We start from the raw sequence: 72,089 nt of genomic DNA on the forward strand, positions 1-72,089 counted from the left end.
TAATGAATTGTTTATTTCTTTGAATTAGATATGGTTATTTATAAAGTGCCTCTGTTGAAACAACACCATGACTTGTCACATTTTGTTTTGTGTGTTCACTTCACAACGGCCATGTATGTTAGCATCCATCCATTTTCTAACATTCAATTCAAGGCCTTTTCTAGCAGCGTTAGACTCACAGTGGGCAGAATGGCAGACGTTCTAAGAGTCACAAATAACCAGAACTTATGAATTCATCAAAGGTTACACTCACACATGCACCTACAAATATACTGGGCTAGTTTAGAGCCTAATACAATTTTGGAATGAAAGATCAGAGTACCCATAGAAAAATTTCACACAGCAACAGGGAGAAAAAGCAGACGGTGAAATTAGAGTATATCTTAACATAAGATGTACAGTACCAAAGAATAAATGAATTGCCATATTTATTAGCCTTGCAACAGTGGCAAAATATAGTATGCATAATTTATATCATACTGTTCTGGTCTGTTATGGTTTCCATGTAATATTTTGACTAAACATTAAATGAGTGTGCATTAAAATATATTGCACTGCAAGTTCTATCTATCTATCTCTCTTATAATCTGTTAAAAGTGAAAATAAACTCTTAGAATTTTTCCTTTCCCTGTATTTTCAGCAATGAAATTTAAGAAGTATGCATCTGGAATGTTGCAGATATACTTTTGCTCTAAAATACTAATGACATACACTCACCTAAAGGATTATTAGGAACACCTGTTCAATTTCTCATTAATGCAATTATCTAATCAACCAATCACATGGCAGTTGCTTCAATGCATTTAGGGGTGTGGTCCTGGTCAAGACAATCTCCTGAACTCCAAACTGAATGTCAGAATGGGTAAGAAAGGTGATTTAAGCAATTTTGAGCGTGGCATGGTTGTTGGTGCCAGACAGGCCGGTCTGAGTATTTCACAATCTGCTCAGTTACTGGGATTTTCACGCACAACCATTTCTAGGGTTTACAAAGGATGGTGTGAAAAGGGAAAAACATCCAGTATGCGGCAGTCCTGTGGGCGAAAATGCCTTGTTGATGCTAGAGGTCAGAGGAGAATGGGCCGACTGATTCAAGCTGATAGAAGAGCAACTTTGACTGAAATAACCACTCGTTACAACCGAGGTATGCAGCAAAGCATTTGTGAAGCCACAACACGGACAACCTTGAGGCAGATGGGCTACAACAGCAGAAGACCCCACCGGGTACCACTCATCTCCACTACAAATAGGAAAAAGAGGCTACAATTTGCACGAGCTCACCAAAATTGGACAGTTGAAGACTGGAAAAATGTTGCCTGGTCTGATGAGTCTCGATTTCTGTTGAGACATTCAAATGGTCAGAATTTGGCGTAAACGGAATGAGAACATGGATCCATCATGCCTTGTTACCACTGTGCAGGCTGGTGGTGGTGGTATAATGGTGTGGGGGATGTTTTCTTGGCACACTTTAGGCCCCTTAGTGCCAATTGGGCATTGTTTAAATGCCCCGGGCTACCTGAGCATTGTTTCTGACCATGTCCATCCCTTCATGACCTCCATGTACCCATCCTCTGATGGCTACTTCCAGCAGGATAATGCACCATGTCACAAAGCTCGAATCATTTCAAATCGGTTTCTTGAACATGACAATGAGTTCACTGTACTAAAATGGCCCCCACAGTCACCAGATCTCAACCCAATAGAGCATCTTTGGGATGTGGTGGAACGGGAGCTTCGTGCCCTGGATGTGCATCCCACAAATCTCCATCAACTGCAAGATGCTATCCTATCAATATGGTCCAACATTTCTAAAGAATGCTTTCAGCACCTTGTTGAATCAATGCCACGTAGAATTAAGGCAGTTCTGAAGGCGAAAGGGGGTCAATCACCGTATTAATATGGTGTTCCTAATAATCCTTTAGGTGAGTGTATATACATGGAGAAAGTAACAAAGAGCCTAAGTACAGAGTCTCAGTTCTGTTTCCAGAATGCAAAAGGCATTTTAAATTAAGTTAGAAATGTGTGTACATTTTAGAAAGTATGAGCTTAGAAAGGTGTACAAGGTGAGAAAGTTTAAATTGGCTTTGCAAATATTATCTGTTATAGTGAGAATAATGCCTTGCTTGCAGCAATGTGTTGTTTCTTGGCCTTTTAGTATCATGGTCTCTACAGTAGTTGACGAGAGTAGTATTTCAAAATGAGCTGCACTGCAATAAGCTTCATTTCTAATTTTCATAACATACAGTAACATTCTCAAACCTGCCTCGGCCAGGTCACAATCACAGAGAACCAGAGCCTAACAACATCAAGCACAAGGCAGTAACCAACAATGGATGGGTCACCAGCACATCACAGGACCCACTCACACACAAAACCTCACTGGCTCAGTTTAGAGATCCCAGTTCACCTAAACTGCATGTCTTTGAGGGTGTAAGAGGAAAACTAGAGTAGCTGAAGGAAATCCTATATGGACACAAGAAGAATGAGCAAACTACACCCAGACAAAGGAAGGGCTGCAGGATTTAAACCTAGCATGCTAGCTCCATGATGCTCCATAAGACGGCATGCACTGTTTAACATGGCATCGTTGTGCCGCCCTCTTAATTTTCAAGTAATGAAAAAAAGTTAATGTGGCAAGTTACATTTCTTTCAGAGCAGTTTGTATGATTCATTCATATTTTCCTATATAAGCCTTTACAGGTCTTGATATCAACATCACAAACCGATTACTAGAAAAATTTAATGAATGGGTAAACACATATACACTTCTTTTAAAAATGCAATTAACAGCAGAAACACAAATTACAAATCTTGTCTTCACAGGTACCAGGTTCTTAGAGTTGTGGTCCATTGGTGCACAGGCTGTAGAGAGTGGTGCATACACTGTAGTCTGCAAACTGGGTAAAAACAGACAGCTTTTGTATAGTCTATAAAACGAAAGGGATAACCAACCTCTCCCCCAAATAAGTAGTGGAGTTGAAAGATATATAAATTGCTTTACTAAGTCCATCGAAAGTTCAGTTGTACCCATAATGCTACACAGTGGCAGAAGCAGAAAAACAAAATAACTAGTGGTTCCCCTTGGAAGTCCAAAAGTGCTCTGACATGCATAGAATATATCAAAGAGTAGGAGTGGTGGTCACCCTCAGAAGTGCAAAAGCTCAGGGAAAGGACAGAATGATTTTCTAAATATGGGTTGGTAAATGTGTCAAAGTGACGGCACACAGACATTAATTACGGGGAAGTGGTGAAGTGCCAGTACTGGGGCACGCTTCAAGCTCTGGCACTACACCATTTTCTTCAGTAGATCAATGGCCCAGCGTTTTTTTTCAGATCATGCTATATTTTATTATAACATCTCCATATATATAATCCAATGTCTGTCCAATTTTCACGACAGAACTACTTAATGGGTTTAGATTGGGTTTTTTTTTCTATAATTTTCTTGAACATTCCGGTTGATTTTGCGACTTTTCTCATCCTGCTAAGAATCATGGTTAGCTTGCAGGAGCGATATATTTGCACTAATCCAAGAGAGACACAGCCTGCCGATCGGAGGGATATCAAGAGTAAGGAGCAGAGCAGGGCCCTCCTCACTGTCCTGTTTCACTTCTATGCAGGCGAAGCCACTGGGGACGTCTACTTATAAATAAGCCTATAACTCAGTGATAGTAGCCATTTACTTTTAGCTCTACAGACTAATATGGTGAAAAATATCTTTACTGTATTATATCCCCCTACCAGTGAAAGGTAATTGTTAAGCCAATTGGAAAATACCTGCTTTACACACTCCAGGAAAACTATAAAACTATGCTTTTATGAAACTTTAACTCCTAAAAATGTGAAATTGTGGCAGAGTAAAATGAAGCTGTTCAAATTTAGAAAGACAACTATTAGCAAAGACAGGTAATACTTTTATTTATATTTACCTTGAGCTCAAAAACCTTTTATTGATAGCACTAACTACTAAAACCCAACTAAAATTACTAAAAACGTTTGTGATGTACCATCTTTAGGAAGAACAGAGACCCAGCAACTGGACAGACACATATACACGTATGCTTTTATTAAGATGGATGTGTTGAGATTAAGGGCAGACAGAAGTACCGTCAATCAACAAGTTAACTTTTATTTTCAGGGCCCCTTCTAATTTTTCTGAGTATCTGCACCACTGGAAAGTGAAATAATTAAAATGCCAGATATCACAATTAATAGCAAAAAACAGTCTGTGTTTAAGTTATTGAAATGAAGTAAGAAGTACATTTTGAAGCATTTTCATCCATCCATTGTCTAACCCGCTGAATCCGAATAGGGTCACGGGGGTCTGCTGGAGCCAATCCCAGCCAACACAGGGCACAAGGCAGGAACCAATCCTGGGCAGGGTGCCAACCCACCGCAGCAGGACACACACAAACACACCAAGCACACACTAGGGTCAATTTAGAATCACCAATCCACCTAACCTGCATGTCTTTGGATTGTGGGAGGAAACCGGAGCGCCCGGAGGAAACCCACGCAGACACGGGGAGAACATGCAAACTTCACGCAGGGAGGACCCGGGAAGCGAACCTGGGTCTCCTAACTGCGAGGCAGCAGCGCTACCACTGCGCCACCGTGTCAATCCAAAGACATGCAGGTTAGGTGGATTGGTGATTCTAAATTGACCCTAGTGTGTTCTTGGTATGTTTGTGTGTGTCCTGCGGTGGGTTGGCACCCTGCCCAGGATTGGTTCCTGCCTTGTGCCCTGTGTTGGCTGGGATTGGCTCCAGCAGACCCCCGTGACCCTATTCGGATTCAGCGGGTTAGACAATGGATGGATGGTACATTTTGAATACATGTTTTTCCAGTTTAAGATCTTGGGGCCAAGCCTGAGCTTACAAATTACAGCAAATGAAGAGTCGTGCTATTATATCCACTTCTTTCAAAATGTCATTCTGCAAAAGATTATTGTAAACCCAATACAATCTAATAGATAATGAAAACAGGTTCACCCAAAAAGGTTTAAATTTAGAATGATTGAATCCTTATAAATTAATCAGATTCTTTAAAGAAAAAGATTACAAGCACTCACTTGGACCTAACATTTTATTTCCTGAAGCACTCCAGGAGCTGGCTGCACATTGTCCAGTACATTATTCAGTCAAACTCAAAATCAATTTTCCAAAATTCAGGATTCATAACACAGGAATATAGATAAACAGGCCCCATTATAAGTTGCCTTATCTGTGCTTTTACATTAAATAGTTACATTTTATTGGTGTTACACAGGGCGTGCTTCTGAAGCAATTTTATTTTTTTACAATTGTCGGATTGCACGCTTAAAATGTCTTCATTTCTGAGTGGCCCTTTAGATTACAGTAAACCCTCGTTTAAAGCGGTTAATCCGTTCCAGACCCTACCGCGATAAATGAATTTCCGCAAAGTAGGATTCTTTATTTATAAATCGAATATTTTCGCAGTTAGAGCATAGAAACCCTGTTTACGAACTTCTAAATACGTTTTTTAACATTATTAGAGCCATCTAGACATGAAATAACACCCTTTAGTCAAAAGTTTAAACTGTGCTCCATGACAAGACAGAGATGACAGTTCCGTCTCAAAATTAAAAGAATGCAAACATATCTTCTGCTTCAAAGGAGTGTACATCAGGAACAGAGAATGTCAGAGAGACAGACAGAGAGAGAGAAAAGCAAACAATCAAAAATCAATAGAGCTGTTCGGGCTTTTAAGTATGCGAAGCACCGCCTGACAAAGCAGCTGCTAGGAAGGGAGCAATGTGAAGGTAGTCTTTCAGCATTTTTTAGAGGAGCGTCCGTATCCTCTAGGCAAACAGACCCTCTGCTCACACCCCTCCATCAGGAGCAGAGAATGTCAGAGAGAGTAAGAGAGACAGAGAAAAGCAAACAATCAAAAATCAATACGGGCTGTTAGAGCTTTTAAGTGTGGGAAGCACCGCGCGGGAAGCATATCGTATATCATTGAGGAGTTTTATTTAATTACTAATACGTGCTCTGATTGGGTAGCTTCTCAGCCATCTGCCAATAGCGTCCCTTGTATGAAATCAACTGGGCAAACAAACTGAGGAAGCATGTAACATAAATTGAAAGACCCATTGTCCGCAGGAATCCGCGAACCTGCGAAAAATCCGTGATATATATTTAGATATGCTTACATTTAAAATCCACGATGGAGTGAAGCTGCGAAAGTCGAAGCGTGATATAGTGAGGGATCACTGTATTCCCAAAATATTTGCCCTACCAAGAGAAGTGTGTCTGATGCATAACTGTAAGCTGAATTTCAGCATATTTTGCACAAATTGATGAATGATTAATAAAAATATTACCTGCGATATTTACAAAGAGGTCTCTTTCCCAGCAGTGAGAACTGTAATAATAAATGAAGTTGGGTAAAAATACTGTCAGCGCTCCTTTCATTACTAGTTCAAATATTCTTAAGTAACCTGGACAAATTCTTGAATAAAGTTACTAAATTTTAAGCAGAAAAATATTTGTGACAAGGAACTTCCATATCTGCAACAGAGTTGCTCAAAGGGTGTCAAGGACATTCTTAATTTAAGAGATTACTAAAGGTTGAGATACCTAACAATTTCCATTAATTAAATGCTGTGTAACTGAAGAAGAGGTGAAGTGCAAAATTATCCCTTAATGGAGTTGCAAACAGTATTGCCGCTGCCTGTGTTTCCCACATTGGTTCTATATTTAACTGAACAAATCACAATCTGATTACAAATATATTGACAATAATTATTATTAACAGAGCACAGAGCAAGGCAAACAAGAAGGATTGTCTTTCCAGAACTGACCGAGTAGGTTAATTCTACCTCTCCCCATTATCTAAAATTATGAACGTAGTTAAATGTGAATGTATTGGAAGTCAGAAAGCACCGTGCCACCTTCTGCTTTCAGTCTATGCAGTATGTCACATATGCACGTCTGTGGACCATCCTTCACTCTTATCTGAAGCAGGTACTACCACTCCATGTAGAGAGGGGGTGCTCCTGCTAACCTTCTCCTCTTTTCTTCCTTCCGTAGCACTGAGAACATACTCAGTGAAGGCAACTGACTCCACCCTTTCCAGTCTCCCATCGAGTCGTTGCTGCAGGAAGGAGACAGCCCATTGTGAACAGATAGCACTGTAGAATGGAGCTCCCTCTCACTTCAAGAGAACAATGTTATTAGAGCCAGATTGATTTCCTTATTTTTCTATTTGTAGTGGCATGCATCGCAGCCTTTTTTTATTATTTTGTGACTGAATTAAACTGGGAAGCCCGGGTTGGCTCCCCAACATTTACCTGTGGGAACCTGCATTGCTTTATTTGACCACAAGTGTCATCTTTTAAATACGTTTTTGTGCATTCCATATAAGCAAGATTACACTAGAATGTGATTTGTTTTAAAGGATTTGTTAATAAATATGGAAATACTTTGACAAGGAAAATAAAAATTTCTGGAGGATATCCATTTCAACTATGTTCACCAGTGAGATCTGAAGAGTTGACCATCTATTATTATCTTGTTTAATAACTTCCATCAAACTGCAAAAGCTGTTTAAATAAGATCTTTGAATTTCTTTGTAACTGAAACATCCAAAAACTGAACTTTTCTGAGAATATCAGTATAATGCACTCGAACATAACATAGTACACTAGTTATTTAACTGAAAAAAGTCACTTTTATCCAAATTAATTTTAAACCCATAAATCTTGTAGTTCTCCTCCAACTTATTTTCTGCACATTCCAACTCTAGTCATGCTGAAATTGACCACTTCTTATTTAATTTGAGCATATCTAGATTCTTCAAAGATGAAGTTTTTACTCAAGATGTCCCATTACCATTATTGAAATTAAAGAGGCTTTGGACTCTGTGCAATCTCTGAAACCATCACAGCCAGATGGGATACCACCTGAATATTTGTCAGTATTCTGTAAGTAATTATCAGGAACTTTATTTCAAATTCTCTGTTATCTCCCAAATGAATGACACAGTAGCACATGATTTGTCTTTAGTAAGGGCAGAAGATCAGTAAAAGGAATAACATGTACTGTATATATTCACGTTTAAGTTCTCCCGCGGATAAGTCCGGGCTTACTGTATAATTTCCGGTAATTTATAATGTCGATTGTATAAATCGAATGCGGAAAACTCACACTGTTATTCCCTGAGATTATGATATGCTAACACCCACCTGAGAAACCAACCACAGAGCACACTGCTTTTCTTTTCTATGTATTGTGCCTACGTGACCACACGGTAATACCCAAACTATTCCGAAACGACATTTGCACTGATTTGTGTTTTTTGTATCTTACACCCTCATACACCTTTATCAAAAGAGAATCTCTTAACTACAATGGAGGGTTCGATCAGAAGAAAATATGAATCAGGTTTTAAATTAAAAGAGTTTGAAGTGGCGAAAGAAATTGGTAACTGTGCTGTTGCAACAAAATTCGATGTGTCTGAGAAACTGATGCGAGTTTGGAGGAAGCAAGAAGATGTAAAAAAAAGTATATAAAAATGTGTTATATTTTGGAACAGTCAGGGTCTGATTTTATGATCAATATTTCGGGTTTCAAAACCCGACTTATATGTGAGTATATGTAGTATTTTACTCATTCAAAAACATGCTGCTGCCGTCCTTGTATCCTACTTTTCTCTGCTATGTTCTCAAGTTTTGTTTTGTTTTGCTAAGTCATTCAAACCTTTGACATAGATCATTTTTTTAATGTAAGAAAATAGTTTTGAAAGATGCTGATCTGAATAAAAGTAAAATACGACAGAGCAAGACACATGGTTAGAAAATGGAAAGATAAGCAAAGATTAGGGATGGGTACCTGCTTAAGAACCTGGGAATCTGCTCAAGGTCCACTCTTTCTAGCAGTCAAGCAAAAGGAGATTTTTTTTCAACATAAAGTAATGCATACCAAATATCAATAATTTGTACATGTCTACTTTGTAATGCCAGGTTTGGGATGAGATCTGGAAATAGATGACTTATAAGGAATATGCTTTTATTTCTCCAATTTTGAAGTCAGTCCCATCCAGAATTCCAAAAAAGCAAAGAAATTTGAGAAACAAATGGTGCTTTACCACAAGCAAAATTTGTGCCATAGGCGCATATATTTTCATTTTATCTGCAGTCGTCTTGTCCATGTACAAAAGCATTGTAAAATGTGTTCTGGTATAAAGCATGGACAATGGAGAAAACTTAACCTGCACACACTTCAGATGCACTTCTCAGATCCATTGGCCTGGGTATGTGGTCTGTGGTGAGCCTCAAGAAAGGATCCTAGATTGAATCAGCTTATGGAGCTGGGAAAAGTCAGCAAAGATGGTGTTACCTCTGACCCCAAATGAGCAGTACGAGGTGGAATTTGAAGGCAGTGCACAAGGCAAATGAGAACTTGTGGAGCCACATGGAAGGAGCCATGGAAGATTGTGGTGGCTTTGGAGAGCAGCTGAAGAATACCCTTATGGAGCAATATTTCTTGCTTTCCATCCCAGCAAACTTTAAAAACCAAAATGTAATGATTTTTACATGTTGTAAATGTAGAATCACATGCAAAAAAATGTAATTTTGTAAAATTGGATGCAAAAAATTGCTGCAATTTTGCTCATCGCTAATCATAAAAGCAAACAGTAAGACAAATGAGAACGAACAGTTCAGTCCATCAGATTTGTTTGGTAGAGCTAATAACTTCCTTGTCTCAATATCTCATCCAGACACTTTAGAATTGCCACATTTCCACTTCAACTACATGACTTGGTCATTGATTCCAGATGTCCACAAATGTTTGAATGAATGCATCTAAAATTAATTTTATTTAATTTTTAAAATGGTCATTCGCTTTTCAAATGAATATGAATTCTTCTGGGTTAATTCAATGCTTTCAATGCTTTTGAGTATTTTGAATACATGGATTAGTTCCCTATACAGTGGAACCTCGGTTCACGAACGTCTCGGTACACGACCAAAAAGTTAGCCAAACTTTTGCCTCAGTTCACGACCACACACTCGGTATAATAACAAGCCAGTTTCCCTTTCGGTTTGTGCATGCCGATGATTTCCGCACGTGTTGCATTGTTCTCGGTCAGACGTGCCTGCCTGCCTGCGCGTGCCAGCCTGCCTGCCTGCACGTGAGAGAGAGCGCGTGCATGCTGCTGAGAGAGAGCAAGCGAGCGCGTGCAGCTGAGAAAGAGAGAGCGAGCGAGCGTGTGCAGCTGAGAGAGGGGGAGGGTGCGTGCTGCTGAGAGAGAAAGAGAGAGAGAGAGAGCGAGCCTCCTCCTGCAGCTGAGCAGGGATCCTGGGTGTTTTGTGTCAGTGTTATTCAATGTTTTTACATTAGAGTACTATTACACTGTGCATTCTATGGTGTAATTAACTATATTTGTGCTTAATCTTAAAAAAAAATATATTTACATACAGTTTGTACGGTCTGGAACGGATTAATTGTATTTACACACAATCCTATGGGGTAAATTGCTTCAGTTCACGACCAACTCAGTTTACGACCAGAGTCTTGGAACCGAGGTTCCACTGTACAGTCCAATGCTAGATGATACACTATCACTATAAAAAAGCTCCACAGTTGGTGAATTCTTCAAGGAAAGCACCTCCTTCAGTATAGTAGGAGATTAGTAGGCCTAAGTAGTGTTGTGATGCTTTTTGAAAGTGTGTCCGTTCCAGGGACTCTTGAACTTCACAGTGGGAGAAATTTGTATTATCGTGAAAAGCTAATTCCACTGCTTGCAAGCTAATTCCTGGGAAACATCATCTATTTGAACTTATCTGGTACATAGGCCTGCAAAATAACTATTGGTCTAGTAGTTGTCACTAGAAGTCAATGAAGCGAGAAAAGTAGAGGAGTAGTGCATTCGAAGTAGGGAACAGTACACGAGCTTCGGGATGACTTGGAGAGTTGGCTACCAGACACCAGGAACTTTGGAAGGGGAGAGAAAAAACAAAAGCTTGAGCAGTAAGCTGAGTAACCCAGGCTAAGAAGAGTGGCTAGATCTTCGAAATATTATGAAAGAAGAAGTGATAGACCCTGGACAAAACCTCTCTTTCACTTGATGTTTTTAAGATCAGAATTCTATGTACAGGAAGGAACTGTACTGATCTTTTTTTTTCTTTTTAAATTGGAGCTCTTGTGGTTCCTGACTTTGCATTTGACAAGCCATCTCTCTGTTTTACTCTTTGTAATGCATTAACGCTTTCATTTGTAGTGTGAAGTTGCCAAGATGCAATTGCACCTGTTTACAACCAGTCAGATGGTATCATTGGTCTTTTGCATGCAGTGGCCTGCTCACCGTTCCGGAAAACACTGACCGCCTTATCATTTGTGTGATATTTTGTTTATTTTACTTTCTGCCTTGCTGCTTCTTGAGTATCTAAATTATCACATTTCTGGAGTTTGAATAATAAATTGCTTTTAATATGGCAATGATGGCCATTCAGAAAACACTTTTCTAAATATTATACAAGTGAATTACTTTCTCCTTATTTCAGAAAAATGCAAAAAGTTAGATTTAAAGTCACATTTCCACATTTATCATTAAGTATTAGGACATCTAAACATTGTCTATTTCTTTTACTTTTTTAATAATTGCAGGTTCAGGGAGCTAAAGGCTATCTTTGTGGCAATAGGCACATGGTGCAAGAAAAGATCAAGCCAAGACAAACATGTTAGCATGTGTGTGGACTGCAGGAGGAAGCTGAAATTTGGATGCAATGTGGATTTAATTATTTGTATTTGAAAGGGCAAAGAAAACCACAAATAAGAAAATGAACACTTATTCAAATTACGTAGCAACTACAGCAAAATAAACCCTTCTGACAATGGAAAAATGAGATAGCATCACACCAAAAAAAAAAAACACTCCAGCTTATTAGTGAACTGAGCTGGAAACCAAGAGCTGCGAGACAGCCATGTTTGGATCAAATGCAGACTGGAAGCATGGTTGCCGTGTCAGTCAAGACCTCTGTCGCACTGTTTGAGTTTGAACAAGTCACTTAACCTTCCTATGTAGCACTTGCATGAATACCCAAAAACAATAATCTCATGCTTCTCTACATACGAAGCACCATGTTTCAGTTTTCATTATAAAATATGGAGGAGGCCACTACAGCCACACTGTTTATGGAACTTGACCTTGTTGGTGACTGCTACTCTATTTGCAGTTAGTGAAAAGGCATAACGTGGTTACAGTAACTGTAGCCCATTAGTGACAAGCTGTAAATTCTGACATGACTCTTTAGGCACCACTGTTTTCTGGCTGCAGCTGTAACTCTGCTCAAACTGTGTCAGCTTTCACCAGGCCAATTCATCAATAATCTGCCACTGTTGGAAATAAAAAGGGTTGAGTTTTTGAAGCAGGCCAATGTAGCTTCTCTTCTTGAAACAAAACTGTTCACTATTCATTCATTTCAACATTTTAGGCTGTATTTTTCAGTATTTTTCTTCATACAAAAAAAACAACATTCTGTATGTATACTGGGAAGGGACCTCATTCCTAAAGTAATAGTCTTCATATTAAAATGCATTTCCCCTTTTCTGCTAATTGCACAATTAAAACTGGGTTAATAAAACTCTTTGAAATTAATTTATGAAAAAAAGATCTACTTGTCATATAAGGTAATTATTCTCTTAGCAGCCCTACCATTGTATAGAGGGGTGGCGATTCATTTTCACAGATGGAACTATACAGTAATATGGAAACCTGCATCACCTGGATGCTACAAGAAGTTATAAGCAGTTAAACAAAGTTGTTAAGAAAGTATGTCAAAAGTTGGTAGGCACTGCTCTCTTCCAATTCCTTATTTTTTCGGATCCTTTTTATTTTATACTAGCTGTGTAAGCCCGGGCTCCTAGAAACCATGGATTCTGTCACTTCAATCAATCGCATCAGTTATGCATTAGTGGCTAAGCGAGGTTCTCTTTACTCTGTAGTTTCGTTTTGCAGACATGCTCGCCTCCGTTGTCTATCAGCGGCTACGTGGGTTTCACTCTCTACTCGGAGGTTTCATTTTTCCAATGTGCTCACCTCGCTTGTGTATTAGCAGCTAAGCGAGTTTCTTTTCTCGGCGGTTTCACTTTGGCGATAGACTCGCTTTCTTTGAGCCCTATGCTGTAGCCTTGCACTTCCAGGCTGGACAGACAGAATCAACAGAATCAGACAAACACATACACTTCCATGTGTAGGTGTTTATATATAAGACTGGAAGGGGGAAGCCATTTGTGTCGCTTTTAGTATGGTATTCAAATCAGTTTTCTCACCTGTTATGTGTATAATTAAAACTGGATTAATGATCTCTAGGCTGGTAACTCGAAGGCTGTCGGTTCGAATCCTTGCAGTGACAGAAGGAATGCTACTCCGATAGGCCCTTGAGCAAGGCCCTTAATCTGCAGTTGCTCCCGGGGCACTATACAAATAGCTGACACTGCACACTAAATGACATTATGACAAATAAAGGATTGAAAATCACTAAAACAAATAAAAATAAAAATGTTTTAGGATGCGGATTGCTGCCACTCAAACATGTTGCCCCACTCAGCCTGCTCCAAGACACTCATCTTGCTCCGCCCATTCTATGTAGCTCACTCAAACCACCATCTTTCAGTCCTGCCTGTGAAGAGCTTGTTGCACTCTACTAAAGTATCTTCTCACAAACTCAATAATGGGCACAGAGTAATTTATAACTTCATGCAACACAAGACACTATTTTCTTTAGGTAAAAATGCATAAAATATTTATTTTTACTTTCAAAAATGAAGAATATATTTTTGCAGTTGGCTTTGTGTAGATCTGATGAGTGGGGCTTTTGGGTCTGTAGCCCTCCTACACTGTCTCATAGGGCACCCCCTACAACATTGCTGACATGCTTCGCTCAATTCATGTAACATACAATAGAAACTGATTTCCATCGCATTTCTGCAGCTACAGTATGTCTTCTCCCTTCATTATGAAATGCTGTCAGAACAGCCCAGTAGTAAACGCTACAATTTTCACAGTTTATACTGACACTCAGTCAGTTAGTTTTTTCCCCAATTCCACACTACTCAAGACAATAAAAACCAATCAGCACACATAATTATTTAGATAGATAGATAGATAGATAGATAGATAGATAGATAGATAGATAGATAGATAGATAGATAGATAGATAGATAGATAGATAGATAGAGATACTTTTATAATCCCCAAGGGGAAATTCACATACTCCAGCAGCAGCATACTGATAAAAACAATTAATTAAATAGTGATAAAAATGTAGTGCAAATTAAAAAATGCAAGGTGGAGAGTGTGAGGCAGGTATAACAGTCTATAATCTTGTGTAGTGTTATCATTTACCCCCCGCCCCCCCCAGGTGGAATTGAAGAGGCATATAGTGTGGGGGAGGAACGATCTCCTCAGTCTGTCAGTAGAGCAGGGCAGTAACAGCAGTCTGTCACTGAAGCTGCTCCTCTGTCTGGAGATGGCACTGTTCAGTGGATGCAGCGGATTCTCCATGATTGACAGGAGCCACACTCTGCCACAGATGTCAAACTGTCCAGCTCCGTGCCTACAATACAGCATGCCTTCCTTACCAGTTTGTCCAGGCGTGAGGTGTCCCTCTTCTTTATGCTGCCTCCCCAGCACACCACCGCGTAGAAGAGGCCGCCACAACCATCTGATAGAACATCTGCAGCATCTTACTGCAGATGTTGAAGGATGGCAGTCTTCTAAGGAAGTGTAGTCGGCTCTGTCCTCTATTGCACAGAGCATCAGTATTGGCAGTCCAGTCCAATTTATCATCCAGCCGCACTCCCAGGTATTTATAGGTCTGCACCATCTGCACACAGTCTCCTCTGATGATCACGGGGTCCATGAGGGGCCTGGACCTCCTAAAATCCACCACCAGCTCCTTGGTTTTGCTGGTGTTCAGTTGTAGGTGTTTTGAGTCACACCATTTAACAATGTCTTTGATTATGTTGCTATACTTCTCCTCCTACCCACTTCTGATGCAGCGCACAATAGCAGTGTCGTCAGTGAACTTTTGCACATGGCAGAACTTACTAGGTCTTTTGAGCCCAATGCGTATATTGCAAAAACAAAAAAATGTCTGCCCCAGATAATGAGATACCCCTTGATGTACATGTCCATCAGTTATTTGACCTGATTCACTTCAAGGTTTATTTAGACTATGCAACACTGAAGTAAATGCTTCTGCATAAACCATACTGTATAACCACAATCTGAGATGGAACCTATTCACCCTGATACTGTATATGTCTAGTTAAAAACTCCTAGAAGCACCCAATTCCAATCACTGAAAACAGCACATAAAGTTAATACTCTTCTTACACTGATCCTCAAAATATTTAATACTAGCTCTGTTACCGGGAACTTTCATAAGACAATGGGCCTAAGGTATAGTGCAGTCAGGCAATCAGATATATCAGAAGTATTATGTAACTACCTACAGTAAGTGCTTTTCTGTACACAATAGTTAATAGATTTGTTTTCACCAAGGGCTACTATCATTGGTAGGTAATGTGACATAGTGTTTAGTTCACTGGATTTCAAACACTGAGGTTGTGGGTTCAAATCCTGCTATTGACACTATGTGAACATGAGCAAGTCATTCCACGTGTTTGTGCTCCATTTGGATAAAGAAATGGAACCTGCTATATATCAGATGTTGTAAGTTAATTCCATGCTGGACCAAGGGATGGCAGTGTACACTAACCCTTTTCTCTCTTTCTTCTGCAGACCACCCAAGGGAAATTCCACCTGGGCCCGATGACATCACTTTTGACTTTGGGCCTGATGACGTGAGTTCCAGTCCCAGACTTGATGACGTCACTTCCGCCACCCGACTTTAAAAAATGCCATTTTTTTAGCCATGCATCAGTTCTGCTTTGGACTCAACTCTGTAAAGAGATATTGATGACTTTTTGCTCTCTTTTTTCACACACTCTTCAAGTATATGGGGTGGCTACCCCAAAACTTTTTTCTGTTTTCCTCTCCTTATTTTACAATGCAATTGTCAATGAGTTAAACATTCCTGCATTAGATGAATTCCTGTTTTTCCTAGTGACTTGGCTTTTGTTGATGGTCATTGCAAAGCACCATTTTACAGGAAAGTGTATTCTTTTGAAATGAAATGGAGGAATAATGTGAAATGTGAGTATAGAGTATATTATTTTCATTATTAAATGCTTATGATTTTCATTTGTTTATGCTTTTCACTAAAGTATTTCTTTTGCATGTTTTTTATAAGTTTATGTGGTCCCCCTTAATAGTTTTCAAATTATTGGAGAATGGGGGAAGTGGTGCATCCCCATTCAAAGTTACGAGATCCACATTTAAATGAAAATGATGTCAAAGGGTGGTGGGGGGTCTTTCAAAAAACCATGCAATGTATATTACAATAGAGTTGCTAAGTTTAAACTGACACCATCGGTCCTGGCTTGTCTTGAATCTGAGGACACCATTTCCACCTCGACTTCTCTCTCCCTGCCATTTGAAAGCAAGCAAAGCAATATCTATCCACCCTTGGAGCCACAGCACCCTAGACCCTCACTGGAGATTTGTAGTGTAGTTTCTAATCATTGAGCTTTGCATCTTCCATCCATCCATCCTCTTCCGCTTATCCGAGGTCGGGTCGCGGAGGTAGCAGCTTAAGCAGAGAAGCCCAGACTTCCCTCTCCCCGGCCACTTCTTCCAGCTCTTCCGGGAGAATCCCAAGGCGTTCCCTGGCCAGCCGGGAGACATAGTCCCTCCAACGTGTCCTGGGTCTTCCCCGGGGCCTCCTCCCGGTTGGACGTGCCCGGAACACCTCACCAGGGAGGCGTCCAGGAGGCATCCTGATCAGATGCCTGAGCCACCTCATCTGATTCCTCTCGATGCGGAGGAGCAGTGGCTCTACTCTGAGCCCCTCCCGGATTACTGAGCTCCTCACCCTATCCTTAAGGGAAAGCCCAGACACCCTGCGAAGGAAACTCATTTCAGCCGCTTGTATTTGCGATCTCGTTCTTTCGGTCACTACCCATAGCTCATGACCATAGGTGAGGGTAGGAACGTAGATCGACTGGTAAATTGAGAGCTTTGCCTTATGGCTCAGCTCTTTTTTCACCACGACAGACCGATGCAGAGCCCGCATCACTGCGGATGCCGCACCGATCCGCCTGTCAATCTCACGATCCATTCTTCCCTCACTCGTGAACAAGACCCCGAGATACTTGAACTCCTCCACTTGGGGCAGGATCTCACCCCCAACCCTGAGAGGGCACTCCACCCTTTTCCGGCTGAGGACCATGGTCTCAGATTTGGAGGTGCTGATTCTCATCCCAGCCGCTTCACACTCAGCTGCGAACCGCTCCAGAGAGAGCTGAAGATCACGGCCTGATGAAGCAAACAGGACAACATCATCTGCAAAAAGCAGTGACCCAATCCTGAGTCCACCAAACCGGACCCCTTCAACACCCTGGCTGCGCCTAGAAATTCTGTCCATAAAAGTTATGAACAGAATCGGTGACAAAGGGCAGCTCTGGCGGAGTCCAACTCTCACTGGAAACGGGCTCGACTTACTGCCGGCAATGCGGACCAAGCTCTGACACCGGTTGTACAGGGACCGAACAGCTCTTATCAGGGGGTCCGGTAACCCATACTCCCAGAGCACCGCCCACAGGATTCTCCGAGGGACACGGTCGAACGCCTTTTTCAAGTCCACAAAGCACATGTAGACTGGTTGGGCAAACTCCCATGCACCCTCCAGGATCCTGCTAAGGGTGTAGAGCTGGTCCACTGTTCCGTGACGAAAACCACACTGTTCCTTCTGAATCCGAGGTTCGACTATCCGACGGACCCTCCTCTCCAGAACCCCCGAATAGACTTTTCCAGGGAGGCTGAGGAGTGTGATCACCACCCAATGCCAATCCAGAGGCACTGTCCCCGATGTCCATGCGATGTTTCAGAGACGTGTCAACCAAGACAGTCCTACAACATCCAGAGCCTTAAGGAACTTCGGGCGTATCTCATCCGCCCCGGGGCCCTGCCACCAAGGAGTTTTTTGACCACCTCGGTGACTTCAGTCCCAGAGATGGGAGAGCCCACCTCAGAGTCCCCAGGCTCTGCTTCCTCATTGAAAGGCATGTTAGTGGGATTGAGGAGGTCTTCGAAGTACTCCCCCCACCGACCCACAACGTCCCGAGTCGAGGTCAGCAGCGCACCATCCCCACCATATACAGTGTTGACACTGCACTGCTTCCCCTTCCTGAGACGCCGGACGGTGGACCAGAATCTCCTCGGCCGTCCGAAAGTCGCTCTCCATGGCCTCCAAACTCCTCCCATGCCAGAGTTTTGCCTCAGCAACAACCGGCCGCATTCCGCTTGGCCTGCCAGTACCTATCAGCTGCCCCCAGAGACCCACAGGACAAAAAAGTCCTATAGGACTCCTTCTTCAGCTTGACGGCATCCCTCACCGCCGTGTCCACCAACGGGTTTGGGATTGCCGCGACGGGCACCGACCCCCTTACAGCCACAGCTCCGGTCAGCCGCTTCAACAATAGAGGCACGGAACATGGCCCATTCGGACTCAATGTCCCCACCTCCCTCGGGGCGTGGTTGAAGTTCTGCCGAGGTGGGAGTTGAAGCTGCTTCTGACAGGGGACTCTGCCAGCCGTTCCCAGCAGACCCTCACAACACGTTTGGGCCTACCAGGTCTGACCGCATCTTCCCCACCATCGAAGCCAACTCACCACCAGGAGGTGATCAATTGACAGCTCCGCCCCTCTCTTCACCCGAGTGTCCAAGACATATGGCCGCAAGTCCGACGATACAACCACAAAGTCGATCATCGAACTGAGGCCTAGGGTGTCCTGGTGCCAAGTGCACATATGAACACCCTTATGCTTGAACATGGTGTTCGTTATGGACAATCCATGGCGAGCACAGAAGTCCAATAACAAAACACCGCTCGGGTTCAGATCGGGGCCATTACTCCCAATCACGCCCTTCCAGGTCTCACTGTCATTGCCCACGTGGGCATTGAAGTCTCCCAGCAAAACGAGGAAATCCCTAGAAAGTATGCCCTCTAGCACCCCCTCCAGAGACTCCAAAAAGGGTGGATACTCCAAACTGCTGTTCGGCGCATACGCACAAACAACAGTCAGGACCCTTCTCCCCACCCGAAGGCGGAGGGAAGCCACCCTCTCGTCCACTGGGGTAAACCCCAACGCGCGGGTATTTTGCTATATAAAATGATTGTCAATCATGTTACGTTATTATTAAAATGTTTCGTTTTCTTTTTCATTACTTCTTTAACACACTACTTCTCCGCTGCGAAGCGCGGGTATTTTGCTAGTACATTAATAAATACCAAATTGCTTTTATATTTTTTTTATAGATTGTCTGTTCTGTGGAGTGATTGAAATAATAAAAGGGTACCTAGTGTGGGTTAGATTGCTTCTTTCTTATAGGTTTATCCTATTGAGGGTCGCTTCTCAATAATTAAAACAACTGCGGTAACAGTAAGACATAGCTTAGTTATTAAGTTGCATATGACCAAAAGAATTGCACGTTTATGTGTGTTGTGAGGACAGCTGCATGTTTGTTAGTGCTGGTGTTAGTGAGTCCCTATGTATAGAATCTTATGTGGAGTACTGCAGAGTTACTAGCAACTGGCACCACTGTATGTATGTGTCTACAGCTGTGTCCTATGTGGAATACTGCCGAGTGATTGGCTATTGCCCCACTCGAAACTTTGTCTGGATAGAATTTCAGTGTATGTGTGTTTATCTATGTGTGTGTGTTAATCTTGAAGGTTGTGAGCATTAACGTACCCGGTAAGCCTCACAGACTTCATGATAATACAAACAGGTATACATCTCTTTTCTTCCGGGACTTCAGTTTTGTCCCACATCACAAAAATGTGCATGTTAGGCCAACTATTGACACTAAATTAAATGTGATATTAGTGACTATATGTGTCTTTATAAATGCTTTTCCTTTCAGTGAAACAGAATCCTTTAATGGTTACATCCTGTCCTGTCTTCATCCAGATGAGATCAGGAAAGGCTTTGTTTTATGGCAACTGTAAAATTGAAAAGGTAGGTTCACAAAGTAGATGGATGTACAGATGTTCGTATCAGGCCTGCTAGGCCAGAGATCAAGTACATGCAGGACATGAAGATACCAGACATTTAAGCCTAGAAGTTTATTTATTAGTTCTTGAAAAGTATGTTATGGTACAGTATATACATAAAAGAAGAAAATAAAAGATTACTGAACCCTAACTCCTCCATCGTTTTAGCGATACATTTTATTTCTTTCATGTATATTAAACCTAAAACACAAACTCATGTTATATAAAAATATGATTAAGTTATTCCTGTTCCATTGCCTTAAGAGGATAATACATCTCCAGACATAATTTTCCACTGTTTTAGTATAGTTCATTGCATGGTCAACAAAGGGAACTCTCTCTTCAAGAAATGCAAAGTCATATTTCATGGCGGCCTCCCACCTTTCCTCATTCTGCTTTACAAAAATTTCTTCAGCAGTTGGTTTGACCCTAAAAAGTCCTGACTCTTACATCCACCAGGGTAGGAGGGTATTGGCTATTTTATGATACTTGAATATATTCAGTTAATAAATAATAAAAGAGGGAACGCTGTTGCAACAAAATACAGAGAAAGAGACGGGTGGCACACTTTCAGATGCTTCCTCAGTGCTGGTTCATGATAAGAAATGATTTTAAAAAGTAGCAATTCTGTATTTGTATGTCACAGTATAAAGAAGTAAGTAAAACACTTAAAACTGATGCTTAGATATTTTATTAAAACAGATGATTTTTTTCAAAGTAAGATAATCTATACTTTAATATGTGTTGTGCAAATTTCTACTTTCATCTGAATCCCAATCCTATGGGGCTGGACAGAGACCTTTTGACTTTATCCTTTGACTGTAGTAACAGTGTGTTGATAATCTTAGACTCAAGCAACGCAATGAACTCTGCAGATGGAATTTTGCACCTCCTACTCACACTGTGCCTGTGCATAATGATACTGGTCTTTATTCAGAGAAAGTGACAGAAATGCTCCCACACTTATGGCAAAAGCTGTCTTAAGAAATATTGATTATATTATCAAGAGTATTTTGTAAACATTTTAGCTTTTAATTATTGACATACATATAAAGAGGTTATGTAAAAGACATATTTTTCATGTGTTTGGTAACCCACACCGTACAGTAGATGTCTAGTATTACAATGCCATGCTTGGTAGATTCAGATATTTCTTTGTTCAGAACAATTGAAAGAGAAAGCTGAGTAAAGAGGGCATTGGGGAAAGGCATTAGATGCTTGGGAATCGTTTCATTTTGGTGTCTCTTCACTTTCTTTGGCTGCTTGCTGATCAAAGTAATTCATGTGCCTCTTGACCCAAGCGTATTTTGGATTGGCACACACTCTTTTTCCATTTTCAGCAACAAGTCTGCAATGCAAAATATGAAGATAATAATTTTGAAAAAAATAGGTAAAGGTTATTTTTCACTCTGAAACCACAAGAATAAAGTTAGAGACACAATATTTTACAATTTGGGTAATTCAGTTAATCGAATATATACAGTATAAAAAAATCATGTCCTTACCTAACCAGTCCTATCAAACAGGAAAGGATTGGTATGTGTTTCTTGTTTCTATTTATATGCATTGTTTGTTAACCTCTCTTTTTGTTATTTTCGGTATTATTACTTTCCTGTATACATAGTATAGAGAAAGTATAGTAATCACAAAAAAATTCGACCTCATGATTTTGATGAATCTCCACATTTCATGTGCTCCTGAACACATTTTGACCATTTTTGCAAACATGTGTGTGTCTGTGTGTATGTAAAGAAACACGATAACTTTGAGCTAGAAAATAGAAATTTGCATATGGGTATATGCAGCCCTGTTGGGTCCCGCAGGTACCGCCAGGGGGCACTGTGTTTGGGACTCCTGAGCCCATATGGGCAACATATTCATCACACCCAGAAGTGCAGCCGGAACTCAGGGATCTTAGGAACCTAGAGCAACCACCACTCAGTGGCCAGAGTCACGTGGGAGGAGGACAAAGCTTGGTGAGGAGGAGTGGTGGTAGAAGAAGAAGTGTGTTGTGTGTCTTTGCTTGTGCTTTTGGGACTGTGTTGGGCCTGTGGGACACGGGGAAGACGTGCCCCACGGCTGAAGAGAAAATAAAAAGTCTTTCATTTTATACGTGCCTCTGTGTCAGTCTGTGCCGGGTCGGGTGCTATATAGCGCCTTTATCACAGCTGTTAGTTAGGGTAAGAAACACATAGATATAGAATTTCACCTTAAACGGATAACTGGAAATGATATCTTGACAGGTTTCAACACTATTACATATGTATTACTCCGTTATATAAAAGAGATAAATAATTAAAATTTTGTGTGATCATTACTTATCTTTAGATATAAAATTTGACCTTGATCAGATTGACCGGAATGGTATATTACTGATCATGAAATTTCATTTTGATTGGATTACCGGAAGTAGTTATTTGCCATATAAACTTGTATAATAAACAAAGATAAGTGATTGAAATTTTGTAAGAAACACACAGATATGAAGTTTCATTATAAATGGACAACCAGAAGTGGTATCTACTTTACCTGAACAGGTATAAGGAAAGTTGAGTGGAGAACAATTCAGAATTTTTTATGCTTTATTTGTCATGCTTTACAAAAGACTGGCAAATTTGCATTCATCAATGGCCTTAACAAAAAAACTAACTATATAAAGTATACAGAAGTATACTTCCAACGTTTGGTATCATTGTGACATCTGGTATAATAAAAGTCTTGTAGGATAAATGTTTTTATTTTGTGTCTGCCTTTTTCACCTAGAACTAGGGATTTTCTAGAATTTACCCCAACAATATGATTTCTTGACAGTTGTTGAAGCAGACACACACACGCACACACAGACATAATTGCAAAAATGGTCAAAACGTGTTCAGGAGTGCATGAAACGTAGAGATTCATCAAAATCTCCAGGTCGAATTTTTTCACAATTGCTGTACTTTCTCTGTACTACGTATACAAGAAAGTTAAAGAAATGTACTCTTAGCCAAACGCTGTTATCCAGCAATGCAATGAAACTATTATATGAAGTAGTTGAGAGGGGAACAAAATAAGGTAGCATCTGTGGTCTTACATGAGATTCTGCTCTTGCCAGTGCTCGTATTTAGGTTTTGTGTGCACCAATGAAGGCTTCCTCCCATCAGACCCAGCACACTCCTTCTGCCTGATGAAAATTGCAGTCCGCTCTTTGTCACTGCTGCAAGGTTGCAGATGAGATGAAAATATGGGGCAGAAAAAATGTTTTTATATATACTAAAGCACCTTTCTTTCAGGCTTTCTTTTTGCAAAGTGAATTCACTTGAATCACTGGCTTGTCACTAATAACGGACAAAAGTGGCTCAGGCCTGACCCTATGCTGTCGGATAAGCCTAAGAGCATACTGCATATCTCAGCAGAGATTTCACAGATATTTTTGAGAAGCAAATTGTAGTTAAACACTGAAAACTCCATGCAGGATGTGAAGACATAGTAAACTTTATTTTGTAAAGTCTATCATTATTATTTAAATAATGTGTGTGTGTGTTTGTGTGTATTTACAATTTAACATATGTACTTGGGTGAAAAGCTTCATTTCAAATTATAATAAAAATAGAAAATGTGTTTCTTACATTACACCCAGGTTTGGACAGTCATCTCGAAGGTTCATATAACCGACAAAAAAGTTCCTCGGAACTGGTCTTTGCTGGAAGTTGAAGCAACACTCATCTGGCTTATTTGCATTAAAATCTAAAATGTAAGTATATCAACAAAATGATCAAAGTTATTTTGAAGCATTGCATTCATACTTAGCAAATGACATTTTTATTACGTACGTTGCATCTACTGCAATTGAACACCATCTCACTACAACAAATACTACTTGTTTTATAAATCCATCCCATTAATAAGGAAAGAACTAAAAATTTCAGTGCAGTCTGCTATTATTGTTAAAGACACTCAGAGGAAAGTGTGCATTACAAGAGAAAATCCTGCCAGTTAAAGACCAACACACTAAAATATTCAATTTGTCTGTATCAGGAAGCTTTAAAAAGACAGTATGAAGTCTGACAAAGTGGTTTGAATCGTTTTTAACATCTGTGGTTTTGTGGTACTTTACCCAGCTTTACTTAAGAGAATACTTTTACTTAAATACTTTGACTTTACTTAAGAATAGCTTTTACATGGAGAGTGATATTTAAAAAAAATAATCTGCACTGCTTGAGAATTGAATGGCTGGCTCTAAATGAAAGTAAATTTTCCTTTAAATTTAGTTTCAATTACTTTGTTTTGCTGTTAGATGATTTGCATAATCTTTATTGCTTTATTCTTGCAGTCTGATAAAAGCACACATTTTACCAGACAGAGAGAGAAGGAGCTGCTGTGCAGATGGCACCCCAGCCACACAGCAAAGCCACTGATGTACCCTAATAAAGTCAAATACCATGAACAATTAGGAAAAGAGTGCCATTCAGTAAATAAGGAGGCCAGTGTCGCACATTGTAATTTATACACTTTGCAATATTATTATAAATAACACAGAATTCTCAAACCTACTTATTTAAAATCGCCTAACCACTTTAACACCCATCTAATACAACAATACGTCTTTATTTTATAGTCAAATGCATTGAAAAGCTTTACACCTTTGTCTGAAAAACACATTACGGCTTTCTCTTCATTCAACTATGAATCTGTACTGCTGCCTTAGAGGAGTAACAAGCTGACTTTTATCCCTAACCCAATGGTGGTCTGTGTGGGGCTTGAATGTTCTTCCTTTGTATGAGTGGAATTCATCCATAAAAGAAGATATGCAGATTAGTGGAGCTTAGCTAGTGACTCTAAACTGGCTGGGTGTGGGTTTGCCCTCTGATCTCTCACCCAGGATTGTCTTTCTAACTTTCACCCAGGGCTGCCAACATAGGTTGTAGGATGAAAAGTAAATAAACCGGTATTTGAAGATTAAAAACATTAAAAATGGAGAAGATTTCATTAGCACTTAATTTGAGTAAATACACATTTTACATTTATCATCATATATATATCTATAACCACTGATTGTATAAGTAACAGCAGCCTGAAGTGCTTTGAAAAACCAAACCCATGCTTGTTTTCTGATTCAAAGCAAATTTTTAATAAACACTATTTTGTTGTGTCAGAATTCCTTTTTCCTTAAAAGGGTTGTGCAGTGACAGTGCCAGTGCTGCCAGCATCAGAGGCACAGACAGCCTCTAGAGAGATGACAGTCCATCACCCTGTCTAATTACATCCACTCTCACTCAGACTGAACCAAATTCAAGTCATCAATTTACTCAAGCAAAAATGTTAAAGCTGGTGCCCGGGCCAGGAATTGAATTGAATCGTCACACTGTCTCATCTCTAACTTTCACTCACTGCCCTGCAGCTGCCTAGTCTCTCTGAGCAGACCTCTTCTCATCATCTCATTTTCTAGCACGTAGGACTCATGCATGTTTGTGTTCAATATTCATCCAACATTCTTCATTTTTACAGAGAATTATAGAATTTAAACTGAATAGGCTTATTAATAATCATATGAATATTATTAGAAGCTTCACTTCTTTAGGTGCCTTCACTATGTGATCAGAACACCAGTACACTTGTGAATAACCCGACTGCATTACAGTGAAGACCCCGATGGCAGAACACCTCCTAACATGCTGAGCACAGTGTTATAGTATACAGTACAGATCTTAAACAGACACTTACGTTGAGCTAACACTTCTGAGCATACGGTTCCAAGAATAAGAGCCACTGCGACCAAGAAGCAAGATTGCATCTTCATTTCTCTAGATTTGTAGACTGGCTGTCAAATCGTCACTAAGCTGCTCTAGACCCTAGCCACCTTTTAAAGGTTTTCACCAAGCTTTTTTTTTTTTTTTTTTTTGTGTTCTTTGCCATTACCATGTCAGGCTGAATTAATGATTTAGTGGAAAAAAAAAACCTACAACATTAAGTGTTCTTCTGGTGATGTCTGTTGTTAAAAAAAGCACCTGGTGCTTGGGCAGGAAGTTATCAGTTTTGTTAACTGCATTGTCTATTGATAACTGAATATGTGTTTATTGTTCAACACATATTGTTCTAACAATACTCTAATGTATCACACTCTTTTATTTTTTGTGTTCTCTTCACGACTGACATCCATCCATCCATTATCCAACCCGCTATACCCTAACACCCAATCCCAGCTAACACAGGGAGCAAGGCAGGAAACAAACCCTGGGCAAGGTGCCAGCCCACCGCAGGGCGACTGATACACATGTTAACATCCATCCATTTTCTGTCTCGCTCATTCAATTCAGGGCTTTTCTTGTCACCATGAACTCATGATGGGAAATGGCCCTGGACATTTGAAACCTGCTCAGTCCAGTTCAGAGGTGACAGATAGCCAGAGGCTACGGATTGAACAGACAGGATTACTGCAGGACAGACCACTGAAACCACTCACAATGTGCATGGGATGAAAACTTTAGTGCTTAGAGAAAAAGTTCACATATATACAGAGAGAAAAAGATGACTCTTATTATTATTATTATTATTATTATTATTATTATTACTAGAATATGACTTGTATAGTACTTGTATGGTGCCTATGAATTCTGCATCTAGAATTTTACAAATTGCAGTTGCCCCTAAATACTAACAAGATGCACACACTGAGTGAGTAAAATGAATCACAAAATGTGCACAGATCAGTTTACCTGTACTCTGTTTTAAATTGGAAGTATTTCCAATAACAGTACATTAAATTAAAAATATATACTGATATGTAATAAAATATGGTGAACATCCTTAAATTGTCTTTTCAAATCTCCTCTGTGTTGGACTGTATTGCCAGTAGATATCTTTACTTTAATCCTTCTAAACTGCTGCTGGGGGCCTTGTTGTTCTGGACGTATTCTGTCTCTAGGCATGTCAGAGGACTGGGACTGTGTGAAGTGGGGTCTAGCCTCACGTGGGGAGGCAAAATGGGGGGGAGAGAGAGAAAGAGAGCAAGTTATTTCTAATCTATTCTTTTTACCCCACAATTGTAAGTGCCAACACAATAATAGGCTTCATAGCCAAAACTCCTGGAAAAATTGGATATTAAGGTTAAAGCTATCTTATGTAATAATTCATCCATCCATAATCCAACTTGCTATATCCTAACTACAGGGTCACAGGTGTCTGCCGGAGCCAATCCCAGCCAACACAGGGCGCAAGGCAGGAAACAAACCCCGGGCAGGGCGCCAGCCCAGTGCAGCTTATGTAATAATTTACTACCTTAATTTAAGACTATAAAATGTCAATAAAATTTCAGAAGCAATGTCTCTATGACCAAACAATGAACTTTATGAACTGGAATGTGAAAGGTCTCAATCACAAATTAAAGAGAAAGAAAATATTGTTTCACCTAACAAGTCTAAACTCCAAGGTAGTATTTTTACAGGAGACTCACTATTGACCTGCTCTCATGCAGCAAACGCTTCAGATCCTTTCCTGTAGGGACAAAGCGGTTAAGAAACAGTTTCATCCAAAGAACTCTAAACGCACTCAATCAGTCCATCAAGTGCTCCTTGTAGAACACTTTGTACCTGTAAGTACAATTACCTCACTGTAAACTTGCGATACAGTTATAATATTGCACAACCTCAGCCACTTTATAAAGCGTGTATTTATATATGATGACCATATCATTTTTAAGATGAAATGCAGCAAAATATGTTTATTATATTATACAGATAAAATTTTAACTTCATTTAAATAATCTAAATTGTTAATAATTAAACATGTGAGGACATGGTGCTGCTGCGCTAGCGAGGAGCTGGTGCTCTGTTTACAGATAGTTCCTACCTCGTGCTGTATTCTTTCTGGGGCTGGTGCGACACTGGAAGGAAAGATGGATAGAATAATTAAACATGTACTATGAAGATATTTCAATGTTTCCTAAAAGTTTTGAAGAATCGGCATTCTAAGCTTACAGATGGCTTAATATCTATTACAGAGCTGATTGTGTTTAGATTGGGTATTTAGAGAAAGAAAAGTAAGAACACGCATGGTGCAGCAAGCATCTTGTGTGAAACATGAACAATTACTGCGTCACTGTGTTCCCATGTTTAATAACATGCTTTAACTCCTATCATAATGAAAATGATATCAAGTATACATCTCAGTATTTTAATTATTCTGAGAATTGTAATATGTAATGGATTCTGTGTCCTATCGGAGGAAGAGAAAGCCCATTTAAGAAGCACATAGTGATTCACACACACAGAGCACATACAAGATCAAATACAAAACAAAACATTTAACGTGCTACTTTAGTTATGATGGGATTTGAGAAACTAGTAAATTAAATGATTTTAAGATTAAGTTAATGATGTTCTACTTTAATGGCAAAATAAACTATGTGATTAAAGTGGAAATTTCAAAATTAAAGTTTTATGCTGAGATGCTGATACTCTCAGTGCAGAGGAACTGGATAAACCTCTGTTACTCTCAGAATTACTAGATGCTATAAACCCACTTCAGAATGGGAAAGCATCAGGCCCTGGTGGCTACCCTGCTGAATTTTATAAAAAAAATGTCAATTAAGTTAGCTCCCCTTTTATGAGCAACATTTATAGAAGCCAAAGAAAATAAAACTCTACCTCAAACGTTTCACTATCATTAATTACCATCTTTCCTAAGAAAAATAAGGACTTATTATAATGTGCATTATACACACCAATCTCACTTCTGAATAATGATGCTAAAATACTCTCCAAAGTTCTAGCTAAAAGGACTAAGAAAGTGCTTCCTTCTGTAATATCACAAGACCAAACCAGATGTATTAAAGGCAGACACTTTGCTTCCAATCTTCAACACTTGTTTAATGTCATATATTCACCCATGATGTGTAACAACCCAGAGATCTTATTATCTTTGGATTCAGAAAAAGCATTTGATATTGCTGAATGGGACTATTTATTCACTATGGAGCACATCCCTACATACCAGTCCAGAAGCTTCAGCGTGTATTAGCAACATTATTTCAAAGTATTTCGAACTAGAACGTGGTACTAGACAAGGATGCCCCCTGACACCACTGCTGTTTGCAATTGCCATTGAGCCATTGGTTGCTCAATTTTGAAATGCATCTGAGATAAAGAAAAGGTCTTGAACAGAAAATATCACTGTATGTAGATGATATGATACTATATATATCAGATCCACAAAATTCTGTGCCTGCAGTCCTAACAGCACTAACAGAATATCAAAAGATATCTGGACTCAAAATTAATTTAAATAAAAGTGTACTTTTTCCAATGAACTCCCTAGCATGCAACATTAAATAAAAGTGTGTTTTTTCAGGTGAACTCTATAGCACACAACATTAAATTGGACATCTTCCCTTTTATCATCACACATCAGTTTAAATACTTAGGGTTAAACATTGCATGTAAATGTAAAGCTCTTTTTCAACAAAAATTTGCTGTCTGCATGGAAAAACTTTAACAAGACATGCATAGATGGTCTAACCTCCATCTCACTTTAGCAGGGAGAATTAACACTGTGAAGATGAATATCCTTCTTTGGGCTCTTTTTCTATTTCAAAGCATCCCCATATACATTAACAAATTATTTTTTAAAGAAATTAGATTCAATCATAACCTCATTTATTCAAAACATCCACATATACAACGACCTAAAGAAGAAGCTGGCATGGCTCTACCTGACTTTCAGTTTTATTACTGGGTGGCAATTTATTTAAGCTATGAAAACCTGGACATTGCCATAAAACACACAGAAACTTGGTCTGCAAAAGAAATAAAATCGTGCAGTATTTCTTTATATTCCTTGCTTTGTACCCCATAATTTGTTGTCAATATACTAGCAGCCTAATTGTCCGTCATTCACTTAGAATATGGAACCAATGTAGGAAGCACTTCAAGACAGAAAAGCTTTTATCTGTGGCACCTCTACACAATAACCACATTTTGCCCCCCTCTCAGACTTACACAGTTTTAAATGTTTGGAAAATGTACAGGATTAATATAGATAATGTCTTTGCATCCAATGAACAATTACACTCCAAATTTAGCTTCCCATCAACACAATTTTTTTACCATAGAGTCTGAAATAGAGACCATGCACCTTTACATAGTAACTGATGATACAGAAATCACATTAAAATCCCATCACCCATAAACTTTGCTCTATTAAGTCTACTGGAACCCTAGTCGCATCAAGGAGTCTTCTGTTTTTAGATCCTTGGAGCAGTCAATTTTTCAGATGATGCTAATGTATTTATTAATTAAAAGTAAATAAGGATATGACTTATTCTTAAGAAACAATGGATTGGTATACTTGGCTGAAAAAAATCTTCATATTTGCTGTATCATTCATTCTTACCAGTGAGAGGTGTTTTTTGGGCTCTTTGGAAAATACCAGCTTAGGGGGAAAAACTCTGTCACTCTTAAAACAGACTCTCCAAATGTGTCCAGCTTTGTGGCCCAGTAAAGTGACACTGCACAGTTTTAGCAGACAAGCATTAGTATTCAGAGAAGACACCCTTGCTCATTTTCACCTTGAACTTCTCTTAATCTTTTATTTGCAGAATATATTGTGGTAAACATTTTACAATAGCAATATAATCAAAACATCCTGAGATTCACCAGATAGTGTTAGTGGTTGCGAATTGATCTTTGAGCACTGAAATATAAGGTATGAGGAGGAGAATATTCATTAAAATCTGATGAATATAATTCTTATAATAATTTAATTATTTATGTGAATAAAAAATGGTATTTTAAATCAAGCACATTATAAATTAAAACTGAAACTTGTTATACTTACATTGAAATATGCACTAAAATTCATCCACATTGCTATCTAGGAGACAAGTTACATCATCCTGACTAATGTTTATTAGCTCATAAGCGGAAAAGATTCACTCTGTTACTAATATCTAATGAATTAATCATTCTGTCCCTAGAATGCTGGTGACTTTAACCAGGTGAAAAGTGGAACAAACAAGCATCTATTAACATGTTCCACTCGTCCACAACAAGCTGGACCATCTCTATTGAAATGTGAATACCTCTAAATGTAAACCTGTGGTACAATTGGACAGGTCTGACCACATCTTTCTGCCAACTACAAGTCTGTGATTAACAGCATCAGTTCTCTTATTATCTAAGCCAGCTGATCTTATGTGTATTTAGCTTGTAGTGGCAGCAGGGTGGAACTGATCTCCCGACCAAGTTGGTAGGATTCCTGTCTGTGCAAAACCCCCATGACATGGATGGATAAGGGAAGAATGGATATCAGAACTGTATGCTCCCTCAATCTGGTAGGTGGCAGCATCCTGGGCCTGGTGCACCCACGTGCATACCAGTAGGGCAACCTGGGTATCATGGTTCCAGAGTACAACCCTGCCGGATGCCATGGGTACTGACGGGGGGAGGTTTTTGTAGTAAGCATCCCTATTTGGACTGGGGTTTGTCCAAACATGAGGCACTAACTCGGTGGGTTTCTATCCTCTCAAACCTACACAGCATTTAATCTTTTGAAAATGTCTGGGGTTAAAACGCTTAGTGAACTGTATATAGATAATGGTGTTGCATCTTATAAACAATGATGCTTCAAATTTAACTTCCCAGCAGCACAATTTTTCCACTACTTTTAATTCAGAAATTCTGATAAAATATCCTACCCATCCATTTCTATTCCAGAAGAAATCCTGATCAGTCTTGAAGACTCCGACAGCATCTCAATGATATATAAAAACATATTAACGTCTCTTCCTTCAAAGATCCAAGGGTACGGTGGGGAAAACATCTTTCACTTATTATCTCAGGAAAGGAGTGGAAGGCAGTCATGTATAGAATACACTCAAGCTCCATATGCACAAAGCATACAATTATTCACCTTAGAATCTTTTATCAATCACATTTTTCTTGTTTAAAATTGTCCAAAATGTATCCAGGGCAAGATTCAACCTGTGAACGTTGCAATCAAGCTCCAGCCTCACTGGGCCATGTGTTTTGGAATTGCACCAAATTAACATCATTTTGGACAAAAATCTCTGCAGGTCTATCAGACAATTTTGGTATCACAATCACTCCTAACCCATTAACAGCTGTGTCTGGTGTACTCACAGGTGGGTTTATAGTGATATCATTGCTTACACCACACGACTCGCACGTGGAAGAGTGCCAGCCCATCTGTTATAAGTCAGCAGGTAACTGATGTTAATATTCTACATGAAATTGGAAAATGGTTAAATTCTTGCTTAAAGGATACTGTATGGAAAGATCTAATTAGTAAACTTTTAGAATATGCATTTTTATTTGGGCAAAAAGGACAATTTCCCTACTTTGTTTTTGTTGTTTTTATTTTTCTAACTATTTTTTCCCATACGGTTGGCTCGAGCTCACTTTCACTCAGGTGAGGGGGTCGAATTCAATTTTGTTGCTTTACTTTTTTTTTAACTTTCTATTTTTTCTTTTCGATTTTGTTTTATATGAAGCAATTTGTTGCATACAATTTGTTCAACTTGATTGTATGCATGGTATTTATTTTTCTTCCAAAAAAAAATTCTCTTTACTATATAAGGTGTTCTAAAAAATCTTATGTGCCTTTTCAGATTGAATTAAGTCACTCAGTGCATCTATGTTAGACAAAAGACAAGACTTAACCTGGTATGAAGGCTATTTCTCTTATAGTTGAGACATTTGCATTTGCTCCCATTCCTCATCAGTCTGTCAGAAGATTATCTCAGTTCTTTCAGATCGGAAAGTTTAACCTATAACTGTAAATTCTAAAATAGGCTGAACAAGATCTGAGATTGAGAGAGTGCTACCCTGGTCAACAAATCTTTGGCGAATGAAGCTCCTCTATAATGATGTTAGGGTAGGGGTGTGGGGTGGGTGGTCAGGGTATGGTTTCTGTTGTAAATGATCTGATTCATTTAATCGAATTTATTATACTGGAAATATTTTATAGTTAGATAGAACTTTACTTGTCTCATTTGTCCTGAGATGGAAATTTGGCTTTTTACACAAGCTCTAACCTCCTCCTCCTCCTCCTTCTCTTTAACTAGTGATCCTAATGTGTTGAAAGTGACTATATGGGTATTTCCCTCCATTATTATGCCCTGTCCTGTCTTTATCTAGATTCATTTATATTTATGGCATCTCCAAAATTGAAAAAGCAGATTCATGAAGTAGATGGGTGTACAGCTGTGCATGTCAGGCCTGCTAGACCACAGAAATCCAATACATGCAGGACATGAAGATACCAGACATATAAGTCAAGAAGTTTATTTATAAGTTCTTGAAAAGTATACTATGGTACAGTATATACATAGAAGAAGAAAATCAAAGATTACTGATACCCAACCCCTTTATCTTTAAATTGATACATTTTATTACTTTCATATATATTTAACCCAAAACACAAACTCAGGTTACTGTATATACAAATATGATTAGCGTATTCCTGTTCCATTGCCTTAAGGTGATGATACATCTCCAGACATAATTTTACGCTGTTATAGTATAGTTCAGTGCTTGAACAACAAAGGGAACTCTCTCTTCAGAAGTCAAATTTCATGGGGGCTTCCCACCTTTCCTCATTCTACTTTACAGACATTTATTCAGCAGTTGGTTTGACACTAAAAAGTCCCAACTCTCACCTCCACCAGGGTATGAGGGCATTGGCTCTTTTATAATATTTGAATATATTCAGTCAATAAATAATTTTATCAAAAAGAGGGAACACTGTTGCAACATAATACAGAGAAAGAGACAGAGAGGGAGGCACACTCACACTTGTCGTAGTCACATTCAGATGCTTCCTCAGTGTTGGCATATGATCACAAAAAATACTAAAAAGTGGCAACTCTGTATTTGTATGTTTACAGTGCATATAATGCAAACATGTACAGTAAGATCACAACAACATAAAGAAGTGAGAGAAACATTTAATTTAAAATTGACATTTAGACACGTTAATAAAGTGAATGATTTTTTCCAAGTAAGATAATCTATAATCTATAATCCTTAAAATGTGTTGTGCAAATTACCACTTTCATCTGAATCCCAGTCCTATGGGGCTGGATAGAGACCTTTTAACTTTATTCTGTGACTATAGTAACAGTGTGTTGATAATCTTAGACTCTCGCAAAACATTGAACTCTGCAAACGGAAATTTGTTTCCAAACTTATACTCAAAGAAAATTCCAGAAATATTCTCTCTCATACAGCAAAGACTGTCTTAAGAGATATTGATTTTATTATCAAAACAATCTTTTATAAACATTATTAGTATGTTAATGGAAGCATACTTTTAAGCAAGACAAACAAAACCCACATTTCTCCTGTGCTTGGTTACCCAGATCGACCAGTAGATGTCTAATATTACGATGCCATGCTTGTTTGATTCTTATATTCCATTATTTTGAACAATTTAAATAGAAAGCTGAGTAAAGGGAGCATTGCGGAGCTGCATTAGACTTATGAATCTTTTCATTTAGGTGTCTTTTCTTTATTTAGTCACTGCTTTCTGATCAAAGTAATTCATGTGCTTCTTGACCCAAGCGACGTCTGGATTGGCACACACTTTTCTTTTATTTGCAGCAATGAGTCTGTAAAATACAGAATGTGAGGTTAATCATGGTTAACAAAATGAAGAAAAGCTAGTTTTATGCTGAAATCACAAGAAGAAAATTAAAGCTACAACATTTTACCATTTGCTGACTCCAGTTAATCAAACGTATTGATAGAAAATCATCTCCTCACCCATCAAAGAGAAAAAGGTTGGCATGTGTTTACTATTTTGCATTTACAGGTATTGTTTGTTAACCTCTGCGGTGGGCTGGCGCCCTGCCCGGGGTTTGTTTCCTGCCTTGCACCCTGTGTTGGCTGGGATTGGCTCCAGCAGACCCCCGTGACCCTGTAGTTAGGATATAGTGGGTTGAATAATGGATGGATGTTTGTTAACCTTCCTTTTTTGGTAGTTTTTGGTATTATTTTATTCCAAAACATTCTGTTTCCTCACACAACCTCATGTATTGTTTGTTTGGTATTTTATTTTATTCTTAATACTTGACTGACTAACCTTTTTTGTACATTCTGAAGTTCTCGTCTGCTGTGTCATTTCCACTGTTTATTATAAAATTTAGTTTCTTAACTACAACTACTCCTTAATTCCAAAAAAAAAAAAAGTTTGGATAGTATGGAAAATTGTAATAAAAAACAAAAAATAATTGATTTGTTAATTGTGCAGTTTAGCCTGTAAAGGAGTGATCTGTAAATTCTATAGTTTAGCCTATAATTTCATGAAAATATCACATTCATGTACCTGAACCCTAACCCTAACCCTAACCCTAAATTAAGCTGCAATGACCATTTTGTATTATGTCCCTGTTTTATAATGTCCACATGTATAAGAAAAAATAAACCCCTTTCATCACTCTGATGTAGTTTTTAAACTGACATCATAGAACGGCACGTTCTCTAAAATATGCATTGTGAAATGTAATGGAGAATCATTGTGTGTTGTCATTTTTTTAAACCAGCCAGTGACACCACCTCTTTGGTCGAGCATCCTCAGGTTGATTCCTGTGCCTAAGTGTTGTCCATGTGGAGTGTGTGTGTGTTGTCCCCATGACAAATGTGTTCGGGTAATTCATGATTGTAACTTGGCCTTCTGTGAGTGTGACTGCTTATGTACGCAGGGTTGCCCTGCAATGAATCGGTGACCTGTCGAGCGTCGACTCTGGAGACTCAGCACCAACAACTCTGAACAGGATCAGGAGGGTTCATTAAAATATATCTTGAATTTCAAGAAAGCATTTTGGCTGATTGAGCTAACACACATTTGTAAGTGAAATACTTTTTTAATCCACACTTTGTAAGTAAAATATGATGAATGTCTATAACCTTGCAATAAAAGATATTGGTGTCTCGTCTTGTAAAATTTACATTTGAGCAGCAGATGTGTATTTGACTAAAAACACAGATACAGCCCATACAGCGCCAAATTATTTTTGAATGATAGTACTTTAATGCGGTAAACATCAGTATCCTGCTTTATTCTTATTGTCTAACAGCCACACTTAATAAACCAATCTAAGAGAGCACTGTATATCTAAATACAAATTTTGGTGATGTTTTCAAGATGAAAGCTACTCTTAAACAACAAACACCATACAAAGAAAAGAAATTTTGTTTTGTAAACTATTTTTTTAATCTTTACCTCGTAAGCTTAAATGTTAGGAAAAGTATCTCTTGGGATGAAAGGAATAAATAAAAAATGAGAGTAACATGAAGTAAAAGTCTGCAGTAAATGTGGATTTGTTTAATGTAAAAGCAACAAGAACGCTGATTCATCAGATGATGAGCACTTTTAAAAATGGTGGACATGGCAGTCTGTATTCTTTCTTATAATACAATACAATACAATACAGTTTATTTTTGTATAGCCCAAAATCACACAGGAAGTGCCGCAATGGGCTTTAACAGGCCCTGCCTCTTGACAGCCCCCCAGCCTTGACTCTCTGAATGTATTGCTTTGGGCTTCACACATTTTAAACAGCAGCAAGCGTCACTAAGGAGCCATTCTTTGTTATTGCTCGAGAGTAACATGTATCTGCTCAAAAGCACTTGGGATTTCCAAAATGCAGTCCTCTTGTTGCATAGACACATTTTACACAAATAATTCTTTCTTCATAACAGAATTGCTCAACAGACTGCACAATTTGCAATGCCCATCATTAATATGTCAGTAATGTGTGTATTTGTGTGTAAGTTCATTTCAGTACATTCAGCTTCATTTCAAATTTGAATTGAAATAGAATTGTTTTATTTCCTTACATCACACCCAGGTTTGGACAGTCATCTTGAGTTGCTTTATAACCAACCAAAAGTTTCCTCGGTATTGGAGTTGTCTGAAACTTGAAGCAGCAGACTTCTGGCTTTTGTGCATTATTCACTGAAAAGTGAAAACAAGAAGAAGATGAGAAACGTTCATTTGAAAGAAACCCTAGAATTATTTTAATTGTTACACTGCATCTACTGCTATTGCGCACCATCTGACACAACAAACACTACTTGTTTTCTAAGCTGAGGGCACCTTGCCAGAGATGATCCTGCCAGTTAAAGTCCAAGACTGGAAAATGTAATATTTCCATTTTGTTTTTATGTGAATACGTTAAAAGCGGGTAAGAAATTTCATGGTGTAGCAGGTATTGTTTTTAATGTGGTGGCTTAGTGGAAATTTACAATGCTTTACTTAAGAAGAGTAATTTTTACATGAACAGAATGATATTCTGAAAAATATTCTGCACTGCTTCACAGAGACATGGCTGACCGTAATGAATGCACGTTTTCTTTTATTTACTTTAGATTGCTTTTAAGTGATTCTTTATTGCTTTGATCTTGCAGTTTTTTATCTAACAGAGAGAGAGAAGAGGCTGCGGTGCAGATGACACCACGGTCACAAAGCAAAGCAGCTGATGTTCCCTAATAAACTCAAGGGGCATGAACAATTCTGAATAGAGTGCCATTCACTAAATTAGGAGCTCAGTGTAGCACATCTTAATTTATACATTTAGAAGCATATTTTCATAATATAAACCTAATCAAACTCAAGGCCACATTAGCGCCAAGAGTCTCCGCTGGTATTGCTGGGCTCAATGAAGCTACCAACTCTGAACAGGTCACCTGCCCATCACAGGGTCTGTTCATGAAAACTCAGCGCCACCTCACACGGGATCAATCCAGAGTTGCCAACTAAAGCAATCTGCACATCTTTGGGAGGAAAACAAACACAGCGTAGTCACTGAACAAGGCAACCTGTATTTGAAGATAAACAAATGTGAAAAGATAAAGGCTATACAGGTTTTGTTCACTTTCTTTGTGTAAATACATTTTTATATTCATGAATCTATGCTTATTTTAATGAACAGCTACTTAAAAAAAGGATTGGGCAGACTTTACTCACTGCTGATTGCTTAAGCAATGGTAGCGTGAAGCGCTTTGAAAAACCAAAGCCATGCATGTTTTCTGATTAAAAGCAAATATTTCATAATCATTATTTTGGTGTGGCAGAATTTTAAACCTCCTTTTTTGCTTTAATGGGTTGTGGAGAGTCGGAGCCAGTGCTGCCAGCATCATTGGCATAGACAGCCTTTGGAGAAATGCCACCCCGTCTACTTAAATCCATACGCACTCAGGCTGCACCAAATTCATCTCACCAATTTACCCAAACAAAAATGTTTAAGACGGCGCCCGGGCCAGGAATCGAATCCATGTCCTGTTTCTATTTCATTAAGAATTTATTTTCATCTCTAATTTTCACTTGCTGCCCTGCAGCTGCCTTGACTCATAGCAGACCTCCAATGGACTCCTCTCATTTTTGGCACATCTGACTTATATTTGTTTATGTACAATATTCATCAAAGATTCTTCATTTTTATAAAGAATTATAGACTTTGCACTGAATAGGCATGTCAATAATCTTCTGACTATTATTAGAAGCTTCACTTCTTTAAGGTGCCTTCACTATGCGATAAGAACACCAGTACACTTGTGAATAATCCGACCGTGTTACAATGAAGACCCCGATGGCAGAACACCTCCTGACACGCTGAGCGCAGCTTTATAATATACAGTACAGATCTTAAACAGACACTTACGTTGAGCTAACACTTCTGAGCATACTGTTCCAAGAATAAGAACCACGGCGACCAAGAAGCAAGATTGCACCCTCATTTCTGTTGATTTGTAGACTGGTTGCTGTTGATTATTACCCAGTTTTCACTAAGCTGCTTTGGACTCTGGCCACCTTTTAAAGGGTCTGACCAAGGGGTTTTTTCTGGTTCTTTGCTAACACCACAGGAGGTTAGTTAATGGTTTAATGGAAAAAATGTATATTCAAAACAAGCATTCTTCTGGTGATGAGTTTAACTAAAAAAAGCACATGGTGCTTTAACAGGAAATTGAGTAATCAGTTTTGTTAACCTCACTGTCTGTTGCAAAGCGAATATAAAAAATCTTCATCACTATAAATATTTTTTTAGTTCTTTAAATGTGTGTGTTTCTTACTCAATGATGGAGTGGCATTGTTAAAACAATACTCTAATGTATGACACTCCTTTACTTTGTGTGTTCTCTTCACAACTGACATCCATCCATTTTCTAACCCAACCTTTAAGTATTTGCGAGTAACGTTTTTTTGAAAGGAACCCACTAATACCAATTTGTTCTTTTTTAATTAATGATATATCATAGATACATATTTTATTATACCTACCGGTACTTAACTTTTATCGACATTTATCTAACTCTATATTTATTTTTCTCTCTTCACAATGTAGTTTAAGTTCATTTGTTTGGGTTTCAATAGATGTATTTTTCATATTTTCGATTCTTGTTTTTTTTTCACATCTTCGCGCCCCACATGTTGAGAACCACTGTTCTAACCCAGGGGTCCTCAATCCCAGTCCCGGAGAGCCGCAGTGGCTGCAGGTTTTTGTTCTGACCTGGTTGCTTAATTAGACAGCAATTCTTGCCAATAAAGCACTAACAAGCTATGAAATTAAATTAACTCTGCTATGTCAGGTCATTCTCATATCCTAGATTTTCTTTCCCTTTCTATCATGCAAATGATTTGAAAGCTAAAATGGACGAGTAATTCTCAATCCTTCACTTTTTTCTCTTCATTTTTCTTCCAAGTATTTAATTAAACCCAATAGTGCAGATAAATACACACAGGTGTAAATGTAAATAAGCTAAATGGAGAAATGCTGCTCTCTCTTGTCATTTGCATGTTATTGATTATAAGGAGCAATTAAAATAGCTGTTTAAGACAAAATTAAGCAATAAGGGCTCAAAATCACTAAAGTGAAGCAGAAGTGTTACTTTAGCAATAAGTGCTTTTTATTAAGCAACTGGGTTGGAGCAAAAACCTGCAGCCACTGCGGCTCTCCAGGACCGTGATTGAGGACCCCTGTTCTAACTCACTCGATTCAGGGTTTGTCCTGGCACCACTAAACTCATGATAGGAAATGGCCCTTGGCATCTGAAACCTTCCCAGTCCAGTTCAGAGATCATAGATGGTCAGAGCCTACAAAATGGACAATAGACAGGATCCACTGCAGGACACATTCACACAGACAGCTAAATTTTCTCACAATAAGCTAATTTAGAGCCTAAACACACACATATTTGGGATGAGCTCAGAGACAAAAAGAAAAGGGAGAAGAAGGTGACTGTTATTATTAGAATACTGCTTACAAAATTATAAGATGTTCAACACCAAAGAATAAATGAATAGGAATTTTGTTCAGGCATGCAACAATGACCCATATAATATTTATAATTTAAGTCACACTGTTCTGGTCTGAGGGCAGCACAATGGTGTAGCAGTTACATTGCTACCTTACAAAAAGGAGGCCAGGGTTTGCATCCCTGTGTGGTGTTTGCATGTTCTCCTGTGTCCATAGGGGTTTCCTGTGAGTGTTCCAGTTTCCTGTTACAGTGCAAAAAAATACAGGTCAGGTTAATTGGCATTGGTGAATCGTCACTGGGGTGTGTGTGTGTGTGTTTTCCAAGCAACAAACTAATGCCCTGTCCAGGTGTTGTCCTTGCTTTGTGCCCAGTTTGTTTTTATTTGAAAAGAAAACAGCGTTCCAAAATGAGCCATACAACAATAAACGAAATCCTAATGTTCACATTACATTCTCAAACCCTTTTTGCCCAGTTCAAGATCATTGGAAAGCAGTGCCTAATCTGGGAATACTGTTCAGAGAATAATGGACAGGGTCACCAGTCAATCGCAGGACCCACTCACCCATATTGGGCCAGTTTAGAGTCACCAGTTAACCAAACTTGCACACTTTTAGGGATTTGAAAGTAAAACCTTAGTACCAGGAGGAAAAGATCAAGGTTCAAACCTAAAATGCTGTATCTGTGAGGCAGCAGTGTTTACCACAGCACCATAATCCTTCCCTTCTAATTTTTAGTTACATAAAGTTACATGTCTTTCAGAGCAGTTTGAATGATGAATAAGTACGCTAAAAACGTGTGCCTAATAATGTGAAGACCCCCCTCGTGCTGTCAAAACAGATCTAATGCGTCAAGGCTTGGACTCCATAAGACATCGGAAAGTGCCCTGTGGTATCTGGCACCAAGACGTTAGCAGCAGTCATGAGATGAGGCCTCCATCAATCAGACTTGTTTTTCCAGCACATCCCACAGATGCTCGATTGGGTTAAGATCTGGAAAATTTGGACATCAACTGAACACCTTGAACTCTTTGTCATGTTCCTCAAATCATTCCTGAACAAGTTTTGCAATGTGACAGTGCACATTACCTCACGGAAAGAGGCCATTGCCATCAGGGAATACCATTGCCATGAAGGGGTGTACGTGGTTTGCAAGAATTTTAAGGTAATTGATACGTGTCAAAGTAACATCCACATGAGTGCCAGGACCCAAGGTTTCCAAGCAGAACATTGTCCAGATCATCACATTTCCTCTGTCAGCTTGCCTACTTGCAATAGTGCATTTAGCTGTCATCTCTTGCCCAGATAACCAATGCATGCACACCTGATTGTCCACATTGTCTAAAGAAAACATGGTTCGTTACACCAGGCCAGCTTCTTCAATTGCACCACAGTCCATTTCTGATGCTTATGCTTTCGGTGGTAGACAGGAGGCAGCATTTGAATTGAATTTTTTTAAATAAGATATACACCAATCAGAGCCAACATTAAAACCACTGACAGGTGAAATGAATAACATTGATTATCTTGTTACAATGGCACCTATCAACTGGTGGGATATATTAGGAAGCAAGTGATGAGTCAGTTCTTGAAGGTGATGTGTTGGAAGCAGGAAAAATGGGCACCCATAAGGATGTGAGTGACTTTGACAAAGGACAAATTGTGCTGGCTAGACAACTGGGTCAGAGCATCTCCAAAACAGCAGGTTATTATTATTCAGTTCTTAAGAAACAGCTTTATAGAATGGAAAGAAGGTGAAAAATCTTAATCTTTACTGTATTAATTATTCTCACCAGTGGGAGGTGTCTGTTGGGCTAACTGGTAATTAGTTCCCTTAGTGTACCGCAGGTAGAGGAATAACTATGACTAAATAGGGTGTTGTAGTTTTGTGCAACTATTATTCTTAAACAGACTTGTCACAAAAGTACAACTTTGTGGCACAGTCAAATGATACTGACCAGTTTAAGCACTGTTCACAGAAAACACTCTTTTTCACTGTTACCTTGAACTCCAAAATCTTCAAATCATTTTTTACTTGTAGAATATATTGACATAAACAACTTACATCTCTGTTTATATAAAATCCAATGTCTGTCTGTCTGTCTGCTTTTCACGAGAGAACTACTTAACGGATTTAGATTAGGTTTTCTTCTAGAATTTGCTTGAACATTCCAGTTGGTTTTGCGACCTCTCTCGTCGCACTATGTATCATAGTTCACTTGCGGTACCGATTTATTAGTGTGAATCTGGGAGAGGTGCATTTAATCGAGAGAAGGGGGCGGGGTCCTCCTCACTCACGCGCCAGCCTCGGGCCATACCTTTACCTCCACTTAGCTAGTGAACGTTAGAACTACTTAACGGATTTAGATCGGGAGGAGGACCCCGCCCCCTCCTCTCGATTAAATGCATCTCTCCCGGATTTAGATCGGGTTTTTTCTATAATTTACTTGACATTCCAGTTGATTTTGTGACTTCTCTCATTGTGCTAAATTCACTTGCGGCAGCATTTTATTTGTGCTAATCTGAAACAGAGGCTGAGGGGAGGGGGAAGCGTGACATCAGGAGTGGGGAGCTGGGCTGGGCCGGGCCATCCTCACTCACGCGCCAGCCTCCATTTGAACTGCTCTACCTCTGGCCATGTTTTGGAGTGGACCATACCTCCGCTTACCTAGCGATACCTGCTTGTTTATTGATTTTTAAAGTCTGTCCTACGCTACGCAGGTGGAGCCGCGGGGAATGGCTAGTTCGAAATGTAATAAGAATTTCTGCAATACCTGCGGTATTAAAAAGTTACTGAATTAAAATAGTAAAGGAAGGCATTCTAGTCTGAAACCACAACCAAGAGCAAAAAAGATTCATTTTAATTAATGTGATCAAGAAACATTTAAGTTTTTGACTCTGGGTCCAAACTTGAATTTATACATTGCCGCTAGTGACGAGGCCCACCATTCTATCCAATTCTCTCAAAAGCCTTTTCAGCACCAAGCGGCATTTAGTCTTCTTTTCAATGAATCCAGTCTGGCTATCCTGCATAGATTTTATAGTACCAATGGTTTAAAATAGTGTTAGTGGTTGATTCAATGCGGTTGTGAATTCATCTTATAACACTGAAATATCTGGTATGACAAGGAGAGCATTTATTAAAATTTGATGTGATATAATGTTGACAATAATTTGAAAATAACTTATCTCATTTTGTTTATTAGTTGTGGGTCAATCTTTTTTTTATTGATTTTAATTAGAACCAGATAACATTCCATATAATCAAGTCAAACTTAAGAAAGGAAAGCAAAATTCAACCTCCATCCAAGAGAAAGTGAGGAGGGCCTGCCACCAAAGCTACTCTGTAAAAGAAACAAGAAAGGAAGGGTATCCTTTACCCTGAAAAGGAAGCTTATTCTAAAATGTTATACATTAGATCCTGCCTTTTTTTAAAAAAAAGTTTTGAACAGATCCTCTAAGAGAGAATTTGATTTTTACCCATCTTAAGCAGTATAGAACATCAGTTACCCACTGACTTGAAAGTGGTGGGGTGGGACTCTTCCAGTTGAGCAAGATAAGTCTGCTAGCACTGAAGTAAAGGCCATCACCGTTTGTTTGTCCTTTTACGCTTTAAGACCATCTGGGAGAACATCAAACACAACTTTTAATGGGTTCAGAGTGATTGTGACACCAAGGCTGGCTGATAGGCATACAAAGATTGTTGTCCAAAATGTTGTTAATTTGGTGCACACCTAAAACATACGGCCTAATGAGACTGGAGCTCGACTGCAACATTCGCAGGTTGGATTTTGCTCTGGAAACATTTTGGACTGTTTTAAATGAGATATATGTGCTCGATAAAAGATTTTAAGTTGAATGATTGAATACTTTGAACATATGGAGCTAAAGTGAATTCTGTGCATGACTCCCTTCCACTCCTGTTCTGAATTATAAAGTGAAAGATCCTTTCCCCATTGTACCCTGGGATCTTTGAAAGGAAGATGAAGAACCACCTGGATTGTGACCCAAGTGCAGCAGGTGTCACCTCAGCACCACACTGGAACAGTGTGAAGTTTTTTTGCAGTGGCTGGAGTGCCAATCCTGTTTCCAACTCCCAACTTTTCCTGTAAGTTGGATGATCTGCTTGAAGGGCTGGATGCAGATTAACATCATAACCAGGACGAAGCAACTGCAGGTTTAGGACCTTGTTCAATTTGTGCTGGCATTAAGATATCTTGGAATGACATCTTGGAAAATATCTGTCATGTTTCAGATAGGGTTCCTTTCCTGGCTGGGGTTCAAATTCCTGTTTTATGTCTTCTTTGTTCAATCTTGAGTCTTGCACTGATGTCACTGTTACTTTTGTTAATATTTTGCTCTATTCCCTATACATGTATTATATTCCTCGTGTTTTATTGAATGGCTCCACAAGAGGTGGGGCCAGCTCTCCTTCAATACAAGGGAGCGCCCTCAGCCCTATAAAGGCTGGGACAACCCACAATTCCTTTTTGTTTATTTGAATGCACTTGGGAGTTGGTGACTGCTGTGATTATTTCTGTGCTTTGTCCTTCTGTGATTTATTGGATTATCAACTTTTTTTGCAATGTTTTTCACAACACTTTGGATTTCATATTGGGACTTTGTTAGCATTGGATTGCTTTTGCTGGCAACCCTTTTTTGCCTTTTTGTCCTCCATGGAGCTTTGTGCATATCAAAAACACAAAAACCCATGGTGGTGGCAACATGTGGTGGTTTGGAGATGCTTCTCTGCAACTGGCCTTGGAAGGCTGGGTAGGGCAAAGAAAAAAATGAATATAGCACGATTGCAGGGAAATCCTGGAACGAAATCTGATGCGGTCTTTAACAAACTTGTGCCTTTGTTTTTCAGCAAGACAATGACCATGAGCATAAATTAATGGGCTACACAGCACAGGAATGGCTTAAAAGCAATAATGTTAATGTCTTGAGTGGCCAAGTCAGAGTCCAAATCTTAATCCAACTGAGTGTTTGTGGTTGGGCATGGAAAAGGCTGCTCACCCTGGGAAACCTGACAGACCTTGAGCAGTTTTGCAAAGAAGAACTGGGGAAAAAATGACTGTGTCCAGATGTGTAAAGTTGATAGAGGAAGAGACCTCTCATCACTAACTTAAAAGAGTGTCTGATGATCAAAAAGCACAATTTTGGTCTCCCATGTGCCTTCTGAGAAACTGTATCTGCTTTTTCTCTTTGCCACTCTCCATAAAGCTGTGGCTGGTGAAACGCAGTGCCAGTAACTCTGTCTTGTAGATTCTTCACCATTTACCTCTCAGCTTCCCTTACTAGTCTTCTTCTTGCACAATCACTCATTTTTTGTGGATGGCTTACTCTTAAAGATTTACATTTGTTCCATACTCATACTCTATGGGTTTATAGCTGTTCCATATTCTTTCCATTGCTTAGTGATCAATTTAAATGGACTCCGATAGGTTTTTTTTAAAGGTCCTCCTCCAATTTGCAGGGAAAACTTGGGGGTTGATGGCAGTCTTGGCACTCCAGCCACCGTAAAAAAAGAAAAAAAAATCTGACACTGTTTCAGTGTGGTGGTGAGGCGTCACCCATTGTATGGCTGCAGTTGGGTCCCAATCTCGGTGGTTTGTTGAGTTATGGGTACAGGAACACGCTCTATCAGTGCATGCTCCCAACCTCTTTCTCAAAGAGATATTCAGTGACTTGGATAGCTTCTTGTCTCCATCTTCTGAATTATACATTTCAATCACCTTTTCATGGAGTTTCTTGGAGTGTTCATTTGCCTTCATTAAGTAGTTTAGGCCATTATAATAACTGAGCACAAGTTTGACCTTCTAGGTAAGATACATTTACACTACTGTACAATCAGTTCAACTCTCCAGACAGGTGATCTCCATTGAACTAATCATGTGACTTCTAAAAACAACCTACCGCACCAGTGATGATTTAGGTGTGTCATATTAGAGGGGAAGAATACTTGTGCCATCAATTATTTGGTGTTTTTCATTTATAGTTAATTTAGACCACTTTGCAGATATCTGTTTTCACTTTAATATTATAGAGTCTATGTCTGTTGATCAGTGTCAAAAAAGACCAATTGAAGCCACTGTGATTTAATGTTCTGTAACCATGAAATGCAAAACTTTCCAGGAGGGTGACTACTTCTTATAAGCACTGCATGTTTAGGTAAAAAAAAAAAACTTTACCAAATTGTCAGAAGTAGTTATTAAAGGACTAGCAGGAGTACCCGGCGTTGCCCGGGAATCTGTAACTGGTGAATTTCCCAAATGAAAGAAACAGAACATAGAAATAGAACAAACTGTTTTCTGATTCACATTTGATTGTAAGTTCCTCCAGTTTGGATTGTGTCTGCTGTGGCGTTTGAGACGCCCTTGAAATTTACTTTTCTCTGGCATCTGAAGTGGACCGTGGAATTGTACGTCTTTTTTTTTTTTTTACGTCTTATGTTCACGTAAAGCAGGAGAATTATAATGTGTTACATGGTATTATGTACGGAATATGCACCACAGTGAGATGAATTTACTTTATTTACACTACGTCGGAAAGTGAACAAATCATAGACATATATAGATAGACGCTGCATTCACTGTGTTGCCCAGTCGACACGATACGTCAGCACGTCCGCCCTATTGCGAGTGGCAAAAGTGCCATTTAAACAAATACACGTAGACGTGGAAACTGGGTTTTCTGATGAAACAATACAAATGTTTAAAACAGTATCGTTTACATACGACACATTTTGGCAGACCTTTTAAATGTAATTATTTAAATCCATTTATACACTAATAAAGGCAATTATTAAATAATAATAATTATTATTATTATTAAATAATTCCTCCCATATAAGTAACATTTCACGGACTGCCTTCTTCCTCCGAAACATTTCTAGACTTCGTCCCGTTCTTACGCAACACAGTACTAAAGTACTGATTAATGCCCGAGTCACCTCACGTATAGATAGATCACTGTAATGCTATTCTATCTGTCATCCCACAAAAACTTATCCATCTCTTACAACTTCTTCAAAATTCTGCTGCCAGGATAATAATCTGCTGTTCTAAATCCACTGAACATATTACCCCGATTCTCTCTCAGCTTCCGTGGCTCCCTGTTAACTACAGAATACAATACTAAATACCGCTCTTAACATTTAAAGCATCTCCACAACCTCACTGATCTCCTACAGACTGACACACGTCTCGCTCACTCAGATCCTCATCTGCAGCTCTACTTTCTGTACCACACGTCAGACTCTGTGCTATGGGAGCTCGAGCATCTCTCCTCAACTCGGGAATTCTCTTCCCTCTCATATACGTCAGCTCGATTCAAGAACACATTTTAAAACACTGAACTTACTGTTATCTGCTCGAACCAGCACCGACTTACTATACTCGGCCGTCCAGCGGCGTCACCGTAGCATTCGAACATTCTTAGCCAATCATGAAATACTGCGTCCGCGTTTGCCACGTTATGTTCTAACTACAGAGGCAGAGTCCCATTGCATGGTTCTAAGTTGTACTGAGTCGAGGTATTGACGCGAACACCATACATAGAGACACTATCAAATTATATATAAGGATTGTTTTTACATTTTGCAAATGTTTGTGTGAAATTTTAACTGATTACCTCTACATGTTATTTGCTTTTCTATATGTGGATGCAACTAAGAAAAGACAAATGTAGTATTCTCTTGAGAAAAAATAAATAAAAACCTTAAACCTTAATATTGTGTAGAAGTGATAAGGGAAGAATAAAAATTGTAGGCATACATTCATAGCCATCATATTTGGGGAGTACATACTGTAAATCACAATCAATTCTTTTTCTTGCAATATTTCAAGCATATTAATGTAACAGCCATCTGAATCTGAAATTACCTGAAATGCTACAAAGAAAATTGACTTAAATAATAATTATCCTGCTTCTTCAATTTTTCAGTTAATTGAAGCCTTTATCCCACCCAGTGTTTCTATATTTTGAAAAGGTCTGTAACATGCAAATGGCCTAGATTTGCTTTAGTGAGACATGAGACCAGTAAATTGTGTCATTTTTTTCAGTCACAAGTATACTGCTCTCCTTGGCTCCTATTTTCTTTTCTACATTCTCAAACAGGGTATCTCAGCATCCAGTAGAGTCAAAATTTTTCAATGCCACAATCCACTGGCATCTACATTTCAGTATAGAGAACACAACACATGAATACTCATCTTTAAAGAAAGCATAATAGTTTTTAGATCACTGAGATGAGTGAGAAGTTTATTTTGTTTTACTGATTTAAATCTTTGACATTCCAGTTAACTAAGCTCTGTGATCAGGTTATCTTTTTACTTTTAGAAGTCTTAAATTCCTTTTAGTATGATGCATAAAACAAGCATACAATATTGAAAGATGATCTTTTGATTAAAAGTTAAATACTGAAGACCAAGGAAAGTCTGTCAGTCATTATCCAACCCTCTATATCCTAACACAGGGTCACAGGGGTCTGCTGGAGCCAATCCCAGCCATCACAGAGCGTAAGGCAGGAACAAACCACAAGCAGGGCGCCAGCCCACTTCAGGGCACACACCCACATACCAAGCACACAATAAGGACAATTTAGAATCGCCAATGCACTTAACCTGCATGTCTTTGGACTGTGGGAGGAAATCAGAGCACCCGGAGGAAACCCACGCAGACACGGGGAGAACATGCAAACTCCACGCAGGGAGGACCCAAGAAGCGAACCCAGGTTTGAAATAGAATTTAAGTGGAAATTTAGTGTTAGAGAATTGGATGAAACTAAAAACATAAAAATAAATGAAAATAAGACAAAAGGAAGGAATGGTTGGAAAATAAAGTATACATGGAATAATGTAAAGAGCAGAAATGTACTGTTGGAATCCAGAAATGATACCATTTTTTGTTTTGTTTTACCCTCAAAGATTTTATCTTAGTGTGAATGTTGTTTTCTCCAATTTGGCTCATATCCCATTTTTATCTGAGCTTTTGTTATTCCCAAAGTTACCTTTCATATTTTTTCTACACAGTAACAGAAAGTAAAATAATGCTGCCAGAATACCTGGAGATGACTACTGCAAATAGTCATAATAAAAAAGAAAAGTCTGATAAATGAGAGGAGACAACTCAATCCATCATGCCTGCTTAGCTAATTGCCATGCTATCTCAATATTTTTTCCAGATACTTTTAAAAATTGTCAAAGTTTCTTCTTCAACTCCATGACTCAGTAAGTTTGTACCAAAATGTCCATGTCTGTTTGTATAATGAAATAATTCCTATCTTGTATTTGAAATGTATTCCCAATATCTTCAAATATGTGATTCACTATTTAATTGCAGAGAAATATACTGTGAACATTTGAATTTGGTCCCCATGCAGCTTAATACTAGGTGATAAACGTGTCATTTTTTTTGTGGGAAAGAACAAGCTGCAGTACAGCAGACCTCTACTGTCCTCCAATGTATTCTGAAGATGTGTATCTACGAGAGGTTTCCTGAACTTCACTAGGCTGGGAGCAATTTGAATGATCAAGGGATCACAGTTTGGGAGCAACACCAGGAAAACTTCATTCATATTTCAGCACATCTGGAGAAGGCAGTCACTATTATTAGGCAGGCCTAAGCACAAAAGAGGTTTCATGGAGTGTTGTAATAAGAGACCAGAAACTGAAGGTACTGAGAAGCACAAACATGTGGGTACCTATAGGTTAAGACAAGAGTTTTACACTGCATCCTAGTCACAATTAGAAGCCAGTGAAGGATTTAGCATTGGAGAAGCAGGAAAAAATACACACCAGTCGAAGAGAAGCATTCAGGATGAGTTAGAAATTTGGTTCACGTTTCCTGGGAGCTCTGGCAGGAGAGAGAGCACAAGAGCTGAGGAGCACAGGCTGTAAAAAATGGTGAGACTGTACAAATATTATGAAGAAAGAAGTGACAGTTCTGAGTAAAAAAAACCTTTTACAAATTCCATTCTTATACTTCATGCTTTTTAGATGACATGAATTACAACTAAAATTCAACTTTTTTTCTGCTGGTGCTTTTGTGGTTCCTGCCTGTGCATTTGACGCAGTTGCAGCACAAGTCATTTTGCTTGTGCTGTGTTTATGGTTTCATCTGAAGCATGATGTGGCCAAGATGCATTCACGTCTGTTTACACTACTGATGGCAGCATACTGATCTGTACCACAGATAGCCCTAATGTTTTTTGTGATATTCTTTATGTTCTGATGATTTTTGAGTAACTTATCACTAGAGTCTAAGTAATAAATGGTTCTTAATTAGGTAGTGACGTCCATTCTGAAAATATTTTCTTAAAGAATTATCTAGCAAGATCCTGTTTTAGGGGAAAAACACTGAAATAGAACATTTAAAGTCAGAATGGCATTATTTATTTTTTTCTACTTACATTTTTGTATACTTGGTTTTTCTGGGGCTTTTTCTAAAGCCTATTTCAGCAGCAAACGGTGCAATGTGTAATAAAAAAAGCACATTAAAATACCCAGTTTCATAGGTGCCCTTGTTAGACTGAAAATCAGTCAGACTGCATGTGTGTGTGAACTTCAGGAAGTAACTAAAATAAGGAGACAACCCTCACCTAATTATTTATATTGTAAAGTAACAAAATGAACACACCTAATATCTCCCTCGATTCACCATTGGCAGCAGCTACATCAGAAGAAACTGTCCTAAATAAATATGGGAGAAATATGAGGTTCTCTGCAAGGCTGGTGGGGAAATCAACATAATTGTCACAATGTGTGAGTCTGAGCAAGTCACTTACCTTGCCTACGTTTCAAAAGCAATAATACATGAAAACGGTAGTCTGATGGTTCTCCGCATGTGTTGACAGACACCATGAAATATGCTGCTATAGTCACACTTTTCTTTATGGAACTTGACAGGACTGGTGACTGTTATATGCCATTAGTGAAAAGCCATCAATGGTCATGGTTACTGTAGCCCACATACTCTGACATGGCTGTTGTAAGTGTTACTTCGCTCAAGTAGTGTCAAGCTTTATCAACCCCTGTCATCTGTGCCATGCTTAAACACTCAAAACTAACATTGTGTCTTGGGTGGTGTTCCATGCTGAGTAACACTACTGACCAGAGAAAATATCAGCAAGACTGCAGCATGTCTGGCACCTATTGCCATGCTACATTCAAAGACTTTTTAATCCCATCCATTCTCTGTTTTTAATCTTGACAGACACACAATCCATTAATTCTTGCCAATCTGTGTCTCTGATGTGAGTGTGAGCAACACTGGTGCACCACAAGGAACAGTCCTGTCTCCTTTTCCCTTCACTCGGTACATCTCAGACTATAAATATGACACCAGGACATGTCATCTGAAGAATTCTCTGCATCCTAACATCAGCAAAACCAAGGAACCAGTGAGTGACTTTCATTGCACCAAAGAGCCTCTATGTCCAGTCGCTATTCAAGGAGTGGATGCAGAGGTGGTCCACTCCTACAAGTACTTGCAGGTCCACATCAATGACAGGTTGGACTGGTCTCTGAACGCAGAGGAACTAGTTAAGATACTTGCTTGGGAAACTGCACTCTGTTAGATGTTCTACAGCTCTGTGATGGCCGGTGCAATTTTCTATGCTGCAGTGTCTTGGTGGGTCACAACCTAACGTCCTTTACCCTTCTGAGTCACTTGTGTGTACTGTTTGGATGTGGACACCAGAGAATCCACCACAGCTACTAAATCTTTCTCATAAGGTATCTTTGCTACTTTTAGACCTCCAGTTAGTAATCTTCTAGGTTTTAAAATATTTCAGTTTTTGATTTTATTTATTGTTTCGTTTTTTTGCCATATTTATTTAGTTTTTTGCTCTGTTTTTCAGCTGTTACCTTTTAGATTTTGTTACATTTTATTAATTTTGTATTACTCACTAAAGATGTCCACACATATTGGTATTGTGAACTTAATGATGCTGTGCAGGTGGACCACAGTGTTGGCTTTTTCAAAAACGTGAGGCTATATGCACTGAGAAAAAAAAAAAATCTGGTGTAATCAGTTGACCTCAGATTTATTGTCACATGTCACAAAGCGGTCCTCCCTGCGTGGAGTTTGCATGTTCTCCCCGTGTCTGCGTGGGTTTCCTCCGGGCACTCCGGTTTCCTCCCACAGTCCAAAGACATGCCGGTTAGGTGGATTGCCGATTCTAAATTGGCCCTAGTGTGTGCTTGGTGTGTGGGTGTGTTTGTGTGCATCCTACGGTGGGTTGGCACCCTGCCTTGTGCCCTGTGTTGGCTGGGATTGGCTCCAGCAGACCCCCGTGACCCTGTATTCGGATTCAGCGGGTTAGAAAATGGATGGATGGATGTCACAAAGCGATCAACAATGCTACACAATGTTTTTCTTTTCACCAATAGGACCCCACTTCACCTCCCTTTTCTAATCACGCTCGATAAATGAAGTGGGAAGACACCCACGCAATTGAAATGCTGTCTGTGAGTCAAAAATGAACTTAAAAAGGCCACAAAGGTTGAGAATAACACTGTTCTAACATAAACACTGGAATCCAGAGAGGGACAATGATTTTGATATCCCAAAGAAGTTGAGGGAAAAAAATGCAGCAGTTGCTACTGTTGATGACATGCCATGTTTCTTGAGGCTGTTTTTTAAACAATGTGAGCGATGATGAAGTGGCGCACTGGCTGAATAGAATTGTAGTCCCAATTGCACAAGCTAGCACTCACAAGCTAGGTTTCATATATAAACACTTTGAAACTTATTAAATAAGGATCACTAAATTCTACAGTTCAATGACTTTACACCTTGTATTATGTCTTAAAGTAACTCTCCCCATCACTAAAATTTGATACACAAAATCATCATGGGCAGGACAGTGACATAGTGATTGGCAATACCACCTCACAGGACCCGGGACTTTGAATTTCACCATGGAAGTTAGGAAGTTTGTGTGTGTCCTGTGTTGGATTGGCACCCAGGTCAGGGGATGGTTCCTGTCCTGCACCTAACCGGTGTTGCTGAGTCAGATTGCAGCTCTCCATGGCCCTGAACTGGATTAAGTGAATTTGAAAATGGATAGATGGCTTTGTCCAGTGAAGGGTCAGAGTCAGGTGGAGCCAAAATGAGTTAACATTAGATAGAGCCAATGCTAAATCAACATATGGTTTAGAAGGGACATACTATTGTAAATTTTTGTAACAGTATTTAGTATGTTGTGGCTCCTCAGATCAGATCGTATCCCCCATATAATGTGTTGAATAAATAAGCTTAAGGATTTCTGCCTCTAGGGGTGTTAAACGGGGGTTCTTTTTCAGTGGATAACATCTAGTTTATACTTAACCTTGGTGTTAAAGTTGTTAAGTCATGTAGTTCTTAAAATGTGAAGTAACACCTTTTGGTCCAAAGACTAAACAAAGCCCTGCTTACAATTTGAAGCAAAATGATCTACCACAATCGAAATTAAGAGCATAACACATTTGAAAGACAGGAAGAGACCATTTAAACCATTATGGCAGATAAAAGCTGAACTGTTCCTACATCTCACCCAAGGGTTATTTATTTATTTTTTTTATAGATGTTGAGTTTTCACACTGCCATTTCCATGCAACTGTTTGAGAGTGAGAGTTTCCAAAGAAGAGCTCCAAAGACAGCACTCCGAGGAAGGTAACCAGGTGTTACTGTCTGTGTTAGTTTTGTCACCATTGTTTGTCCTGTTGTTTATTGTTCAAATTACAGAATTGCTAATACCATTGGACATCTTTGGAAAATACATCGTATGATGCCAAACAGATTTTCTGCAGTTTTTCTGTCTTTCAGAATTCTTTCTCACTCATCCGGCCTCACCAAAGTAGGCATGGTCATCATAGTCATCCCTAACAGAGGCCTGAGGCACAGTGTCATAGTGGTAGCACTGATACCTTACAGTAAGCAGACCAGGGTTTGCATCCTGGGATCCTCCATGTGTGGAGTTTGCATGTTCTCCCTGTATCTGTGTGGGTTTCCACTGTGTGCTCTTGTTTCCTGCCACAGTCCAAAATGAACTGGCCCTGGGGCTGGTGTATGTGTGTGTGTGTGTGTTCAGCCTGCAATGTACTGGTGCCCTGTCCAGGAGATTGTTCCTACCTTGTGCCTTATGCATGCTGGGAAAAACTCCAGCCCCCTCTGACCCTGCTTAGAATTAACTGAGCTTAGAAGTGTATGGTGTATATTCAGTGTATAGTAGTGACTATCACTCTTTTAGGGAATTGGTTATCCTTAAAAGGACCACTCACTGTTGCCTCACTAGATGAAATTGATATGCAATTTTTGGTAGGCTTGCCATTTTTATAGGCTCCCCTGCCACTGACTCATTTCAGTGATGGAATGGTAGCTCATGTTATGGGGCTGATCCATAGTCCTCCCTTTGAATTTGCTGCTCCTTCCCCAGCATCCACTTCCAATTCATTGAAACAGCAGGAAGGTCTTCATTTCTGGAGTGGTCATGCAGATACATTGATGGGGGTCTTGAGCACTTTCTTGTCAGGTGGCAAAGCAGTGATGTTAAGTGCTGCAGAGGTGTTTAACGCTGCACTTCTCACTGTGATTTGTTCATTTTATGTGGGTAGATGAAACTTCTTGTATGGAACTCAACTTTGAGACTCTCCGTCCTTGGCTGCTCTGTAACACCTCTACAGTCTGCCTCACCCTTGGCCCATGCTGTTTTACCAACGGCCCTGCTTCACACTGCTCACCTGGGGTCAGTGGTACCTCTGGCTCCCACACTTTTTCCCAGCATCATGAGCCTATTTCTTTCACTGTGAATATCATGGCAGTGTGCAGGTGGAAGCATCTGGAATATCTGTACTCTTTGTCTCACAAATTTTAATCCAGGTATGTAAGACACTGCAGGTGTCAGTGGCTTTTACTTTCAAATTGTGTGTTTGGAACAGCAATGTATAAAAGGCAGTTTGAAAGCCAAACGGAGGTAAATGATGTATGCTTTGTTCATCATGAGAGAGGCTCCTACAGCTCCTGAGGATTTCAGTGTAGCACTGCAGCCTTTTCTGTTTTATCCTGACATTTCTGAAATAATATCCTCCTCTGTGTCTTATATCAACATGTCATATATTGACTTTGTGGATTTTCAATTTTTCAGTTAATTTTACAACTCTTTCAATCATTCAATTTATTTCAGCTCACCAGAAGCCAAATTCTATTCTAGCACCATCAGTTGCAAAGCAGAAATGAAACAAGTCCAACTTGCAAGCATTTCCACATTTAACTTGGGAGAATTTATAGTTGTTAATTAAGATAACTCTTGAATTGGTGGATGATTTATTTAAATATTCCTTAACCTTATGCCCCTGTGATGTAAGGACCGGGGGAGAAGACATAATCGTGGCAATACCTCCCCCCAGAACACAAGAGAATGCCTGGACAATTGCGGAACCCTGGACTCCAGCACTTCCGCCACACTTGGAAGTGCTGCCAGAAGAAGATCCAGGTGCACCTGGAGTATTTCTGGGTGCCTATGCAGCACCTCCGCACCCAGAAGTGCTGCTGGATGACTGAAAAGCACCTGGAGCACTATAAAAGAGGCAGCCTTACTCCGTTCAAGGAGCCAGAGTGGGGTGGAAGGTGGACAAAGCTTGCGAGGAGAGCAGTGGAGGCAGCAGAGGAGAAAGAAAGAAAGAAGAAGAAAAGAGAGAGATGGGACTGAGCTTATTGCAAAGAATTGTGAGCATTGTGTGCTGTAAGTGCAACAAAAAGAAGTAAAAAGTATGGTGTATTTTCACTTGTGAGGTCTGCCTGCCTGTGTCTGGGTTTGGGGCATTCCACAACATGCAGAAGCATTCTCCAGTTTGGGGCATTCAAACTTTACAGGATCTTTAAAGCAGGGAAAGCAAAGACCACTCCTCATTAGATCCTCTAGATAGTCTTAGATCAGGGTGGCACAAAATGATCTTTATATATTCAAATCCTCTATTAAACCATTTGGAAATTTGACTCGAGATCTTACAGGGAATCGCACCACACAGCAGCAGCAGCAAGAAAAAGTCCTTCATACGCTAGTCTCAAGTGAGCTTCAAGTCCTTACCATCAAGTTCCAAGTCAAGTCTTCAGTTATGTTGATTACATTTAAGCAGGTCAATTCAAGTCTGTGGATTTAATCAAACAAGTCAAGTCGAGTTAAAGCTTGACAAGACTTGTGTAACAAAGAGCTGACATTTTCCTCACTACCTGCAGCTAATCTAACTACAATCACGTGTGACATATTCTAACAATTAATTAAACGGAGATCAGACATCCATCCATTATCCAACCCGCTACATCCTAACTACAGGGTCACGGGAGTCTGCTGGAGCCAATCCCAGCTAGCACAGGGCACAAGACAGGAAGAAAACCCCGGGCAGGGCGCGCACACACACACACACACACACATGGCAAGTACACACTAGGGACAATTTAGAATCGCCAATGCACTTAACCCGCATGTCTTTGGACTGTGGGAGGAAACCCACGCAGACACAGGAAGAACATGCAAACTCCACGCAGGGAGGACCTGGGAAGTGAACTCTGGTCTCCTAACTGCGAGGCAGCAGAGCTACCCTCTGCGGCACTGTGACACCCAGAGATCAGACATTCTTAGAGAAAAAATTATTAAGAAGTAGTAATAGCAGTTTACATATAAATAATTAGTTTAACTTGAAGTCATCTGCATATGTATTATAATTCACAGTTTCCTCATAAGTGAATTGCATCTAAAACACACTGTACTTAAAGAAAATGAAAATGAAATGCCACAGGTATGTCACTTTAGACTAATGTAGTGTAGCTATATAATCTGTTCTCATTTTGAAATAACAACATATTCCTATACATCTATAAATTGAATATATATATATATATATATATATATATATATATATATATATATATATATATATATATATATATATATTGCACTTGGCCAGAATTTATCACTTGTTTGTGGCTTTCTTGTCACACCTCCATGACTAAAGACAGGGTGCTGACACTGTCAGTATAATCATTGCTACTTTGAAAAGAGAGGGTGATTAAGTTTGACTGTAGCCAAAAACACAAGTTCTCCATTTAAGAGTAGTAGGCCGAATTTGGGTCTGCTCAACCTCTTTGGCTGCTTTCAATGTCATTCCCAGTAGATTCAATTAGATTTATTTATAAAAGCACATTTAAAACAACAGAGGTTGCACCAAAGTGATGTACAAAGAAGTATTACAATAAACACAATTCAAACAAACATGAAGAAGCAGATTAATAAAACAACCAATTATAATATCCACAACAATCCCATCATACACAGTGAAAGGCGAAAGAAAACAAGTATGTCCTAAACCGACTTTTAAAAACCTGAACAGAGGATGAAGACCTAATGTGAAAAGGCAAGTCATTCCAAAGCCTAGGAGCAATAAATGAGAAATAGTAGTTAAGTTGTAAAAGATCAAAGATGTTAATAAAACAATAGATTTTACTGTACACCTTTGCCAGTGTTTAGCTCTTTATCATCAAACAAGCATATTTTCAAATCATTTGCCAGGTGACAGTGAAAGAGCACAAAGGTCTCCAAACTGGCATTCAGTCAATGAGTTAAAGTGATGAAGCAATCTTAACTGATGTCACTTAGTTTACATTTAGCTCCTATGCATTTCAGCCTTCTAAACAAGCATTTAATTCATGTCATTTGCGACTCATAATATAGGTAGTGGATTGTAATGCATTGTCCCTTCTGCAGCGTTGCCATGAAAAGAAGCCCTGTACAGCCCACCCCTATGGGATGGCACTTGCTGCAATCAAGATGCTCTCCTCTGTTTCCTTTTGTGCGACTTGGCAGAGGTTCTCCCAATGCTTGGATCGGCAGATCACAGAGATGTGGAAATCCAGTGGAACATGTGTCATGTTAATGGAGACAGTGGGAAACGCAAAGTGGTGCAGGAGAGTGAGGATCAGGGTTAGAGAGGAGCAGTGTGAAACAGGGTCTTTGGAGCTGACATAGAGCCAAGGAAGGAGGATGTGGGCTATGTGGCTGAAGTGAACAAATGGTACTTTAATAGGGGCAGCTTGGCACGAATGTTGTCAGAGAGCTAGTTGATTCCTCTGTCAGACATTAAGGTCGTTACAAAACATTAGTTGGAAACGATGAATTAAATGTGAAGATGTTATTGTCATGTCTGTGATTCTTGACACACATATTTTGGCAGTTGGCTGTTCCTTTCTTTGCAGGCCAGTCTATACAGGGAATATCTAAAATTAATAATCATTGGTGCACACTTATTACCCCTGATGACTTATGTAAGTATGGAGCGCAAAGGGTATATTATAAGAATGTAAATTAAAGTAACGCAATTTGACAAATAATAATTGTGCCGATGTAACGTAAGACTTGGCAGGTCATTTGTCTTCCAAATTTGAGTCATGTATAAGCACAACTAAGTCGAGTTTAAACCATTGATAAGCAAGTCATGAATCGGAAAAATGAAGGCTCATGTCTGACTTGAGTTGCCCACAGTCCTCCTATGGCCTATGCTTTTGTTTTTATAGCACTATTAAACGCACTATCTTGATTTTTTTGTTACTTGTAGCATTTTACTTGCAATTGTTCTCTGATCCTTAGTCTTAGTTGCACCCCCTCAGCTGCATAATGTATGCTGATTTCAAAAGATGAATTTAAGACTACAAAGTCATTTTTTGGGGGAGGTTTAGTGTATCATTTTTAGAAGTAGAACATAGTCTACTTATTAGAAGAAACCTAAAAACATCACGTTTATAGATTTTGTGGTATGTGTGCTTGAAGGTGAGATGTGCAGGTGAGAAGCAGCAACAGAAAATACAGAGGGAGGAAGTTAGTAACAAAAATCACACTGTCAGAATGGGTGTGAAATGTGGCCATCTGAGATGACAAAGGCTGAAGTTAAAAGGTTGCTTATTCAGCAGTGGGTATACAGTATGTGTGAAGTATGAGTGATCCCAATTCACATTTAAAATTATACGATTCATAAAAAATAATCCAAAATAAGTAGACAATATCACTAAAATGTTGTAATGGGTTGCCTAGCTGGGAAGGTAATGCCAATAAAGAAAGGCTGACACAGACAGAGACCAGCATGGCTCTTGAGAAGAGAGGGAGAAAGCTGTATCAATCAATCAATCAACATTTATTTATATAGCACATATTCATACAAAAAAATGTAGCTCAAAGTGCTTTACAAAATGAATAGAGAAATAGAAGACACAATAAAAGATAAACATAAGTCAACATTAATTAACATAGAATAAGAGTAAGGTCCGATGGCCAGGGTGGATGTAGTGTCAGGTGGGGATACAAATCCAGTGTAAGGAGGTGGTAAACCCTGAAGGTGCAGCCAGTAAACCAGAAGCAGAGAGAGAAAGTGGAGACCTTAAGGGAGCTAAAGAGATTCCTTCAAGATACCTTGAAAGCTGGCATTTCATAAATTTCTGGGAGCCTGGGAGAAGGTCAGAATGCCTTCTAACTGACTGAGGGCAGCAGAGCACAGCACATTACATGACAAAGAATGACAGAAGGTAATGCATTAAACTACTACCTCACAACGTCTCGGCATAAATTCTAATTTTCTAAGGAAACAAGCTCTCTGCATTTTGACAGCCTGACATGCTTCTTGACCGTGCGAGTCACTAATTTTTCCGTTCTAATGTGGGACAACAAACAAGACACTTTGGTCAGTTAAGACTTTCATGTGTTTGCATGATCAAGAACACCTTCTTTCCTTTCACTCACATTGTACTTCGACTGACTGCTCTTTGTCTATTAGATTTCACATACAGACATCCACCGTATGACTTAAGAAAGCATTACTTTGATTTTGATGGCAATCGAGTATTATGACTATATTTGATAATCTCACCAAAATAATGTAAAGGAGAGTTAAATCTTGTAAATATTAACAAAACTTCTATTTGTTCATTTATTTTTTAACACAATGCCACTATGGCCAGCGGTTGTCCCATAATCTTCGTGCGCACGGCAAAAATGCCTCAGAGGCCAAGTATTGAGCAGAACACAAAACCACATTTTATCAGTAATTGTAATATGGAATGTATGGGTGAAATTGTTTAGGCATGCGTGTGGCTAATGCATTTAGAAGAGTAATCTGTTGAATATTATCCTCCGGGTGCTTCAGTTTCCTCCCACAGTCCAAAGACATGCAGGTTAGGTGCACTGGCGAGTCTAAATTGTGCTTGGTGTGTGTGTACGTGCCCTGCGGTGGGCTGGCACCCTGCCCGGAGTTTGTTTCCTGCCTTGTGCCCTGTGTTGGCTGGGATTGGCTCCTGCAGACCCCCATGACCCTGTAGTTAGGACATAGCGGATTGGATAATGATGGATGGATGTTATGAAGTAACATTTTAAAATTCCGCTTTTGTGAATTATAGTAAAGTGGTCGGTAATATATTTAATTTACATGGACATAAAATTGTACAGTTTGCGTCTTTGATGTTTTCTGCTTCATTTTTTTTTTTTGGCTGTCATTTTTGCTTTGACGGGTTTAGAGTGTGCTAATTTAATGACTTTTATTATATGAGTGACAGTGTAGAGTCGTGTGTACGAGTCATGTTTTTGTGTATTCTAATATCAATATTATGTTAGTTGTGGCAGAGAGTAAGAAAATCTTTTTCATATGTAGTAAACAATTCTTCACATTAAGTGTTCTGTGATGTAAGAGTAGTTATTAATTCTTCGTTTCAGCAAAACAGTTTTTAATCAGGAGTATAAAATTGCAACACGTCAAAAAGTCTTTAAGTTCTACCTAAGCTTTGTACGACCGCTCATTCCGTTATTGAAACTAACTTACAAATTACACTTTTATGCACAAAACACATTCAAAACATCTGACACTGACATTGAATGACATACTGTATGAGTATCAGGTAGCAACTCTAAGGTTGATTTTAATTCCGCGCAAATTTTGATGACACCTTTAGTGTTATTTTTTAATTTGTTAAGTGCCTTTCATGTTGTTTCTTTATGGTGCCAATATTTTGTTTTCATATGGTTGCAGTCATTTTGTTTATGGTTGTTCAGCCTGATCCCATTCACAGGACACAGAAATCATGTAACACATTGCACCGTCACATTCCAGGTATTTAAGCTGGCAGCATTTAGGGTTGTCTTGATAATGAAATTTCAAACTTCAACAAATACTTTGAAAAATATGAAGATTTAGTACAATTGTCAATACCACCAGAGGGCTTAGGAAGGGGAGCACACACAAAATTGAATTAATTTTTTTTTGTCAATTGTTGGCCACAACGTTGCATGACTCAAAGCACCCTTGCTGTTACTGCCTTGTTGCGCTTGTGAAGGATTACTGCAAAATATCGGGCATACCAGCATATCTGGAAACAGCAGTTAACGGACTACTAGAATTTAAACAAGGCTCAAAATCAATACCCTAGTACATCAAAATCTTCAAAAGACTTTGTTGGATGGTTACCTTATCAAAAGATCTTGATTATCCATTGTTCTTCTCTCTTGCTAAATGAATCTTAGCCTGGAGAGGCCTATTCATTTTTTTACATTTAAGATGTCTCTCTTAAAAGGTTTTCCAATGTTGGTATTTGTCCTAGTGTGTATATAAACACAGGGAACTCCAGTTTCTGTATTAACAACCTGCCTGAAGAAGGGGCCTGAGTTGCCTTGAAAGCTTGCAAATTGTAATCTTTTTAGTTGGCCAATAAAAGGTGTCATTTTGTTTGACTTCTTCTTACATAAATAAAAGATACATCTATCAGCCACATTGCCTGTACAACAGCAGACAGATTCAGGGAATTTAGTATGGCTCCTTATCTGAATGAATATAAAGTTGAAAGGAAATACAAGCTGAGCATTTCTGCCTCCCAAGGAACAAAAGTCAAGATGAGTCAATGGAGTTAAGCAAGGTGAGTGCCATCCTGAAAAAACAACAAAGGCATGTGAAAGAAAAGCTGTGCTTTTATTGAAGATAATTTGGACATGTAACATGTGAATTTCCCCTTGGGATTAATAAAGTATCTATCTATCTATTTATGAAATTGTTCTAAATTGCAGGAAAACAAAGTGCCCTTGCAAGGTGAGAGCTGACAAGGTGGGCTTGTAGTGAGACCCTCTTCTTAAAGTTAGCGCATATTCAGTTTCTATTATGAAAAAAAATTGTTGGGCAATGATTCATTCAGGGCAGCAGAGAATATTATCAGGACTGCCCTAATATAAAACACAGGCATATAAAGGATATCTTTGGAAGTTTAGGCCCAGAATACTTTTGGTGGATGATTAACCTAATGGTTTAGGTATTTTAGAATATATCACCTCTCCATTTAAATTGAATATAGGTGTACTCTGTGAAGAGGAGATCTCTGTCTTTATTATACATTCTCCCATTCCTTAGCTAATATTAGGTTACCCCTGACTGTCTTTACGTAACACACATTAATTGGGTGGATAAAAACATTGTGGTGTGGGGTCTAAACTGTAGAAGTAAATGCCTACCGAATATTTTTTTATTCATTATAAAATTAAACATGATGGAATTTTCACCTAACCAATATTACAATTTTTACAATATGTTTAATAAACAAAAATTATTACAACTTCCTCCACACTGACTGTTCCATAGAATTATTTACCAGGTTTAACCAGTTGAAAAGGTTAAAGTGTATGCTCTGCCTAAACCAGAAACAGACATTATGGAGGAGTCTATGTTGGAGATCCTATCATTCTCAAGAATGGGATTATAATACCGTCCAGCAGTCCCATAGGGAATGGTTTGTTTTTTTTTTTTTGTGGAGAAAAAGGATGATGGCTTATGACCACATATTGATTACACAGAGTGTAACAAAATCTCTTTTTCTATCTTTTTTTCTAAATCAGGTAATTTATCAAAGTAATTTAGATAGATAGATAGATAGATAGATAGATAGATAGATAGATAGATAGATAGATAGATAGATAGATAGATAGATAGATAGATAGATAGATACTTTATTAATCCCAAGGGGAAATTATATTCCAAACCTGCTTATCATGAGCAGGGTCTACTAGTTTCACTTAAGAATTGTGCAAAACAGTGTTCAACACTGCCAGGGGGTATTACAGATATAGAATAATACCCTAAGGATTAGCTAACAGAGTCAACTATAACTCCTAGATCCTTCGCATTTGGTATATTTTCAGGTTTTAAGCCTACCATTGTGTTTTCAAATCTATAATTTTTACTTCCTCTGTGCAATACTGCACATGTACTTACCTTAAATTTCATCTACCACAAATGTGACCAGCCTGCATGTTGTCCAAGTCCTTCTGACTCTTCATTATGAGCATTTCCACCTTGGTTGGTATCATCTGAAATATACTGAGTAGGAACACAAAATGATAACTCAACGTTGTATATGATAGTGATATGATATGATACTTTTGGGCAGTCCCCAAACCTAAAATAAGTGCCAATAAGGACAAATGACATAAAAACACTGTTTTATTAGTGGCATTTAATAATGTCAGAATGGAATTAAATAAGGAGGAAACAAAACTAATATCTTTAGTCCCTCATCTGTCTATCAGTATGTGTAGCACAGTCCACCAAAATGTACCTTAAAACCCTCATATTTTACCTTCTATATTTCTAGAGTCAGGCCTCACTTCCTCTTGGAAGTCAAACCTTTGTCCACCTTTCCCATGACTCCAAACCCCATCAATAGGTAGCTGTTATGACTCAGAAGAAAAATATAACATTTTGTTTATTTTTGTCATTTCATTATCATGATACAGTATGGTGTCTTTGAGCCAAAACTTTGGAATGTTGGTTGTCATGAAACCAGATGTAGGTGTGCAATAACATGTTATTGTCCAGACGTTGACAAATTCATGGTTTTTTGCCAGAGAAAAATGTTCTTCTAACAGTTTATTTTCAAGGGTTTTTTAATTATACACATGTCCCCAATTTGTGATGACATAACTAAACTTATGTACACTTCCAGACAATTGGCCATTGTCAGTGCAGTCATTGTTAGATTACTCTAAAGATCAGCTCCTCTTCTAAACCATGAGACACCCCATAGAGCCCAGTTACAGCCTGTCCTCCTTGCACAACACACAAACAGCAGGCCAAGTGGTCATAGCTTGGGTCAGATAAACTACACCAATAAGCAAACAAAGAGCCATTTATCTTTTTTCTTCCAGTTTAAGGGTGTTGGTGACTGGAACCTGTTTCAGCAACATCAAGCCCATGGCAGGAACCAATTAAGGTAAAATGAAAAGAGCAGCAGCATTGAGTAACATATACGACAAAGCTATCCAGTCATTTAAGTACAAATAGGACTGAGTGCTAAATAAATACATTTTATTAAAGACCGCTATCTATTTAGCCCACCAGATTAAAAGGTAGTTTACTATGATGATGACAGTTTAGTCATACTCTTACCTTGCGGCCCCCATAAACCATAAATAAAAAATAAAAAAATAAACTTACTAACTTAATATAATCACATATTTCATTGAAATACTGTAGATGTATAATGATTTATTTTAAAAACATTTACCCCTCACTAACATTTGCAAAGAAAGCAATATCGCCATCCAATCAATGCACAATGCCAGTTTTTTTTCAGTGAAAGTCAGACAATGGAGAACATTTTTTAGTGTGCCAGTAGCGAATGTAAAGAGCATCATCAATCATGCATAGATGGGTGCAAAGAACTGTGGGTGATATTTGTAGAGGTTAAACGGAAGTTTTATTGTAAGCCATCTGAAAGTTGCTTATATTTTGAATTAAATAAAAAAAAAGACTAGAGCTCCAGTCCAGTTTCTGTGTTGAATATTTAATTGTATTTTCCATCTCTACGTCTCCTATGTCACACCAGTTTGAGGGGTTATTATTATTTTTGATGTTATTGTTAGCGTATGTTGTAGCTTATAATTTTTGCCCCTTTCTCTCCCATTTATAATGTCTCCACACCAGATAATAAAGTTTTTTTGATGTTGCCTAAAACATCGCCATGTCCTCCTTCCCCAGGCTGTAAACCAAATTGTTGTCTCAGACATCCATCCATAAAGTAATAAATATCCCGAGGAATCGGCTCAGTCTTCCTTTCCCAGGCTGTAAAACCATTTTAGCACTATGCTGTGAACAACTGTTATAAAAGTGAGGTGTAAGATGATATGCCTTTTTATTATAATGCCTATACAAGTGTCCTGCATCTGAATTCATCTTGTTGGGATTGAGCAAAATATAATAATAAAAATATAGAGAATAATTTGTAGTTTTTATACACCATAACACCCGTATTCCCCAATCTTGGTGCAGATGCAAATATATACAGTGATACAAAAAAAAAAAACAACAAAAAAAACAAAATGGCCCCAACCTCCCTTGTCTTAACTTGGAAACATATATAAATGATATAATGAAAAACAAACATTTATATACAAACAAAGTCCATTGTGAAACCAAGGAAACTGCAGAGATTGAGAAATGGATGAAACCCAGCCGTCCTAAATGATGAAATGACAGCAAATTACAATTCGATTGGATGATTAAAAGTCCTAAACACCTTAATACCGTGTGTAACTGGATGAACAGTGCTAACCTGTGGTTCCCTTCGATGAAATAACAGCAGCATTTGATTTGATAAATCCTCCTTTTCAAATGTGTGGTCCTATCTTATAATGTGTGTAACCCGGAACTAACAGAAAACCCCACCTTCCAAAGGGTCAAGTGCCGTGTTTGGGGAGTTTCTTGCAGATGCAGCGAGGAAACTGTTCTTCAGATATATATATATATTTTATACATGAAAAAGGTCAGACAAACACAATACTTAATAAACATTATACAAACACAACTGACATTTTATGTAGCCCAGCTACACCGTTTAGTCTTGCTGGGCCAGACGTGATTCTCAAATGAGAGCATATGCCTCGGGGTAACTTGCTAAAACAGTGAATAGTGATGAAACCTGCCACTGAAAGGCTCCTCCCACATGCTTTATTTTTACAAAGCCCACCCAATTTCTTCCTGTCCATACACTTTAAACATGCAAATATGTAAAATAATTATGAAAAGACAGGAGGAGAGAAATAGAAACTAAACAGAAGTCCTGACGCTGAGAGAAGACAGAAAGGTAAAATTGCTGTTATCAATTCAGCAGCTCAGTAGCACAAAGTAACTGGATCTTAATGAATAATTTATATATTGTAATGAATGCAACAAGAGAAGACACACACACCCACACACACACACCCACACAAGTAGTAGTCCACTGCAGGTACCTGGCCTCAGACAATTTAGAATTGCTCTGTCTTCTATATTTTTCTGTTATTTTCGGCAATTACTCACTACATAGCATAATAACAGCAAATAGGATTTGATAAGCATTGTGGTCTATTCATATATTCTATTTGTTAAAACTCTGCAGCTATTTTGTCTTAGTATGTTTGCATTTTCAGTTAGACATTAATGTTAACTTATTTTAGTTATTCGCTTAGACATGCAGTTAGATGGTGGATGCTTTGCAGCTTCTTCCGTGATTCTGCTGGATTCAAGTCCGTATTGTTAAGCAAATTTATTGGAAGGGTGTCTTGAGTACAAAAGTCTGCATTTCCTGTGGTTCTTCATTCGTCTCTTAACAGCAGTCATTTTCACCTTCTTTTCATGGGGTATGACATACCATTTACTTCAAATGCATCCTGAACTGTACCAACAACGACATATCATTCAGTTTTACCATTAGTACATTGATGTCTTTCAATGCCAATGTAAAACCCTGATGTTACAGAAAGGTTTTACCTTTGCAACAAGCTATGTTTATTTTTAACACATGCACTGTTCTCTTCACACATGTGACACACATTTATATTTTTAATACAAATCCTTTTAGGAGACTTTTTGGCTGTTGAGAGTTTCTTATAATCAAAAGCTCTCTACCATACCAGGTTAAGAAGACCACCATTGCTTACCCAACTTAGAGCGCCACCTTTATGAGGTGGTTTATAAATGTGATACTCCTGGAGCCTTCTATCGGTTCCCAACCACATTTAAGCAAAACTCCCTCAGGAAGTCTCCAGACATATGTATTATAAGACTTCTCCCTGGAAGCAGAAATAGTCAGCAACACTGATGTCAGGGTGGCCCTGCCTCCAGAGGTACCACTCACAAAATATATCAATAATAAATACATATTAAGAAAAATTACATAAACAAATGTATCATATTGAAAAGAAAACAAGGTAGACACAAATAAGGAAAATACACATAAGCTAGGGAGCAAACTTTGGCTAATAAATAACAGCAAAATTTTCCCTGGTGCCAACCCAGAAAAGTTTCCCCTGTTGTGTGTGACCTTATATTTCATATTCATAATTTGCATGTTACCTGCCGCATTTTTACACTGGATACATCACAAATTGCCTGACTAATGCCCAAGTCACTCAACTCTCTGTGCCACTGCCTGGGTCGTCAGGTTAAGTTTGTATGTTCAGTTGTAAGAGAGGGCACTGCAAGAACCTGCTGCTGTATGAATGCAATAAAGACTCTGCTCTCCTGCCATCATGGACATCAGTAGCTTTCTGCCAGCTGCAATGCTTTCAGTAGCTGAGAGTCTTGGCTGAGTTGACCCTTCATTTTGTGCTCTAGAGGTCTCAGAGGTGTTTTTGTTTTTTGCTATCAGCTGAACAGTTTGTACCAGTTTCTTTTTGTGGTTAACAACCAAGTGATTCTGTATGCTGCTGTTATAAAAGGCTCATATCTTCATGCAAGTACATCCTGGCTCCATGCATGAGATTGTGCTAAGCAACAGAGGACTCGCCCGACAGCTTGTGTGTCTTTCTTTTCACATGAATTGACATTGATGACATTTTATGATCCTATTAGCATGGCAACATAATGTTCAGCTCTTTTGCTGTAGAGACCAGGACTGAATCTGAAGCCCTATTACCAACTGTCGTGGTCCGCTGTTAGGCCTCTCTTTTGTGAATATTTTAAGCCCCCAACAATATGCTTTCACACACACTTTGCTGTGCCATCCAAGATAGAAGGCATCACTGCAATTATTACCAAGTTAAGTATGTAACATTTTACTGACAAAGAACAAACAAATGAGACTAGCAAGTGTCTTCCTCCATGATGTTATTAAAAGTAGTATAACAAAATGCCTTATCTAAAGGTTATGCCCCCATTTTGATTGGAATAACTTGTGTATATATGCCCATAATGACATTAACGTTTCACATTTTTACTGTGACAGTTTCATTGCTTTCCCAATGTTAGCTTGCTGTGCAAGAAGTACAGGTTTACAAGCACAGTGAAAATGATCAAAAACGGAGCCTGAACATTTATTTTGAAGAATCGCACCTCAAAAGTCCTGCAATCTTTTCAGTGACTAGGGTGAGCCTTTTGGGGGCTGCTCTTTTGACATCGACCTTCCTAGTTCAGTTTCTGTCTTTGTTTTAAGTTTTATTTGTTCCAAATCTGTACTTTACAGATGAGGTGTTAAACAGCTTTCAAATAAGATCACATTCCACCTTCTGTATTCCACTTTCTATATTTCAGAATTTTTTTGTTTTTTGTAAAGACGTAATTTGGATATTGCAAGGTTTCTAAACTCGTTTGGGACTCCCCCCAATGGGATGACATGCCGAAGAGCGTTCTGAAGCACGATCGCCGTGTCTATGGAAGACAGTTTATCAGTTGCCGGGGCAACCACAGGCTTCCAACACAGAAGCAGCTGGTAGTTGAAGCAGATCCGAGTCGATCGCAGTCACGTTATAAGAGCTTGCCATTGATGGGTGATGCAAAGAACATTATAAATGCAGGGAACAGTATTACCTGCCCACGACTCTGCCTGATTGCTGTGTTTGGGTATAGGAGAGTGGTAGATCAGTCAGTCAGTCATTGTCCAACCCGCTATATCCTAACACAGGGTCACAGGGGTCTGCTGGAGCCAATCCCAGCCAACACAGGGCGCAAGGCAGGAAGAAATCCTGGACAGGGCGCCAGTCCACCACAGGACACACCCACACATACCAAGCACACACTAGGTAGATCTCACTACAATAATTAACCGTGCTGTTCCTGTTTCAAGTTGAACAAAGCTGGTTTTGCTAAAGTATTGAGATTCAGCCTTGTGTTTTGGGGTGCAAGACAGTGACTCACAGTCACAATATACAGTATAATTTCTTTACCAACTACACTCACCTAAAGGATTATTAGGAACACCATACTAATACGGTGTTTGACCCCCTTTCGCCTTCAGAACTGCCTTAATTCTACGTGGCATTGATTCAACAAGGTGCTGAAAGCATTCTTTAGAAATGTTGGCCCATATTGATAGGATAGCATCTTGCAGTTGATGGAGATTTGTGGGATGCACATCCAGGGCACGAAGCTCCCGTTCCACCACATCCCAAAGATGCTCTATTGGGTTGAGATCTGGTGACTGTGGGGGCCATTTTAGTACAGTGAACTCATTGTCATGTTCAAGAAACCAATCTGAAATGATTCGAGCTTTGTGACATGGTGCATTATCCTGCTGGAAGTAGCCATCAGAGGATGGGTACATGGTGGTCATGAAGGGATGGACATGGTCAGAAACAATGCTCAGGTAGCATGTAGCATTTAAACGATGCCCAATTGGTACTAAGGGGCCTAAAGTGTGCCAAGAAAACATCCCCCACACCATTACACCACCACTACCAGCCTGCACAGTGGTAACAAGGCATGATGGATCCATGTTCTCATTCTGTTTACGTCAAATTCTGACTCTACCATTTGAATGTCTCAACAGAAATCGAGACTCATCAGACCAGGCAACATTTTTCCAGTCTTCAACTGTCCAATTTTGGTGAGCTCGTGCAAATTGTAGCCTCTTTTTCCTATTTGTAGTGGAGGTGAGTGGTACCCGGTGGGGTCTTCTGCTGTTGTAGCCCATCCGCCTCAAGGTTGTGCGTGTTGTGGCTTCACAAATGCTTTGCTGCATACCTCGGTTGTAACGAGTGGTTATTTCAGTCAAAGTTGCTCTTCTATCAGCTTGAATCAGTCAGCCCATTCTCCTCTGACCTCTAGCATCAACAAGGCATTTTCGCCCACAGGACTGCCACATACTGGATGTTTTTCCCTTTTCACACCATTCTTTGTAAACCCTAGAAATGGTTGTGCGTGAAAATCCCAGTAACTGAGCAGATTGTGAAATACTCAGACCGGCCCGTCTGGCACCAACAACCCTGCCACGCTCAAAATTGCTTAAATCACCTTTCTTTCCCATTCTGACATTCAGTTTGGAGTTCAGGAGATTGTCTTGACCAGGACCACACCCCTAAATGCATTGAAGCAACTGCCATGTGATTGGTTGATTAGATAATTGCATTAATGAGAAATTGAACAGGTGTTCCTAATAATCCTTTAGGTGAGTGAATATATTGTCTGACAGAGTAAGTTTGCCCTCAAGAAGGGTAGGCCATACTAATTTAATAATGGATGTAATATGAATACTTATTTGAAAACATTTCAAGTGGAGAAAAAGAATTCTCGTTTTTCAAAACAGCAAAACTAGACAATTAGTCAAGTTTTTCTGGATGTTCCCGACACATACTCTGACAATTTTCTAGACTTTGGAAGCTTATACCAGCACCTATGGAAGTAAGATTAACATTCAAACACATGCATGCAACATAACTAATTCTACAACTAAAACAATTCTAAAAGAGAAATGTCTGCCTATTATTTTGAGTGGCAGAACATGAATATCGAATAAAGGATGATAAGGTTATGGCCAGTTAAATAAAAGCAGCAAAAAGGCAGGGTATAAAGGGTTAATTAAAGCACTGCAGATTCGTTATAGAATAACATTAATGCAATCTTGTCAAATTCTAAAGAAGCTCTGCACAGTTTCATGCAAATAAAACTAGATTTGAACACGTTTTAGATAATATATCGTTTTCCCGTTGAGTTATGGAGGGGGTTTTAGTCACATCACATGACTTTCCATAACTTTCACTTGTAGGGAGTTGGGAGGCAGTTACAAAGTGTTCCCGTTACCATCCGTTGTGTAAGTGTGACATATGCAGCAAATCAGTTCAACTAGTCCGCAACTTGCACCAACAAAGTTTGATTTTGGCTTTAGTTATATAGTGTGGGACTGACAACCAATGAGTGCTCAGTGAGAACTGCAATGCACAGAATGCAGTGACAAGCAATTAGGAATGCGGGTGTTTATATGTCTGATGTTTCATGTTCTACGGACTATAACTGAATTAAAAAAAGGGGACTGAGATCATGGCTTCCAGTCAGACAAATGGGGGTAAGCTTGCAATTCTTTGAAATTTGAAATTGTGCTGGAAAATTGCCACAGAGTTGTGTAATTTGTCTTGCCCCATGATTTCAAGTCATATAAATTGACATACCCGGATGACAAATTCATCCATAGCAGTCATTAAGTTTGACATACCCTCTGACTAGAAGCCATAATGATACATTGGCTTCAGCAGACACACTAGCAATGTATTGTACTTAATACTGGTCAGTTTATTACCAGATAGTCTGAGCTTGTCTGAAAGAATTTCAAAGAATGCAGTAAGATGACTTGCGATGATCACACATTATATAATTACTGATAGATAAGATAGATTCAGTATTCACAACAGACCCAATCGAAAAGTGCAAACGTATTATTAACATAAAGATCTCT

The 72,089-nt window shown here is 39.0% G+C and overlaps 2 protein-coding genes across 2 annotated transcripts; both read right to left on the reverse strand.

The window, feature by feature from the left end:
- Positions 1-20,200: 20,200 nt before the first annotated feature.
- Positions 20,201-25,969, reverse strand: LOC120527707 (C-C motif chemokine 4 homolog). The gene is made up of 3 exons (XM_039751434.1): positions 25,847-25,969; positions 23,752-23,869; positions 20,201-21,491 (listed from the first exon to the last, which is right to left on the reverse strand). The coding sequence occupies exons 1-3, from the start codon at positions 25,920-25,922 to the stop codon at positions 21,374-21,376; spliced, it is 312 nt and encodes a 103-aa protein (XP_039607368.1). The 5' UTR covers positions 25,923-25,969; the 3' UTR covers positions 20,201-21,373.
- A 7,423-nt stretch (positions 25,970-33,392) lies between these two features.
- Positions 33,393-39,007, reverse strand: LOC120528616 (C-C motif chemokine 18-like). Its single transcript, XM_039752787.1, has 3 exons — positions 38,802-39,007; positions 36,979-37,096; positions 33,393-34,748 (listed from the first exon to the last, which is right to left on the reverse strand). The coding sequence occupies exons 1-3, from the start codon at positions 38,875-38,877 to the stop codon at positions 34,649-34,651; spliced, it is 294 nt and encodes a 97-aa protein (XP_039608721.1). The 5' UTR covers positions 38,878-39,007; the 3' UTR covers positions 33,393-34,648.
- Positions 39,008-72,089: the final 33,082 nt, after the last annotated feature.

This window comes from Polypterus senegalus, chromosome 4, assembly GCF_016835505.1.
Source record: "Polypterus senegalus isolate Bchr_013 chromosome 4, ASM1683550v1, whole genome shotgun sequence".
Lineage (NCBI taxonomy): Eukaryota > Metazoa > Chordata > Cladistia > Polypteriformes > Polypteridae > Polypterus > Polypterus senegalus.

Bases quoted from the DNA above. Each gene is read 5' to 3' on its own strand.
- LOC120527707 (XM_039751434.1), bottom strand. From the start codon at position 25,922: ATGAAGATGCAATCTTGCTTCTTGGTCGCAGTGGCTCTTATTCTTGGA. The intron at 23,870-25,846 runs GTAAGTGTCTGT...CTTACATTTTAG, and splicing joins CTCAGAAGTGTTAGCTCAAC to ATTTTAATGCAAATAAGCCA. The intron at 21,492-23,751 runs GTAAGAAACACA...TTTGCATTGCAG, and splicing joins TGTCCAAACCTGGGTGTAAT to ACTTGTTGCTGAAAATGGAA.
- LOC120528616 (XM_039752787.1), bottom strand. From the start codon at position 38,877: ATGAGGGTGCAATCTTGCTTCTTGGTCGCCGTGGTTCTTATTCTTGGA. The intron at 37,097-38,801 runs GTAAGTGTCTGT...TTCACTTTTCAG, and splicing joins CTCAGAAGTGTTAGCTCAAC to TGAATAATGCACAAAAGCCA. The intron at 34,749-36,978 runs GTAAGGAAATAA...TGTATTTTACAG, and splicing joins TGTCCAAACCTGGGTGTGAT to ACTCATTGCTGCAAATAAAA.